This window comes from Miscanthus floridulus, chromosome 5, assembly GCF_019320115.1.
Source record: "Miscanthus floridulus cultivar M001 chromosome 5, ASM1932011v1, whole genome shotgun sequence".
NCBI classification, from domain to species: Eukaryota; Viridiplantae; Streptophyta; class Magnoliopsida; order Poales; family Poaceae; genus Miscanthus; species Miscanthus floridulus.
Window position 1 is genome coordinate 146,404,607 of NC_089584.1, and position 68,951 is coordinate 146,473,557.

A 68,951-nucleotide genomic window follows, 5' to 3' on the forward strand; every position below is an offset into this window, starting at 1 on the left:
ACCTAATTTCAGCATGGCAGTGCATGATATCTTATAATTGAAGAGAATAATCTTGAATGGCACCGATGTCAACTCCAAAATATCTGAACAAGTTGGATGGTAAAGAAAGAAAGATATATTCACGGAATGGAAGCATCAGATGGCAGTGGAAACAACAAAAGACCATTTTATTAAAATACGAATAAACTTTTAGAAGATGTTTTGTGCTGCATTGACCAACATAGACGCATAAAAGATTAGACTACTAGGGTTGAAGTTCATTTTTATAATATTGATATCTAACATAGTCGGCATGAAAAGGGAGTAACCCAGGTAGTTTCTCAGTTCAAATCAGAGGTAGCATCTATTAATTCATAACAAAACTACAAAGACTGGGTGACTGTTTTGTTGGGTTTGTTGCTGAAATGAAGGGATTAACTTTACGAGCTGTCTGGTTTAGCAAATTTGAGCCCTTAAAAGGGCGTATGAAATTGATGGTTTCAAATCAAAAGATTGGTAAAGGTAACTGATTATGCATTACAAAATATTAGTGGGGATACTCAAGATCTGAATCTTGCTGCAAGCAGAATACAGTTTTTACACCAATCTTCCGAAGCTTATCAACATCAGGTGGGCTCTGCACATGAATGCAGATAATCAGACAGAGGTAGGGACTATGGAGCGATATTTCTGTATAAAGAAGGATGTGACAAGCACCTGTAAGCAAGATCCTACAATCAAGTCTGTGCGTATGAAATTGTAGTTCATTCCAAGTTCATGTCTATATGTCAACGCTATAGTAACAAGGAAAAAAGGAACACATATCAGAGAAGTTAATAGATCAAACTTACTAAAAGAGTAATGCAATCACAGGGGTTAGATGGCAAGCACAATGTTGAAGCATGAAGTGGTAAAACAATTGTTATTGCAACAAAACTACATGTGAAGCACTATCGCAGGATCAGGTTTTGGCAGACTGGACATGGTAAGTTAAACATTCAGGAACAACTGTTCATAATCGCCAAAATGTGTTCGAATCCAGGAAGCAGACGGAAAGGAAACTGTCAGACTGGAATGGAGAGTGAGTGTTTGTTACACATGTGGTCTGATCACACTGACAGCTCAACACTCTGATTGTGACACACGTAGGAGTCTAGGAAATATTTTATTTCCTAGCTATAAATTCATCAAGTAAGCAATCAATTTGCCCAAAATGTGATAAGACAGTTAGCGTCTAACAAGGCCTAACACTACAAGCAGCACACGCAGAAGCAGACATTCTCTTAGCAGCACACGCAGAAGCAGACATTCTCTTTACCTAGCCCCATAGCCTGCGTCATGTTAGTGCTGTACACTTCAGACTTCTCGGTGCCCATCTCCACGGCGCTGCTCTCGGCACCGGAAGTGGACGCCCCTGGTGCCTGCAACTGGCAACCCACAACACGATGATTCAACAGCTGAGGGTCGTCAACAAGGTAACGAAACGACACTAGCACTGACAGGAAGAGTAACCGGCGATTCAGCCATTGTAGCCTGCTAGCCTCTATCGAGATACCTTATCCTCAGTCTGAGGATAAGATTTCCGTTGTCGGAACGAAATCAGAAATGACGAGGTGGCGTTAAGGCTTACAGTTTTGACAGTGTTTGATCGGCGATTGCCGCTGCGAACCATCGCCTAACCGCCCAGAGACAACGAAATCAGATTGAGAAAAAACATAACAGAATGTCCACAGAAACACACGGATGGATAGGTCCGAAGCCTCACCAGATTAAGTGGAGAGGGCCGCCTCATCGACCTAGATCCCACGATTGGAGGCTCCCTAGAGGAAAATCCATGAGCGGAGCGGGGCAGGCGAGCGCGTAACCGGAGGACGAACAGAAGCGAATCGAGGAGGGAGGGAGGGAGACGGGGTGGGGAGGGGGCACTTACTTGAGCAGGTTCTGGAGGCAGTTCACAAAAATGTCGCACAAAAATTGCCAACAGATCACAGGGGTGTGAATACGAGACGGAGAACACAATAACAAGGTTGGATTCACACAACAGAAGTGATAGAATTGAATAGAAATTCACAAACCCTAGAAATCGCCAACAGATTACCCTCCGCCCTCCATCCGCCGTGCAGGTTCCCCACCCTCCTCCCAGTCTCGAGAGAAATGAATACAAAACGGCATGACTTCCGAGATTTAAAAAAATAAAAAAAAAGATAAAAAGGCCGCCGTATCCCACAGCTCAGCCCGTGTGCGGAGGGGGCGTTAGCATGAATCGCAACGCGTGATGGACGGACACAAAATCTATATGTTTTTTTTAATAAAATATATATGTGTTATATAGCATTTCTGTTTTTATATCGAGGCAGTCAAGCAAAGTTGGAACCAAACACATGCATCTGGACAGATGGAATTTGCTTGGGAGCATATCCCGGGCTTAACTGAGCCATCAACCATCATACGTCACAGCAGTCCTGACCACTTGTTGCAATACTTTATGCTATCGATGCACCGAATTCAACACCCCCCGCTCGACACAAACACAATTCTTACTGTGTAGCATATGCACGCAGATTACTTCTCCGGAGCCAGAGCCGGAGCCGGCGCCATTAACCTCGCCGTGGCCACGCTGGGTCCGTTCGACAGAGTGAAAAATAAGTTAAAATACTATTTTGGTTAATTGGTGTGGATACTGTTTATGTAAACAGTGTTCGTGTGAACGAGCGAGCAGCTCCTCCGGGCAGGAACTGCTTCACGGCATCGTGGGAGGTGTACTCCTTCGCCCACCGGCACAGGTCCGGGTACTCCTCGGCGGTGACCAGGCTGACGCCGGCGACCTCCTCGCAGACCGGGAGCCAGTGCGCGAACGCGCTCGCGGCGACGTCGAGGTAGCCCACGGCGTCGCCGCCGAAGAAGCGCTTCCCCTTCACCTGCCCCTCCAGCAGCTTCAGGTTCTCCTTGATCTCCTTCACGAACCCCCTCTGCACCTCGCCCTCCGTCCACATCGCCAGCCAGGACGCCGTCGAGCACTGCCGGCGTCCAGGAACATGCACACCATTCGATCAATCACGACTTCGAACGAACCTGAAGAAACTTGTGATGTCAACCGGGGTTAACGTACTGTTACCTTGTCGTCGATGAAGCGGGCCCAGAAACGGTCGGCGGGGTCGGCGGGGAGGAGTGGCGGGCCCTGGAACGCCTCGTCGACGTACTCGACGATAACGAGCGACTCGCAGACAGCGCGGAGGTCGCCGTGGAGGAGCACGGGCACCTTCTTGTGGACGGGGTTGTGCTGCAGCAGCAGCTCGCTCTTGTTGCGCAGGTCCTTCTCCAGGATGAGCTCGTAGGGAACTCCCTTGCGGCACAAGGCCGCCTCCGCGCGGTGGCTGAACGGGCTGTCGAAGAAGCCGATCACCTTCACCGCGCCGCCGCTCATTTTTGCTTGCTTGCCCTCGCCAGCCGTAGTCGCCGTCGTGATCTTCTTTGGCTAATGGCACTGACCGCTGGGTGGGCTTGTTGCTATTTGTAGCGCCTCATTACTGAATTGAGTACTGCTGGGTACTGGACTTGGTTTAGGGGGTGTTTAGTTACCCCAAAATCCAAACTTTGGTACTATGTAAAAAGAAGATTTCCCGTCATATTAAATTTACGGTATATGGAGTACTAAATGTTGACGAAATCAAAAACTAATTGTACAATTTGGTTGTACTTTGCGAGACGAACGTTTTAAGCCTAATTAGTCAACGATTGGACAATTATTACCAAATATAAACGAAATACTACAGTGTGCCACACTGCGCTATAGTAAATTTGCCACTGCCGATTCCGGCCAACTAAACGAGGGCTTACACCAGCTAGTTTACTTGATTTTTTTGCTGAATCTTCTCCGGGAAGAATTGAAGGGTTTGTCAAACGAGGCATATATGTATATGGGCCCGAAGCTTCTTGACTGCTTCGTGTCAGTGGTGATCTCTCCAGCTCGGTCCAATGGCCGAGTTGGGCCTTGACCTCACGCCCTGATCGAGGGCGTCTAACCCTACATGGTTGGTGGCCCTCGTCACACTGCGCTATAAAGAGAGGTGAGGGCCGGCGGCTCTCTTCACGAGGTTTATCGTGAACAGCTATAGTCGTCCCACCGACAGAACCCTAATCCGATCTAGAGGGTGCGCAGCCAGTGACGGAAAGCTCCACTGCCTCGCCGCCACCGGACTGCGTCACCGGACTTCACCGTCGGGACACCGCGCCACTGCTGGATCGCACCATCGGACTCCACAGCAACACCGACATCGCCATGGACGGCTCCAGCTCCTCCGCTAAGCCCTCTGACGGTCGGTGACGTCTCACATCCGCACCCCTCTCTCTCTCTCTAGTTCCTCATCATTGTTCATGTTCTATGATCTTTTATCCCGAATAGAAAAGGAAGTACCCGCTAGATCCGCTAGATCTATGGCTAAGGTCCTGTTATACTATCAATGCTATCATCGATACCAATTTAGGCGTAGATCTAGACCGGGTTAGCAATTAGAAGGAGATGACACGAATTTTTTATTCGAAAGAAAAGCAAATCCCGAACGAACTTCAAACCCTAACCCTAACCCTAATGGGGAACGGAAGGACGGGGAGGAAACTACCTGGTTTACTCGCCGCAAAGCACAACCGTCGGCTGGCATCCATGCCGCGCGGGAAGCCAAACCGCCGCTCGCCGTCGAGACTCCGACGTGCGGGTTTTGGGATCTAGGGCGCAGCCACAAGGCCGCTCGACGATGGTACGCTCAACCTAGGGCAAGCGCACGCGTCGGCGAGGGACCCGCAGTTGTGCCGCCACCTTCTTCCTCTCTGGCTACCACGGGCCGCCGTCGTGTCGTCGTTTCTTTGGATGCGGCGCTGTGGAAGAGAAAGAAAAGAGGAGAAAAGGAGAAGAATGGCTAGGGTTTCCAGGGGTGGCCATGGCATCGGCTTTTTGTATCTCCGATCCATGCGTGCAACCGTCGGATGAGATTCGACGGTCACCGATCACTGGACCAAAAATGGCCTAAGCGGGAAGTCGAAATCCCGGCCCAGGCCCAGGTTGCGGCCTGGGCGCGGGGAGCGCGTGCGTGCGTGAGTTGGGCCTAGGCTATGCTGGCGCTGTGCTGGGCCACGCGCGCTGCTGGGCTTCAATGCACAGTACCATTTTTCATTTTTGTTTTATGATTTTCAGAAGCTTTTTTTATGAATTATGTTAAGTTTTGATGATTAAATCTCTGTCAAAATTTAAACCAATGGAATAATTTTTTTCAGAGAGTAGATGAGTACAGTAAAATACTTCTGAAAAGTAGATAAATTTATCTTTCATGTTTCCGCTGCAAATGATGATGTTTATGATCTTCTAATTAAATCCGAACCAACGGGAGGATTTAATTTTGAGTAGTTATAATTTTCAGTAAATTATGATATTATTATTTTCTGACCAACATTGATAATAGCAATATTATAATATTTATTTATGAGTTTATGCATTAATTCTATTTCTACTCAACGGTGATGTAGAATTAATGTAGAAGAAGTTGTATGTTTTAATTTTGATCAACGTTAAATTAAGGCATGCAATCATTATGTTATGCTTTCTCACTTTCTCTGACACTGTTTTTCAGGACACAACCCAATGGCTTTTATCTCGCATATTCCGCCTCTTGAAGGGGGCAACTACAGAGTATGGCGAGAGAAGTATGAGCTCGCACTTGCGCTGTCCGAGAATGACTTAGCACTTACCACTCCGTGTCCTACTGAGACAGAGGACTCGGTGAGGGCAGAAAATGAGACTAATATTGATTTCAATGCTCGAAAGCGAGATCATGCAGAAGTTAGAATGAAATGCGATCTTGATCGGAAGAAATGGGACATCTCGAACCGCAAGTGCTTGATGGTGGCCAAGTCCACTATCTCAGATGCTATAAGGGGATCTATCCTAGATTGTGATACCACCACAGAGTATCTTAAGAAGGTGGAGAGTCAGTTCACTAGCTCTTCAAAGGCTTATGCAAGCACCTTGATAAAGAAATTATTCAATGAGAAATACTCTGGTGGAGGTATAAGAGAACACATATTGAATATGAGCAACACGGCATCTAAGCTCAAGCTAATGGATTTGGGGCTCAAAGATGAGTTCCTGATTCATTTGGTCTTTACTTCCTTGTCGAAAGAGTATGAAACTTTTGTTGTTAACTACAACATGTAGCCCGATAAGTGGGACATTGAGAAGCTCATTCCAATGTGTGTGCAAGAAGAGGAGAGGTTGAAATCCTTACAGGGTGACTCTATAAACCTTGTGAAGGACAAGAAGAAGAAAAACTTCAATAAGAATGCCAAACCTCAAGGGAAAGTCTCTCAGAATGACCACCATCCAAAGAATAATAATGCTCAAGTTGAGAAGGATCAGTGTAAAGGGTGCAAAAAGCATGGACACTACCAGAGGGACTGTCCAGACTTCCTAAAGAGCCTTCTAAAGAGAGGTGAGGATTTCATTACATTCATAGATGAATCTTTACATTTAAGTTATGTAAAATCTAATTGGTGGATTGATTTAGGTGCAGCTGTTCATGTTACAAATTCATTATAGGGATTCCATATGAGGAGGACCCTGCAAAGAGGAGAAAGAAGAATTAAAGTTACAAATGGAGTTGAAGCTGAAGTTAAAGCCATTGGAGATCTATCTCTAGAATTAGATGATGGTTTTAGACTATAACTTTTAGATATTCTTTATGTACCCTCTTTGCGTAGAAACTTGATAAGTGTCTCACAACTAGATGATGATGGATACGATTGTCATTTTGGTAATGGCAAATATCGGATTGTGATTAATAATAAGTGTGTTGGTCTTGCCTTCCGACAAGACAAGCTTTATTTATTATCACTTTCTAAAAATATGAATGATGTGAGCACTGAGAATAAGAATGCTTCCTCATCTATGATTGCAACAAATAAGCGGAAGAGAGTACATGATGTATCTTCAAAATTAGGGCACTGTTGTTTAGGCCATATTTCGAGAGGGAGAATAGAGCGATTGAAAGTGCATCTAGCCCTTTAGTGTGTTTTGGATGATTGAATGACAACATGATTAAAGGGCTAACCCGTTTGCTAAGTGTGAACAGGTAATAGGTTATCTCACAGGTACTTAATGAAAGCCAAAATGATGTGTTGTTGTATAAACAATCTAGTTCAAGCACAAGACAACAATGCAAATGGAATTCATGCTAAGGCTTAATTATTGTGGGATTTCCATGTTCTATGTGAAAGCAAGCTCATGATTATTAGTTAATGAGACATAAGGGATTGCATATGGAATGGTCTCATATTTGAAGCTTGCTAAATTAAAATGAAAAAGATAACAATACATATGAATGGATGATTCAACACAAGATGTGACTTGATGGCTTAAGATGGTGAAGATAGCAAGGAAAGGCTTCGAGGTACTAAGCAAGGGTGAAGAGCAAGCGACGGCTTGGCGACCGAAGAACCTAGCTAGGGTGAAGAAGAAAGTACTTGCATTTAGTTGAGGTACTACTCAAGCTAAGATGGTCATATTGATGTGAAGGATCAAATCTATGATGAAGTATTTGATGGAAGTGACTTGATACATTTGGGATTATGCAAACTTGATGAATGGAATCAAGTCACATGCTCAAGATGGCTATGCTCAAGTGAAAAGATCAACATCAACATGTTAGCACCCTTACTTGATGAAGATTGGAAGGGACGGCATCAATTCAAAAAGAACAACTCAAGTGGTACAAATTCATATTTCCGTTTATCTTGAGTTTAATAGGTATGCCGTACTATTAAGAGGGATGCATCATGTTGATAGATAATGTTTCATAAGTGCTCAAGCCAACCCATGTGAGTTTTGAGTATTTGAGCGACAAAAGTGCTAACTGTTTTTTTGCTGGTCTGGCAATACCGGACGTGTCTGGTATTCATACCGGACGTGTCCGGTATTTGTCCAGCAGCTGTAAAACTGTTGTTCTCGGGTTGGTTAGTCGGGAGTTCCGACGTAGGTCGGGAGTCCCGGCATGGGTCGGGAGTTCCGACGTGTCGCACTTCAACTAATTTGGAGGGTTCTCTGTCCTGGTCATACCGGACGTGTCCGGTATTCATACCGGACGTGTCCGGTATGGATGACCAGAAGCCAACGGCTAGTTTTCAAAAGCCATGAGGGTTGGGAGTTCCGACGTAAGTCGAGAGTTCCGACGGTCGGGAGTTCCGACATGTGTCGGGAGTTCCGACACCTCACTAACTTTAACTCAGTTACATGTTTTTCAAATTTACTGAGGGTCGGGGGTTCCAACTTGTGTCGGGAGTTCCGACGGTCGGAAGTCCCAACATTCTTCAGGAGTTCCGACGCCTCACAACATCGCTGTAACTTAGTTACCGTTGGCGCAGTGTGAGTCATACCGGACGTGTCCGGTATGCATACCGGACGTGTCCGGTATTGCAACGGCTATAAAACGGCTAGTTTTTCAAGGGGGCTATAAATACCCCCAAGCCTCCACCTTTGGAGGCTGCTGATTCTGCTGAGATAGACACACGTTTTTGAGCCTTGCCAACTCTCCTAAACCCTCTCTTAGTGAGTGTGTGATCCAAATTGCAAAATCAATTTGTGGGTTGAGAAAGAATTTGAAAAAGAGAGCAAGCCACCACTTGAGCACTTGTGCATATTGTCAATCTTGTGATTCGCATTTGTTACTCTTGGACTCTTCGGTCCTAGATGGCTAGGCGTCGCCGGAGAGCAACCGAGAGATTGTGGTTGCTTCGGAAAGTTTGTAACGGTCGATTCCGCCGCCTCGGAATTATTTAGTGGAAGGAGGAAAAGGAGTTGGAAAAGACTCCGGCTAGAGTGACCTTTGTGGTACCCTCTAGGGCTGACCTTCGCTGGGTCGCCCGCAGCCCCCTCAACGGAGAGTAGGACTCGAACGAGTCCGAACTTCGGTAAAACAAATATCGTGTCTTAATTCACATTTCATTTGATATTTGTGTTGCTCTAGCTGTGCTGTAGGTTCTCTGTGTATATTGTCATCTCCATTAGGTGCCTGCAGTTTGGTTTGAAGATTGAAATCGAAAGGAGCAAGTTCGGGGCTGATCTGCAGAAATCGTGTATACCGGACACGTCCGGTATTCATACCGGACACGTCCGGTATTTCCTGATAGCGCTGAAAATATTTATTCTCTGTTCTAACTTGGTGTTGCTGGGTTGTAGCTTCTAGATATATTCTTTATACCTTGTTTAATTTGTGGCTAACTTGTGAGGGGTGGTAGTACTCTTGATTTGGAGTTTCTATTTTGGAAACTCCCCTTTCTAATTATTTCCGCATTTAAAGGTGTTAATTATCAGAAACGCCTATTCACCCCTCTCTAGGCGGCATCCTAGGTCCTTTCAATTGGTATCAGAGCGAGGTTCTCACCTAAAGCTTCACCGCCGTGAGAAAAGGATGTCGACGCCTATCGAATTGGAGCCGGTGCTTCTCCAAAATGATGGTTCAAACTTTCTACCTTGGTCAATTAATGTACTCAATGCTTTTAGAGATATTAGTCCTCTTGTTGAGCATATTGTGGATGCAAGCATACCTCTTCCTATAGTTGATTGGAGCAACTACAAAAATTTGTCAAAAGAGGAAGAGATATGCGTGCAACTCAATGCTCAAGCTATTAATGTCATTTTGAGTACATTAAGTGTAGAGGTTCAAGATAAGGCAATCTTCAATGGACAACCACCTCCGGAGAGTGCTCATCTCATTTGGATTAGACTTTTTGATTTGTATGGAAAATCCAAATGTGATGATGCACTTGAGAACGAGTCAATGGAAAGTATGTCCATTGTGTCATCATACAGCGAAGAAGCCTCACAAGACCTCAAGAGCGCCGAGCCAGAGCAAGAAGTGCAAACAGCGCATAACATGATGTCTGCCTGCACATACCGGACATATCCGGTATGCCTACCGGATGTGTCCGGTATGGCCGAGGCAGCAGACCAGCAACCAGCTGTTTGCAGCGATGCTCAAGCCCGATGGTGACCAAGTGATGAGTCAACCTCAGTATCTCATGATACTCATCACTTGTGTCTCATGGCCAAGAAAAGCAAGAAGAAGAATAATAAGAAAGATCAAGAAAAGGAGAAAGCACCAGTAGATGATCAAGATAAGAGTGATGTTGAAGTTGAAGACAACTACAACCTTGATTATCTCAACCATAAAGACAAGTTCATCATCATGAAGATAGTTGAAAAGAATGATGAGCTTGAAGAAGAGATTGAGAAGCAAGAGCAATCGCTTCAAAATCAAGAAAAGTTTCTCATCTCCAAATTGCAAGAGCTAAAGGCAATAAATGAGAGGTATGAAAAATTGTCAATTGAGTATGCTTTAGTTACTAACTCCTCTTCTAGTGTTTCACAACTAGAGAAGGAAAACTTTGAGCTCAAGGCAAGGCTAGATGAACTATCAAGCAAGTATAATGAGCTACAAGCAAATTATGTTCATCTAAAATGCTCTCATGAGGAAGTAGTAGAATCAAGCATCATGCTTGAGGTGGCTCATGAGGTTGTGATTACGTCGGTAAAATTCTCTCAACCTCTCACACATCCGCTCACTAGTACACTACCTCAATTAAATATTTCTTGTACTAATGAATGTGCTCCTCAAGCAAGCCAATCTTCGATTGAGCTAAATCTTATAGAAAACATAGAGCTCAAAGAAGAAGTGCAAAGATTAAAGAAAGATATGATTCAGTTGAAGGGTAAGGAGAAAGCACAACCTTCTCAAGATAACTGTGATAACATGGTGAAGAAGCTTGAGAAGGGTTCAAACCTTGCTTCCTCCAAAGCCCAACAAAAGAATCACATCTCAAGCAAGGCCAACACAACCAAGAGCAAGAAACATGGAAAAATGATGTGCTATGGTTGTGGATTGTATGGACATGAGTGGGCTATGTGTCCACACAAGAGTTGGGCCGACAAGGTTGAAGCCGCAAATCAAAAGGCTTCTACCAAGAAATGCCCAATGTACAAAGTGGCAAGAAAGAAAGCCCAAGTTGCAACAAGAAGATGCTATGGATGCAATGAGATGGGCCACAAGGTTGATAGATGTCCATACAAGCAAAACAAGCATAGAGCAAACAAAGGCCGCATATGCTATGCTTGTAAAAGAAAGGGGCATCTAAGCTATGAATGCCCAAATGGTAACTCACCTAAGCCAAACACATTTGTTTATCATGATATGCTTAGGAAGACCACAAATGGAGTTAGCATTAGTAAGGTGATGTGTTCACCACAAACTAGTGCTAAAGCCATTTGGGTACCTAAGCACTTGTTGACTAACTCAAAAGGACCCAACAAGAGTTGGGTACCAAAGTGTGCTTAGGTTAATGATGTAGGTACTTGGTGATGAGATGAAGCCTTCGGGGTGGTTGAGCAAGCAATTTGACTATATTCACTCAATCTATCAACCAATTCTTATCTTAATCCTTTATATGGTTGACCCGAAGATAATTCATTAAACATCTCATATATTTCATCCTCACCATTGGTAACAAGTACCTAAACCTTTTAGTATAGCCACCTTGTTCATTTCATGTTCTATAGTTCACAAATAGGTACATTTGTGAAATAATGAAAGTGGCTAATTAATTTCACTTGAGATTTATCATGTTTGCCATATGATGCTTTTATTAGCTCTCTAGTAGAGTAATTTATTTGTCGAGATGCAAGTATACAATAAATAAATATTACAGTTAAAACGAAGAATCACAAGCAGCAACTTAATTGGTTCTGTCTTTCACCTATCGGACATGTCCGGTATTTCTATTGGACGTGTCCGGTATGGCCAGGGACAGAAAGTCAGTGTTTCTATTCTGTGTATTCCGGACGTGTCCGGTATACTACCGGACATGTCCGGTATTGCATGGACCAGAACACTAATTGTGTTCCATCTGAGTATTCGATCCATACATTTTTATATATCCCTAACTTACTCAGAAGCTTGTGTTTTATCAAATCTAAGTGGATTGTGAGCATCTCTTAAACTCACTTTTAACTATGGCAATCTTATTTGGTTTATGGTCAAAATGAAAATTGGCTCTCATTTTTTTTATTAGAATAAAAGTGCTTGTTGAAAGTCATTCAAAATACTTGAAGCACTTATTTAGGGGGAGCTAAGTTTCCATTTTGCACCATTGTGGACTAACAAATTTATCTAGCACTCTTTGTAGTCCTTTGGATGAAAAATTGAATTTGTATCAAGCATGATTACTTGGCAATCAAGGTCAACATAAAGATTATCATGCCACATATCTTCTTAGTGGTATTCTTGTGGGCTCAAGGCAAAGGTATGTGTTTACATACATACATTGTAAGTGCATCAAAGGTCCTTTATATGTTAGAATGTGCATTTGTGTGACATAGGAGAGATGTTTTTCAAAACCCCTAACTAGCATGAGTAGGAAGTGTGAATTTGAAAAACTATTTGAATCTTGGTCTTTGTGACCTAGCCTTGCCATGTGATGATTATAGCTCTCCTTGATTGTTTGATCAGCTAATCACACATGACATGGCTCTCTTAAGTCCATGTCGATGTTTTACCACCGGCAACCCGCCACGGGGTACCCGGGGCGGTGATTTGTTCGGAGGGGTATCGGCGTCTGTAGGAACTCGATGGTAAACACAGAGAGACAACGATTTATACTGGTTCCGCACGCCGGAAAATCATGGTGCCCTACGTCCAGTGTGGGGTGGATAGTATATTGTGCCCTGCGCTATTTGTTGTGGTTGTGAGTTCTGTCGGTTATGTGTGTGTTTTTCTTATCTGCCGATCTAGGGACCCCTGCCCTCCTTTATATAGTCCAAGAGAGGCGGGAGTCCTAGTCGGTTACAAAGTAGAGATCCTAGTAGGATTATGTGTAACTAGTTCTAGTAGGATTACATGTAGGGAATCCTAGTTGGACTAGGTCTTCTTCTCTCTTCTCCGTGCGAAACCCCATGGGTCCCGTATCGACAGTCCACAATCTACTTTGTCTCACTTTATCTCTCTCAAGCAAGCAAATTATTGATTATGCCATTTATTTGGAAAAGAGAAAATAAATTGATGGCATTCAATAAGAAAAGTGATAGTACTCGGTTTGGATCAAGATCATACACCTTTTTGGACTGAGCAACAACAGAGAAAGGGTTTGGAAGAGTGAGAACACATTTTGGAATTATTCGGGCCAGCCCGCGTATACCGGACGTGTCCGGTATGCTACCGGACGTGTCCGGTATGAGCGGGACTATAAAAATAGAGCGTACCCCTTCGGCCCAATCAAACTTGCCTCCTCCAAACCAACCAGCCGACGCCCTTCTTCTCCCCTAGGGCGACCAAGGATTTCACCAAGGAAAAGAGAGAGAGGGAGATTGCATTGGAGAAGGCTTGGATCAAGGATTGGAGGCCCGTGGATTTGGATTTCACATCGCTCTCTCTTCTCTCCTCTCAAGGTACCCTAATCATGGACCTCATCCGATCTACATGGTTAATGCATGATTTGGAAATTCCTTCGGTAAATATGCTGCATTGGTGATATAGAAGCAATGCCCAATGTTTGGAATTGATTCGTGGTGGTTTGAATCGAGGAACCCCGGTTAGGGTTGCTGGTCGCCCATACCGGACGTGTCAGGTATGCTACCGGACGTGTCCGGTATGGCCCAGCAGAGCAGACTTCCTGCTGATCTCTGACTCAATCCTATCTAGAATGGTTTGTTAGGCTTAGTTTCTTTTGTATCTACGTTTTGCAAACCTTGTGACAATGGTGTGTCGAGGTGATTGTAAAACCTTGGATGAAAGAATCTATGTCTAATTACAATTCAAGAATAAGCTATGGGCATGTATCTAAAATTCTTTGGAAATCTTTGGATACAGGACAGCTGCCATGAGTGGACGATAGGAGCCGAGGTCCAAGCACAGGCATGATCCAGCACTTGAGAAGTACAAGAAGGCGAGACAGGATATGCATCCTGGATTTCAGCCGACCAGCAGGAGGTCCACCAGGGCTGCCACTAGTGCAGCAGCTCAGTATGTAGAGGGGTCCGGGAGCTCTTCTTCTGACACAGACACTGATGAGTTCAGAGTGGAGTCTAGAGATGAAAGAAAGAGGAAGAGCACTGACAGCGAATCAGATGGTGACAGCTCAGATGAGGAGCAGGAGATTGAGGAGGAGGAGTCAGTTCCTCCAGTTCAGCACCAGCCTGGTCAGGGGATGCATTATGGTCTTCTTGAGACACGTCTACCCAATGTGCCCTCCTATGTTCCCAGAGTTGACTACAGGGGAAAGGGTATGACCAGGAAGGCTAGAGATGAGCGAAGGGTTGATCCTAGGAGCTTACCTAAGGTTCAGTATGATCACCGCTTCCAGACAGCCTTTCACTTGGACTTCTACTCCAGTGTGATTCTTACCAGGAACCCAGTGATTGCCAGGTCTCAGTGGATTGATTGGCAATATATTAGAGAGTTGCAGAAGACCTCAGTTGATCATGCTATTGCCATTTGCCAGAGCACAGGAGTTTCTGAGATCATGGAGTTCCAGCATGACTAGAACACAGAGGTAGTAGCTCAGTTCTATGCTACTCTATTCGTTGAGGAGGATGAGAGGCGGATGCACTGGATGCTTGAGGGCCAGTGGTACAGTGTTGACTATGATGTATTTGCCGCCCACCTTGGCTTCTCTGAGGATGATCTCCAGAGGGACAGGATCCACACCGAGCAGGTGTTACCCCCTGAGCAGCTCGCATATATGTATCCTCCTGGTGGTGAGAGAGGAGTTGTGGGGAAGGTTCTAGGTCTTCACCCTACCTACAGGTACCTGGACAGGATGTTCAGGAAGACTATTGACTGCAAGGGTGGAGACAAGGGCACCATTGCTTATTACTCCAGGAACCTACTCCATAGGATGGCACCTAATGTTTGGCCCTTCAGCGTGTTTGACTTTATTTGGTCCGAGATCAGGAGTGTTGGAGAGAGGCCCCTCAAGGGCTGTGGTTTTGCTCCTTATATCATGCATATGATTGAGCAGGTGACAGGGCACACATTTGAGTATGATAAGATTCACAAGGCCCTGAAGATTATTGCAGATTTGCCTGAGATAGGGTTACCTCCAGCAGGACCAGGAGGAGCAGCAGCAGCACCAGAGGCAGTTGCACCTGAGAGTGGTGCACCAGCAGGAGCTTCACCTTCACCATGTGCTCCTTCACATTCTACTTCACGCCGTGGCAGTCCTCCTTCGCCTATCCGTAGGCTTTTCAGCTCCATATTTGGGATGTGCCGTGACATCCAGACTAGGCAGCAGAAGGAGAGGGAGGCTAGGAGGAAGGACACTCGGACTTTGAAGCAAATTGCTTCTAATCTTGAGCTTGATCCTCCTAGGTCTCCTCTATCAGATGAGGCAGCTAGTGAGCCTGAGACTGAGGAGCAGCAGCAGGCTAGATATGATAGAGAGTATGTTGAGTTCATACAGCGACAGCAGCAGGCACCTGAGCATCCTGACACTCTACCTCTTCTGGCTCGTGTGCCTACTCACTCTCAGCCACGTCCCAGCACTGTAGACGACTATGCTACAGATTGGTGGAGTGACCTGACAGGTGGTGGTGGCCTCTACGGGTCTGGTGGCTATGACCTGTCTGGTGCGGGTGGTTCTCGTCCAGCTAGTGTTGCACGCTCAGTTGATGAGGATGCTGGTCGAGATGATGATGATGAGTGATCTCAGCTTTTCGTGACAGCTTGTAGCCCCTTTGTCCTTAGTATGTCATTGTTGGACCATTGTGGTGATAGATGACAAAGGGGGAGAGAGACTGATTAAAGCTTCAGGATAGTTTCATTTGCTTATCTTTGTACCTAAAGATATGTACTGCAGGCTGTAGTTTGTTTTTGAGCTTCATTGATGTATCTTGGATTTGAGATAGATTGTATCATGTGAGAGATGAGACTTACTTATGCTTTATCTATGTATCTCTTGAGACATAATCTTTATCTATATATATCAGTGGTTTCTGGACTTGAGAAAATTTGTAATGAGTGCTATGTGTGAATTACATATGTCATATTTATTTTCATAAGGACTATGCATGCTAGAATGAAAATATTTGATGTGATGCCTTTATATTTATTCTTGTGATATATCTTGTCATATGCATCACGGTTTCACTTTGTCACACACACATGCACCCCACGGATGCAATGATTTAGGGGGAGTCTCCTATATGTTTTAGTATGTGCAATTGACATTTGAGGTCATTTTGTGAATTCTAATCTTAAGCACATATTAAGGGGGAGCCTCTCATAAATCATTGAACCCAAAAGTTTAAATGTTTATATCATTTTGTAAGCTTTAATCAAGTTGTCATCAATCACCAAAAAGGGGGAGATTGAAAGTGCATATAGCCCTTTAGTGGGTTTTGGATGATTGAATGACAACATGATTAAAGGACTAACCCGTTTGCTAAGTGTGAACAGGTAATAGGTTATCTCACAGGTACTTAATGAAAGCCAAAATGATGTGTTGTTGTATAAACAATCTAGTTCAAGCACAAGACAATAATGCAAATGGAATTCATGCTAAGGCTTAATTATTGTGGGATTTCCATGTTCTATGTGAAAGCAAGCTCATGATTATTAGTTAATGAGACATAAGGGATTGTATATGGAATGGTCTCATATTTGAAGCTTGCTAAATTAAAATGAAAAAGATAACAATACATATGAATGGATGATTCAACACAAGATGTGACTTGATGGCTTGAGATGGTGAAGATAGCAAGGAAAGGCTTCGAGGTACTAAGCAAGGGTGAAGGGCAAGCGACGGCTTGGCGGCCGAAGAACCTAGCTAGGGTGAAGAAGAAAGTACTTGCATTTAGTTGAGGTACTACTCAAGCTAAGATGATCATATTGATGTGAAGGATCAAATCTATGATGAAGTATTTGATGGAAGTGACTTGATACATTTGGGATTATGCAAACTTGATGAATGGAATCAAGTCACATGCTCAAGATGGCTATGCTCAAGTGAAAAGATCAACATCAACATGTTAGCACCCTTACTTGATGAAGATTGTAAGGGACGGCATCAATTCAAAAAGAACAACTCAAGTGGTACATATTCATATTTCCGTTTATCTTGAGTTTAATAGGTATGCTGTACTATTAAGAGGGATGCATCATGTTGATAGATAATGTTTCATAAGTGCTCAAGCCAACCCATGTGAGTTTTGAGTATTTGAGCGACAAAAGTGCTAACTGTTTTTTTGCTGGTCTGGCAATACCGGACGTGTTCGGTATTTGTCCAGCAGCTGTAAAACTGTTGTTCTCGGGTTGGTTAGTCGGGAGTTCCGACATAGGTCAGGAGTTCCGACGGTCGGGAGTCCCGGCATGGGTCGGGAGTTCCGACATGTCGCACTTCAACTGACTTGGAGGGTTCTTTGTCCTGGTCATACCGGACGTGTCCGGTATGGATGACCAGAAGCCAACGGCTAGTTTTCAAAAGCCGTGAGGGTTGGGAGTTCCGACGTAAGTCGGGAGTTCCGACGGTCGGGAGTTCCGACATGTGTCGGGAGTTCCGACACCTCACTAACTTTAACTCAGTTACATGTTTTTCAAATTTACTGAGGGTCGGGGGTTCCGACTTGTGTCGGGAGTTCCGACGGTCGAAAGTCCCGACATTCTTCGGGAGTTCTGACGCCTCACAACATCGCTGTAACTTAGTTACCGTTGGCGCAGTGTGAGTCATACCGGACATACCGGACGTGTCCGGTATTGCAACGGCTATAAAACGGCTAGTTTTTTAAGGGGGCTATAAATACCCCCAAGCCTCCACCTTTGGAGGCTACTGATTCTGCTGAGATAGACACACGTTTTTGAGCCTTGCCAACTCTCCTAAACCCTCTCTTAGTGAGTGTGTGATCTAAATTGCAAAAATCAATTTGTGGGTTGAGAAAGAATTTGAAAAAGAGAGCAAGCCACCACTTGAGCACTTGTGCATATTGTCAATCTCATGATTCGCATTTGTTACTCTTGGACTCTTCGGTCCTAGACGGCTAGGCGTCGCCGGAGAGCAACCGAGAGATTGTGGTTGCTTCGGAAAGTTTGTAACGGTCGATTCCGCCGCCTCAGAATCATTTAGTGGAAGGAGGAAAAGGAGTTGGAAAAGACTCCAGCTAGAGTGACCTTCGTGGTACCCTTTAGGGCTGACCTTCGCTGGGTCGCCCACAGCCCCCTCAACGGAGAGTAGGACTCGAACGAGTCCGAACTTCGGTAAAACAAATATCGTGTCTTAATTTGCATTTCATTTGATATTTGTGTTGCTCTAGCTGTGCTGCAGGTTCTCTGTGTATATTGTCATCTCCATTAGGTGCCTGCAGTTTGGTTTGAAGATTGAAATCGAAAGGAGCAAGCTCGGGGCTGATCTATAGAAATCGTGTATACCGGACACGTCTGGTATTCATACCGGACATGTCCGGTATTCATACCGGACACGTCCGGTATTTCCTGACAGCGCTGAAAATATTTATTCTCTGTTCTAACTTGGTGTTGCAGGGTTGTAGCTTCTAGATATATTCTTTATACCTTGTTTAATTTGTGGCTAACTTGTGAGGGGTGGTAGTACTCTTGATTTGGAGTTTCTATTTTGGAAACTCCCCTTTCTAATTATTTCCGCATTTAAAGGTGTTAATTATCAGAAACGCCTATTCACCCCCGTCTAGGCGTCATCCTAGGTCCTTTCAGCGATTAATTAAGAAATCAATTCTTTCACCTTTAGAATTTTTAGATTTAGAACAATGCATAGATCGTATAAAATGAAAGTATGTTAAGAAAATAAAGAAAGATGTCAAACAAAGTGTAGGAATTTTAGAAATAGTTCACACAGACATCTGTGGTCCTTTTCCTATAAAGAGTGTGGATAGTTAAGATTCATTTATAACATTCATAGATGATTATTCATGTTTTAGCTATATTTATCCAATTAAGGAAAGATCAGAAGCATTGGGTAAATTTAAGATATTTAAGGCTAAAGTAGAAAATCAGCATAACTTAAAGATTAAGGTAGTAAGGTCCGACCGTGGGGGAGAGTACTATGGTCGACACACCCCATATGGCCAAGTTCCTAGACCCTTTGCAAGGTTCTTATAGGAAAATGGTATAGTTGCCTAGTATTCTACCCCCAGGCAAGCCTCAGCAGAATAGAGTAGCTGAAAGACACAACCGTACCTTAATGGATATGGTGAGAAGCATGATAAGTTACTCTACCCTATCGATAAGTTTATTGATGAAGGCATTAAAACCCGCCATTCATATTCTTAATCGAGTGCCAAGCAAGTCGGTGCCCAAAACACCATATAAATTGTGGACAGGAAAGGAACCCTCACTTAACTATTTATGTATGTAGGGTTGTCCAGCTGAGGCAAAAGTTTTTAACCTAAACATAGGAAAGCTAGACTCCAAGACAGTCAGTTGCCATTTCATTGGCTATCCAAAAAAGTTAAAAGGTTATCACTTCTATTGTCCTGACAGACAAATAAAGTTTGTAAAAAACAAGACATGCTGTCTTCTTGGAGGATGATATGATCAGGGAGAGCATGATAGCGTGAGAAATTAGTTTTGAAGAGAAGCGGGTATACGTACCCACTCCTATGGTTCAGGAGCCATTCTTCACGCTACTTGTTGTTGCTATACTAATAGTGCAAGACACTGTAGTAACAACACCTATCGTTAGTTCTCATGTGGCAACAATGAATGAACATGAGAAACCTATCCTTCAGGATCCCCTAGAACCCATTGTCACATATGAGGGAGAGCAACAACAACCTCATATAGAACAAGCGTCATCTAACGAGGCCCCTAGAAGATCTCAAAGAGTCAGGAGATCAGCCATTCCTGATGACTATGAAGTTTATGAATATGAGGAATTTCAAATGGAGGGTGATCCCACCTCATTTGAAGAAGCCATGAGAAGCGCTCACTCATCCAAGTGGTTTGAAGCCATGGAAGATGAAATAAAATCAATGAAAACCAACGGTGTTTGGAACTTAGAAACAATTCCTAAAGGAGCCAAGACACTAGGCTGTAAATGGGTCTACAAAACTAAACATGACTCCAAAGGGAATATAGAAAGGTTTAAAGCACGACTTGTGGTGAAAGGTTTCACGCGAAGAGAAGGCATAGATTACAATGAGATATTTTCTCCAGTCTCATGTAAGGATTCTTTTAGAATCATAATGACGCTTGTAGCATATTATGATTTAGAATTACATCAGATGGATGTAAAGACGGCATTCCTAAATGGGGATCTAGAGGAAAATGTTTACAATGCACAACCGAAAGGTTTTGTTGTGGAAGGAAAAGAACATATGGGATACCACATGAAGAAATCCATTTACGGATTAAAACAAGCTTCAAGACAGTGGTATTTGAAGTTTGATAGTACAATAAGAAAGTTTAGGTTTCAAGAAAATGTAGAGGACAATTGCGTTTATGCAAAGTTCAAGAATGGGAAATATATTTTCCTAGTCTTGTATGTGGATGACATCTTGCTCGCTAGCAGTGATGTTAATCTACTACTAGAAACAAAGAAGTTCTTGTCCTCAAAATTTGGTATGAAGGATCTCGGTGAAGCTTCGTTCATCCTAGGAATTAAGATTCACTGAGATAGAGAAAAAGAGGGTTTTAGGATTATCATAAAAGGCATACTTAGAAAAGGTTCTAAAGAAATACAGTATACAAAATTATAAGTCTTCACCTACTCCCATAGTCAAGGGCGACATATATAGAGAATTTCAATATCCTAGGAACCAATATGAGATCGATCAAATGAAAGCGGTTCCATATAGTTCATCCATCGAAAGTTTACAGTATGCTCAAGTGTGTACTCGCCCTGACTTAGCATATGTTATCGGGTTACTTGGCAGATATCAGAGTAATCCAGGAATAAAACACTGGAAATGAGTAAAGAAAATTTTACGTTACCTGTAAGGTACGAAGGGTCTCATGCTAACGTACAGAAGATCTAATTCCCTGCACATAGAGGGGTCTACAGATTCTGATTATGCGGGAGATGATAGAAAATCCATGTTAGGATACATATTCACTCTCGCAGGAGAAGCTATATCGTGGAAAAGTTTAAAGCAAACCGTCACTACATCGTCCACAATGTATGCTGAGTTTGTAGCATGTTATGAGGCCACAGGGCAGGCGAATTGGCTGAAGAAATTCATGCTCGGGTTGAAAGTGGTAGACGACATACATAAACCACTCAAGTTATACTGCAATAATAATCCAGCAGTATGTTATGCTCACAACAATAAGTCAAGTGGTGCTGCCAAACACATTGACATAAAGTATTATGTTGTGAAAGACAAAATCTGGGATCATATCATTTGTCTTGAGCATACAAGAACAGAAAAGATGCTCGCGGATCCGCTTACAAAAGACCTACCACCCAGCGTGTTCAGAGAGCACTTAGCCGGTACGGGTTTAAGGGAAAGCTATGATTCCAGGAAATTAAGGGCCAAGTTGAGAATATGTTTTAAAAACAGAGAGGTGCATTGTAGCTGTTTAATCTAATGGCAACTGACCGTGATGATGAGGCATGCTCTATGCACTGATTTGTGATGGAATGTGAACAAGATAAAGTAAGTAAGTTTAGTTTAAGTAATAAGATGAGATAAAGGGGGAGATTATTAGTGGTGATCTCTCTAGCTCGGCCCAACGGCCGAGTTGGGCCTTGACCTCGCGCCCTGACCGGGGGTGCCAACCCTACATGGTTGGTGGGCTCCCGTCACACTGCACTATAAAGAGAGGTGGGGGCTGGCGGCTCTCTTCACGAGGTTCACCGTGAGCAGCCATAGTCACCCCACCGACAAAACCCTAATCCGATCTAGAGGGTGCACGGCCAGTGACGGGAAGCTCCACTGCCTTGCTGCCACCGGACTGTGTCATCGAACTTCACCGCCGAGACACCGCGCCACTGTTGGATTGCACCATCGGACTCCACAGCAACACCGACATCGCCATGGACGGTTCCAGCTCCTCCGCGTAAGCCCTCCGACGGTCAGTGATGTCTCACATCGCACCCCTCTCTCTCTCTCTCTAGTTCGTCGTCATTGTTCATGTTCTAGGATCTTTTATCCCGAATAGAAAAGGAAGTACCCGCTAGATCTACGGCTAAGGTCCTGTTATACTATCACTTTGTTCGTTAGTTTGACTGATTTGTTTAGTGAGCCACCTTGTTTACTTGATCGTATCAGCCATGCTTATCAGCCATGATATAATATTTTTCTCTCACAACAAAACATCATCAACCGGCTTATAAGCCACAAAAACGATCAAGCGAACAGGGTGGTAGTTTTACGGCTCGTTTCATAAAGATTGTATTCCAGTTCTAACTAGCCCTAATAGGTCAAACAGTTTTGTTTTGATGACCAACGATTCAAACCCATATACAGTTTATTTGTTTAACATGTGAATTATGTACAAAAAAAACATACAGAGTATGATATTAAACTATACTAATTTCAAGAAATTGATGGTCGCATATAGAAATGTTTGATATGGACAAAACTAGAACAACAATACTTTTCAGGAAACAAACAATGTTTTTCTATCACAACAAATCAACATAAGTGCCAGCATAAGCTAAATTTCAGCCAAACGAACAAGGCTAAAGAGAGAGTAGTTTGGTACAGCAGTAGACTGTAGCTTGGAAATGGGTTAACAGTAAGATCTACTTTGATTCCAGTTTTGCGTGCTTCTAAATCATCAAAGGACATGCATTGATTCTTTTTTTTTCACGATCATAGAAAAGATTTGCGCGTTTTTATATTAAGAGAGAATAGTCCGATTACAGTGGGGAAGGCATAATTCTTTTCAATAAAGCTCATGCCCTCCCCGACATGATGCAACGCTAGCCTATTACTCGCTGTGATTCGGAGTTGTTGTTCATGGATCAAGGACTGAATTGGAAGAAGGTGGAGAATTTAGAGGTCCCTACTTTGCAACCAGAGCATTTGTAAAATAAACATGTAGTCATAACTTGGTGGATTATGATAACGACACTGCAAGCACCCAAACGTCCGGACGTCCATGGTTGCAGTATGTTTCTGTGCCTGATGTCGGTATCTGCTGCTCCTAGGAAGCTGCCCCCCCCCCCCCAATTCGTGCCTCGCCTCCTCTGCTTTTCCGCCTACGTCCCCTCTGCTTGCCGCACCCACATGCCATGCGGGAACCGCCTGCGCCCCTGCCGCCATCGCCCCCCGCTTTCCGCGCCCGCTACCGAGCAACGCTCCATCTCTCCGCTCCCCCACGAGCATGCACGGTGCTCAAGCAACTACAATAGGCGGTTGTGGCAGGGTGGATCATATTGCAACATGTGCAACATCTCGATCTACCTTTAAAACATCCAGATAAAACATTTGCAACATACGTATGAAATAGCTAAAACACTTGCAACACTTCAAAACTCTTGAAAACTATTACAAACATATGCAACATCCAGATAAAACACTTATAACATATGTGTGAAATACATACAATATCTAGACGAAACACTTGCAACGAACGTCTAAAAAAATGAAATATTTGGAGCATACACTTGAAACATACGTGTATAGCTATTGCAACATGTATAACATCATGATCTATTTTTGCAACGTCAAGATGAAACATACGAAACATCAAGACTCGTGTCAAAGTTAGATGGTTTTGTAGTTGGAGCATACGAAATGTTTTCTGAAAAACTAAAATTATACGAAACCTTCTACTGACGTGGTTTTTAAAACAACATCATGACCCTCCATCGTCATCAAAGCAGCACACTACCATTATATCTTATTTAATCTAAACAACATCATGACCCTACTGACGTGGCAGGGCAGGAGTTTACATGTTCTCACACAATGAGTCAATGACACAACAATCCCCAAGACCCCACACGAACGCCATCACCGTATTACTGCTGTTGCAGCCTAGCAGGACGATGAAGCAACAAGCCAACAAGTTCCTTGGTATCCATGAAATGTGCCCAGAAGCGTGCCATGGCGCGGTCGTAGGGGTCGGCCGGCAGCAGCGGCGGCCCGTCGAAGGCCTCGTCGACGTACTCGACGATGACGAGGGACTCGCAGACGGCGCGGTCGCCGTGCAGGAGCACGGGCACCTTCTTGTGGACGGGGTTGTGCCGCAGCAGCAGCTCGCTCTTGTTCTCCAGGTCTTCTTGGATGAACTCGTAGGGCACTCCCTTGAGGCGCAGGGCGGCCGCAGCGCGGTGCACGAACGGGCTGGCGAAATGGCCGGTGAGCTTAACAGGCGGAGACGACGACATCTTTGCTTTCTGGAGTAGCTAGTTATGTTAACTTCTCCATACAATATCTGTATATATGGACGACAAAGAGCTGTCAGCATATATATTGACGAATCTGTTGCTTCTTCTTCTTCTCCAAGAACGACTTGTGTTATCAGTGATTATTTATGCCTTTCTTCAGTCATCAGTTGTGTTATATCTCTGCCTGAGATCAGCAGCTTGGATTGCTTCGGGCCGAAGATCAGAACTTTTTAATACAAAGAGTATTATTGTTGTTATTAAGCAACAAAATTGACTTGCTTATCAATCATCCAGGGAAAATTAAGCAACAAAAAGTATTTTCCCTGGGAAGGCAACAAATTGCCTTCTGATGGAAAACTTATCTTCACTAACTCCTGCCTGTCCAGTCTGCCTATGTGCACAATGGAGTTCTAGTTACTCCTGCCTACTGGGGTGCATGCTAAAATGGACTCCATAAGATCCACATGCAATAATTTAATTTGAGGACTTGAGAACCATCCGGGGCGGGCAAGTCCACAAGTGGAGTTTGATTCTTCACAAAATCCGATGTGATTTGATGTAAAGAAAATAGACTTTTTTTTAGGAAAGAAAATAGAGGACATGAGTTGTACAATTTAGGCCGAGCCTGCCTATTGGGATGGCCCAGAACATGTTGGGCCTTATTGGTGGTGTCTGTTTGTTTTGGTTGGGCCATGTAATTTTCATTGGGCCGGAGCGCCACCTCTTTCATCTATCTACTCAGGAATCAGCAGCCCGCGCTCATTAGCTTCCATTCAGGACATGTCTGGAATAATGGAACTGAAAACAGAGGAATTGAAAAAATTATAGGAATAGGATTGTACGTAGTGATAAAACAGAGGAAAAAAAATACAGGAAGTAGCAAGCAAGAGGTGTTTGGAACGCAGAAATTCATAACAAGGGAATTGCAAAATATATGAATGATAATGGATCATTATTAGAGTCTAATGATAATATGTTAATTGCATAGTTTGTCTGTATTCCTCCTCCACGTGGGGCCATTGGCGCCCATGGACTGATAGCCTGTTCGGTTGGCTGGTTCGTATCGTTGTTGGTTCGTGAAGAAGTATTGCTGCTGGTTTGTGTGAGAGAAAAATACTGTTCCGACTGAAAATTTACGATCATTTACGACAAGCCACAGCCAAACAAACAGAACTGTCAAACCATGATGGTTCGTTGTTCAGCACAGTTGTAGTCCACTCACAGGTTATCTCCTTTTTCTATTGCTAGCAAGGATAACCTCCACTCTTCTCACTCTTCGTTAGCACAAAATCAACGACGGAGAGTGAGTTGCTGCATTGGTCTTCGTGAGGGAAGAAAAACCACAAGAATTGCTGGATGCTTTTTTTTCTCTGTGTTTTGTTCATGCGAGGGAGCCATTCCTTACTTAGGAATGGAAATTACAATTCCTTTATTTCAAACGGCAAACTGCAAAGCCTTTCCACATAAATAAATTTCTCTATATTTTCTTTGAAAATCCTTTAATCCAAACCGGCCTCAATGGGTGGTTATATTATACCTTGTATTTGTACGTACGTTCCACCGACAAGGTGACGAAGCAGCTACAGATTTCGCAAGCGCGTCGCACGGTATGGTACAGGGAGGGAGAGTTGCCGTACTTACGTACGTCTCGGCAATGCCTTCCGCTGGATCGCGCGGTACGTACGGTGTCGGTGTGGCTGCTCCGTGCGACCGTGCCATGCTTATGCTTCCCTCTCCGCTCATTTCCCAAGCATCCATGATCCGACGGTGCATCCAATCCAAGCGTGCAACTGTGCCTGCGGGCGAAGGCCGAATGGTTCGCGTCCCCTGTTCGCTTGCTAAAATTTGACTTATACTGATTCGTTATGAAAGAAAAACATTATTCGTTTGGTGAAAAGTACTGCTGAAGTAGCTCAAACAGGGCGACATGGGATGCACACGTGACACGTGCTACTCCCTAGCTAGAAGAACACAACTGAAGTACAGTGCTAAGCCAAAACATGTTGCGTATAATATAATCATCAAATTTATATAAAATCATAATAGATACTATGCATTATTAGATTCGATGTGAAATTGTGAATAATGTTTATAAATATTAATATTATTTTTATATAAAATTAACTAGGCTTAAAATATTTTGACTTAGGCTAAAATATATTGTTTGTTGGATGGAGGTACTACATCCGTCCTAAAAAAACATTTTGTTTTAGAATAAATTAAGACATGTGTTATGTGTGAAATGGTGAAATTTTAGATAGTTTGACTAAGACATGTGTTATGTGTGCAAAACCTCTCATCCCTAAAACGACTTTAATCTCCAGCACGGAGGGAGTACAATTTTAGTATAAGTACCAAGTCAACCCATGGTGAATCTGATTATTTTATACTTGTAATGTACACAGCAACACTTGCTTTTCGTTCTCGGTCTGTTGCTTTGCCGGCGACCAACTGAATAGAAAAGAGGACGTTGTGATGATGAACGCCACGCACTCTATTATCCCCCGCTTGCATTTGTTCATTCTTCTTGTCGCCAACCTGCCATTTACCCTAACGAATCGAATGGAACATGCTACGTACTCGTCTGAATTTCTTGTTTCGTGCAGGACGGCAAGGTCGGCGCATCGGTGCGTACGTATGATGCAATTGTTACCTAGTCATCTCCCAGGAGAGGAGACTATAAGAGGCCACCTAAATGGAACGCTACTGCCTGCCCCTGTCCTTGAATAGTTTGAGTTATTTTAAATCAATCATTTTTAAATTTAACTAGAATTATAGAAAAAATGACAAAATTGTGATATCATTAGATACGCCATAACATGTACTTTCATAATGTACTCATTTGGTATCATCGATACTTGTATTTTTTTTATAAATAAGTCAAATATAAAGAAATGACTCAAAAAAAACTCTAAAAATTGATTTATTCAAAAACAGAGGTAATATATATTTGGATCTACTAGTGCTAATAGTTAGCTAACTAATAGAATTATCAATAAGACTGTTTAGTATGGAGATGGACAAGTAGTGTATATGAACTATTAGCATTCTCCACCAACTAATGAAGTAATGAGTGTTGTTACAGTTTGTTTGACTACTCCATATGTTAATTTCTTTCCCTTCTTACTTCCACCAGCTTGCATTGTTTGACTCAACCCGAGTTGACCAACCATCTGCTTGTTCCTTCTCCATGACCCTGGGGATAAGCAATAATTCTTGGAGGTATGATGCATTTCTTAATTATCGCTTTTCTTGAGATATCGGCGTTCTCAAGGGCGGATTCAGAACAAAGAAACTTTGATGTCACTAGTATTCAAAAGCATGTCTATTTCTCTACGTCTGTAATACTTTAGCTTCGTATTTTTAGAGATTCATTGTTGTCGATGACATCACCAAAACAGCTTTTGATTCGTCTCTCCTAAACACCATCCAACTATCAACGTTATATCAACCAGGCTCTGTTTGGAGCATAGGATTATATATATATATATATATATATATATATATATATATATATATATATATATATATATATATATATATTTATGTTTTTTCTTTAAAATTAAATTGATTTCCGTAAAATTCGATGAGATTTATCAAATTCTTGGTTTCGAAATTTTCCGCTGCGAATGAGTTCCTACTTTCTACACCAATAGGGAGCAAGAGGATATCTCTCTGTTCCGGCGTGTCGTCCGGTTTTAAAATTTGGAAGCAAACGGCCTCGGAGTCTGGAGCCGGCGGGCGCTCCGTCCTCACGTGTGCTCCGTGAATTCGTTCATTTATGGACGGATGCTCTGACATCATATGCCGTGGCCCGTGGATATCGATCTCTGCTCTGTGGGCAGGGGGTGACCAGTGGGTTCATCTCATCTCATCCTCTTTGGATGACCGGTTTTTATTGAAGGCTTGAAATCCAAATCCAACACAAAAATAAGCATGGGCTTACTGTATAAACAAAGTGACATGGTTCTAGCGTTTGCAAACGCCAAGGGTGTGGTACAACAGACACCGACTGTCCGACGTTAGGTTAATTATTAATAACGAGCTTTGTTTCGGGGTCTTTGAACAAGCTACGCCAATTCATTTTGAGATTCTCGCGATTAAGAGCAACTCCAAGAAACTCTCTATATCCTTCTTAAATGCTAGGAATAGAGATTTTGATGGAAAATTATCCTCCAACAGTTTCTTTAAATGGTTATCCAAATATAATCATCTTCTATTCTAGCTTTTTCGCTAGCTAAAAATAGAAGACGAGTGCACACAAGATATAGAAAAACCGCTAGAGAGTGAAAAGATATAGAAAGCGATTTTTATGCAAATGACTCTCTAAATGATGTTTTAGAGAGTTAGATTTAGAAAGGCTTTTGGAGATGCTCTTATCCTGCTAATCCTCGACTCAGTGAGAATTTGAGGAATATTTTCGCACCAGTATGTCATGATTTTTTTTTAGATAATAGAGCATGTCACGAATGATTTGGCAAAAACACTCACATGAAAGCAGGTTTTCTTCGACGGCCCAAACATGGTGGCGTCAATCCAAAACACATAAAAAAGATAAGGTAACAATTTTGGGACAAAAAGGCATTTGAATGTAGCTTTTCCTGACCAAAGCATGGGGGTGTCAATTCAAACGGTACCCAAAGAATACATTAACATTTAGCAAGAACAAAAAAAAACATGGGAAGTGAGCTTAACCCAACCAAACCATGGGCGTTAATCCAAATTGTAGCCAAGGGATATGGTAACGCTAAAGATTCGGTAGGTGCATAATGGCATTGATTACAACGGCTAACCTTACCTGGTAGTGGTTAAACCCAGTGTAGGACAACATCGACAGACGACGGACGTGGCAACGATGGCGCGTAGCCCTACAAGGCGGTAACTAGCTCAGTGCGGGACATCGTCAATAACAATGGCGCAAGCAGTGACTAGCTCGGTGTGGGACAGTGACAAATGGCATGATGACTTGTTTGGGCTCGTCTTTTAGTGATGGTGGTGCAATGTGGCGCTTGGCGAGCAATGGTGTGGAGCTTCTGGAGAGGTGGTGGTTGTGGTTGTGCATTGTGTTCTTCCTGTTTGTTTGCTAAGAGTGTTACAGAGGTGTTCTTCAGTGGTGTAGTGGCATTGGGCGGCATGTGTGTCTTGGTCCAAGCGGCCATGGTTGTCGTTTTCGTTGTTGTTGTTTTCAATGTTGTTGTTTTCTGTTGTTGATCCTTTGTAGTCTGGGTTAAGAAATAAACAGCCATAAGACAAGTGACAATCCTTGTACTGATGTAATTCAATATTACCGCTAATGTGTTAAACAGTGTAATGCCTTTGTTTCAAAACATGGAACACCATGTAATCCAGGCTTGAAAATCCTTTAATTTATTGACTCATGCAACTCCTACTACATGGCTTAAGGATAGTAAATTCATACATCATTAATAAACTATAAAGTAACTATCTACATAATTAAACTCAACGATAAATTTTACCTTCCCAGAAAACGCAGTCTTGATTGAAAACAACTATACTACTCCTATATGAGATGAGCAGTGCTCTGGTTTTTTATTAGTGGCGTGAGGAGTAGAACGAAGGGAGGCCACAAGAGCGGGTGCACAGGGTCCTCGGCCACAGAAGATTCGGCGAACGCATTCAAAATCCAGCGCCCTCCGAGTCCGATCGCCCATCCTCTTCGACGATTCCAAAAACGTCGAGCCGATCCACTCGCCGCCGCCGCCGCCCTCCGAATCCCAAAGGAAGCAGCAGCAACTCCACCCGAATCTCGCAACGATCACCACCTGACCGGCTGACCTTCCTTGTTCGCCTTCGCCCCCACCCTTGCCCGCCCGCCGTCCAGCAGCCAAACCTTCCCCTTCTCGCCCCGCCACCTCCCCTTCTTTGTCCTTCCCTTCCCTCGCCCCTCGGATAAGCAACCGGACCGCGCCAGAATCCTCCTCCGTACGCCCCCACGCCATGGTGCAGAGGAAGCCGGAGCGCAAGAAGCCCAAGGACCCCGACGCCGTGCCGGCTGGGGGCGGTGGCCCTGGCCCGGGAAGCAGGGGTGGCGCTGGCGGCATGTCCCCGGCGCCGCTCCCCAACTACATGAGGGCGACGAAGGTCGGCGACTCCGGGCCCCCCGCCGCGCCGCAGCCGCAGCCACAGCAGGGGAGGGCGAAGGTGGCGCTGACGGCTGCGGCGGCGACGGCGGTGCCGCGCGCGGGCAGGGCCACGTGCTCCTCCGCCATGAAGGGGCCCGGGGCCGACGGGCCGGCGCACGCGTGCCCGTACGCGTACTGCTCCTTCAAGGGCCACGCCCACGCGCCGCCCCTGGGCACTTTCGTGTCGGAGCGGAGGCGGCTCATCAAGACGCAGCAGAGCATGAAGCTCAAGGGCGCCTCGCCTTTCCGCAAGCCCAGCACCGCCGGAGGCCGCGGCTATTTCGTCGAGATACGCGCCGGGTCCACCACGCCGACGGTGACCTCGGACGTGAGCTGCAGCGACATCTCTGCGGAGGACGCGCCGGAGGGTTTGGGTGCTGCTTCCGTGGATGACGGTTCATGCGCGTCCAGCGACGTGATCTCGGTTGGTTCGGTAGAGCTGTTGGGGACGACCGAGCATCGCGGCCGTGAAGAGAAGGAGACCTTGGTGGTCATGGTGGATCATGAAGGCGGGGACTTCTGTGGCTGCAGGTCTGACATCTCCGAGGAGCTGCTGGATGCTAATCATGGAGGAAACATTCCTGAAGGTGAAGTTCCTTGCAATGCTTCCTCTATTCCTACCGCTCGTGCACATGTTGGAATCGAGAAGCAATTGTTCATGCCTGATGAACGACAACGACATGGCGATTTTGAAGGTGGCGTCGGCGATGCTCCAAAGGAATCATCAGTCGATAGCATTTCCAGCTCGCTCAGTGGGATAAGCTTTGAAGATGTTAGCTCTGCTTGCGTCTATGAAGCATCCTCTCAGAAGAAGAACAGGTCCAGCATTGCCAGGAGGAGGAGAACATCCGAACAGGGTGTCAAGCAAGTTCGTCCTTTCAAACCCAAGCCTCCAAACTTCCTTCCTGCAGAAACCGGTCCAGAGGCAGCGAAAGTTGATCTCAAACATCAGGCGGTGGATGATCGGAGGACCACTGAGGAGTGGATGGTTGACTACGCTCTTCGGAAGGAAATAAAGAAACTGGCTCGTGCTCAGAAGAGAAAAGTTGAGATGCTTGTCCAGGCCTTTGAATCTGTTCTGCCCACGGTTGCAAATGAGAAGAAGCCCGAGCAACACGATAATGGTGACAAGAGAACATTCACTCTTACATGGCCTTCGCAAGCATGTAGCTGATAGATAGCCTTTTAGAGGTAAGGAACAGCGGTGAGGATTCCCCTGTTAATAGACTCTCCTTTGGTACAAGATTGTTGATTGAAATTTGTTGCCGTTATTATCTGTCTTGCAGCTTGTGGTTCGGCTGGAACTAATCATGATCTGAACTTCTGAAGGTTCTAATTCAGCAGTTGCTTCAATTTAGTGCCAGAGGATTGCTTACCACCATTATTTTCTTATCTGATTGATCGTTGAGCTACTAGGAGCTCGCTGAGTTGGGTTAGTGGAGGGCCTAGGCATGTACATATGTCTCGTTTGCTCAGTTTAGTGATGAGAAACGAGTGTAGGAGACTAGCACACTGGCAAGAACGTTGAGATGTTCCTTTAGACAGATTAATAAAGCTCTTATTAACCGCATTTCTTTCCCGGTTTGGATGCTGGTCATATACATGGATACAATAACTTCAATTTCTTTGTCCTGATTCATATGAATATTCCATGGATTTTCTTATCGGCATCTCGTATAACTCATTTTGCCATGCCCGATTTCCAACATTTCAGTGATACTGAACAGCTGTAGTCCAATTTGACCCAATTGTTGATTTCTGAATATCTGAATATTTCTGGTGCTTTATGATCATTATGAAGGTACTATATAAGACACAAAGATAACTGATGAAGCTAATTATAACAGCCCTACTCTGGTCCTGGACTGAAACTGTAGACCATCACAGATTGGGGTGTAAGCAGTCTGCTTGTGCTGATAAAACAGATGGGCTAGACCTGGCACGGCCAGCAAACCAAAAGATTGGTACTCCTCTTCATTGGTGAACACTCCGAACAGGCTTCCTAGGAAAGTTTAAACACATCTTGGAAACCCTGATGAATTCAAATGCAAGTCAGCAAATTTGTACGGCTGGTGTGTGTTTTTAGATCAGGAGGAACCAATCGGTAGAGCAGATAAGATGTTCATCACCAAGAATGAATGGCATTGATGGATCCAAAAGTGCATCCAACGGATGAAAGTAGATCAAGCATTGAGGAAGTACTCCTAAACGGCACCAGTATTGAAAACACAACTACTCCTACACAAGTAGGCCGTGACAACTTCAGGTAGATGAAACGTTTCAATTTCAATTCAGACAAACATTAGACACAACGGATACAAGGTTTGATGCTCCCAACAACCATAACGAACTGAAAGAGCGACACTCGTCTTGCTGACCATCGCTCACATGTTGTGCTGTCAAACTCCCGTGGACCATTCAGAATGTCAGCATAAAACGATACAATAGGCCATGGCAACTTCTGGTGTAGTTGACAAATTTTTTTTTTGAAACAATCACGCAGGAGAGTTACCGACTATATCTATGGCCCTAAAAGGGTCAAGCACCAGTGATTATGAAATCCTCTTTGCCTTAGGCAGGATATAAGAAAATCCCAATTTATCTTATAAAAGGTTTTTCGAAAAATGAACGGCATTGATGAATAAACATAACCAGCGCAACGGATACAAGGTTTGATGCTCCACCAACCATGATCTGAACTTCTGAAGGTTCTTGATTGAAATTTGACGCTGTTTTTATCTGTCTTGCAGCTTGTGGTCGGCTGGAACTAATCATGATCTGGACTTCTGAAGGTTCTAATTCAGCAGTTGCTTCAATTTAGTGCCAGAGGATTGCTTACCACCATTATTTTCTTATCTGATTGATAGTTGAGCTACTAGGAGCTCGCTGAGTTGGGTTAGTGGAGGGCCTAGGCATGTACATATGTCTCGTGTGCTCAGTTTAGTGATGAGAAACAGGTGTAGGAGACTAGCACTGGCAAGAACGTTGAGATGTTCCTTTAGACAGAGATTAATAAAGCTCTTATTAACCGCATTTCTTTCCCAGTTCGGATGCTGGTCATATACATGGATATAATAACTTCAATTTCTTTGTCCTGATTTATGTGAATATTCCATTGATTTTCTTATAGGCATCTTGTATTGAAGAGCTGCAGTCCAATTCGACCCAAGTGTTGCTTTCTGAATATCTGAATACTTCGGATGCTGTATGATCGTTATTAAGGTACTATAGATAATCGATGAAGCTAATTGTTTACTGTTACACCCAATAACAGCCCTACTCTGATCTTGGACTGAAACTGTAGACCATCACAGATTGGGGTGTAAGCAGTCTTGTGCTGATGCAAACAGATGGGCCAAACCTGGCACGGCCTGCAAACCAAAAGATTTGTACTCCTGTTCATTGGTGAACACTCTGAACAGGCTTCCTGATGAGTTTAAACACATCTTGGAAACCCTGATGAATCCAAGTGCAAGTCAGCAAATTCGTACGGCTAGTGTGTGTTTTTAGATCAGGAGGAACCAATCGGTATAGCAGGTCAGATGTTCATCACCAAGAATGAATGGCATTGATGAATAAACATAACCAAAAGTGCTTCCAATGGATAAAAGTAGATCAAGCATTGAGGAATACTCCTAAACGGCACCAGTATTGAAAACACAACTACTACGCAACTAGACCGTGAAAACTTCAGGCAGATGAAACGGTTCAATTCAGGCAAACACTAGTCACAACGGATACAAGGTTTGATGCTCCCACCAACCATAACGAACTGAAAGAGTGACACTCGTCTTCCTGACCATCTCTCACATGTTATGTTGTCAAACTCCCGTGGACCATTCAGAATGTCAGCAAAAACGATACAATAGCCATGACAACTTCTGGTGTAGTTGAGAGGTTTCTCTCTTTAAAAAAAAAACAATCAAGCAGGAGAGTTGCCGACTATATCAATGGCCCTAAAAGGGTCAAGCACTAGAGTGATTATGAAATCCTCTTTGCCTTAGGCAGGATATAAGAAAATCCCAATTTATCTTGTCATAGGCTTTTTCGAAAAATGAACGGCATTGATGAATAAACATAACCAACACAGCGGATACAAGGTTTGATGCTCCACCAACCATAACGAACTCCAAGAGCTGACACTCATCTTGCAGATCCAACCACCGATCCGTTGTGAACTTGTAGTAGAAGCAGGCCACCGCTGACATGCCATGCTATCAAACCACCGTAGACCATTCTGAATGTCAGCTTCAAACGTTACAATAGGCCATGGCAACTTCTGGTGTAGTAGATGAGGAGGGTTTCAACTCATCAAAATTGAGTATATTTCGGTGGAGTAAAATTCAGTTCAGCATAAACACCGTTACAGTAGGCCACAGCAATTTCGGTAGGAGGGACTCTATGCAGAAACCACTTTTCTGCACGTCAGTGCAGTGTGTACTTGGTGATAATTTTTGCGCATAAAGATGAGAAAAACAGTATATATATCTCATAGAAAGACCGGCAGGTAACGAGACCTTCAAACCTTCAACCATATACTCGTAGAGTGATGGGCATCTGCTTCCATGACATTGCAGCCATACCACATTGTTATAACTTAGATAGAATTAAACCATGAGAGATACTAAGAAACTACCAGAATGCTTTGAGCCTGAGGCTTGTATCAAGATTTTCTTTATACGAGTAATAGTTACAATTCACAAAAGGGCAATATGACCAAAATATGGAACAACAGGTTTTACAGTTACATTCTAGGTCTCTGAAGTTCGAGCCTTTTGAGTATCAGATCCTTTGAAAACAAAATCCCCGAATTACATTCATCTATAGCCCAGGTAGATGTTCAATAATCTGAAAACTCAATGTGATTCTGCCAGACTTGGAAAGTTCGTAGACCGTAGTGGTTGAAATTCCAGGCCAACTTGTTCATGAATCTCATGCAACCTCTTCACTTACTTTAATATCTGAGCATTCATGCAACAACAACACAAGATCCTTTGATAGGCTTTTCATCCTATTTGATTCTGTAGCTCCATCTGAGGTTGATGTTACATGTGATCCTGATCCCTCTGAAGGACAATTGCTCTGGCAAATACTCTCATGGAACATCTGAAGAGCGTCATCTGCTGATATTTCTTGCACGGAGCTGTGCAGACCCTGTAATTTCCCTCTACACTGAACATCCGGCACCAGTTTTTCTTTCAAGCTGTCAGGAAGACTGGCTAATGCACTGCTTGGAAGGACCACAGATAGAAAAAATTAAAATCAGAGGGAAGACTAGAAGAGAATGGTAATACAAGAAACCTATTCTTGGAAGGATATACACCTGGCAACCCCGCGAACAAGGCCCCACTTGTAGCCAACGTTTACAGATTGCCTGAACCCAACATTGAAGCCTTCCTGCGCAGAGTCCTTCTGCCCTTCTGTTATACCATCCCGATAACCCATCTAGAGTAAAATCAATTTAAACATTTCTGCTATCAGCAAAAAAACTGCAGAAGAGTAGTTAGCATTAACAACTGTGTTCCGGATAAACTCTAGGGTAATTAGTACCTTTTGAAACTGGTTCTGCCTGTGGACCCATTCTCTGTCTAAGGTAGACGCATGCCCATGAGAATCTGAAACATCTTCCCATACATCATCTTGGTCGACAGCGGCAACATCACCGCCATTAGCTGGGACAAAGTTTTGCATAAATAAATCAACTAAGTTCAGACACGAGATAAAACTACAGCAAGCAGTACTACTGATTAAGCAAACAACATGATAAAAAAAAAAAAGATTAAGCAAACAACGCATGGTTATGAAAGCACACGGCTTCCCCCTTGTTCGGGATACTCACCATATTGGGCAATTTCGTTCCCTCCTGATGAAGGCGCTGCTTCTACGCTCAGCTCCCCCATGGAGGTGGTGACGCCCTCCGCATCCCCGGGGCTGGCCATTCAGAAACTCCAACCTGCAGCCGGGGCGGCGCCTGAGCCCTGAGACGAGACCGCGGGAGGTCTGAAACGGAAGGAAGGGTGTGATCTGTTGGGAGCTATGCTCACCGAGGAAAACGGACGACCCGTCGGCCTCAGCGCGCGGCGCCTCTCGCCGGCGTCTCTGGCAAGCGGAGAAGCAGGCGGCGGCGAGGGGATTGGGGGGTCGGGGAGGCGGTGGTAGAGTGCTGGAGTGGAATTGGGAAGCCCAGGAACCGAACAGATCTAACGGGCCAGCCAATTGAAAGTTCCCCATACGGAATCGGCCCACTCAGCCCTATCCACGTATGTTAGCAGTCTTGCGCCCCCTCATCGTAGAAAAAACGGCTGGCCTAGCGGCCGGACGCGTAACTGTTTCGCATCGGACGCCACCGCGCTTGCATCCGATCCAGCACCAGCAAATCGCGTGCGGCCACCCACGACCGATCCCATTCGCGACTCGATTCCCATCCCGGTTGTGCTCCCAGCGTCAAGCCCGCCGCGTTGCTTCCCTGCCACGCCGCGCTCCTCCTCCCACCGCGGCCACATCCCTACCGCGCCCCTGTCCTCCGCCGCGCTTTGTTTCGGCCACGCCCGGTCCCCGTCCAAACGTCTCATTTCCTCTACAACATCTGTCCGACCGTTGCAACATATGCAGTATACTATTAAAACATTCTTGTATAGACATTGCAATATCTAGATGAAAACACATGAAACATGCAACTGAAATAGTTGAAACATTTGAAACATACATTTGCAACATACGTCCAAAATAGATGAAACATGTGGAACATACACTTGAAACATATGTGTATAACCATTGCAACATATGCAATATCAAACGCATGAAACATTCAGATGAAACGCGTAAAACATACGTTCGAAACAACTGAAATATTTGAAACATATACTTGCACTATACGTATATAACCACTACAACATACGCAACATACAGATAAAACACTTGAAAACAACTTCTGAAACACACTTGAAACAAAGCATGGTGCTGCCGGCAGCCATGGCCTACCTAGTGAGGAACTGTGGTAGCCAGCAAATGACGCTTAGGTGCAGTAGAGAGGGAGGATGGCGGCAGGCAAGCGGCTGGGCGTGGTGAAGAACGTTGTGCGTGGAGCAGTCGTCGTAGACCACGCCGCGTTGGCTCGAAGAACTCGGCGGCGAGTGGTGAGTGGCGGTGGGGAGACAAGAAAGCAGGCAGCAACGCTCGGGCGCGGCAGTATGGGCACGGCAGCGCGGGCGTGGTGGAGCAAGTTGCGGCGATGCAGGCGCGGAGAGTTGGTTTGAGAATGGATGGGAAACAGCGGCGATTCGAGAAAAAAATACGAGCGGTGATTTTTTTAAAAAATTTCCATGCCTGTTGGCCCGTTCGTCAAGGCCTACCAACAAGCGTCCGGATGGAACGGACGCCCTATCCACGACATTATCATAGGAAGAATTCTTGCGCCCCTACTTCTGATTACTTTTTTAAACGAGAACACAAAATATAACCTTGGTGTCCGTGTTTTACTTATTGTTGATAGTAGCTTGTATCCGTGTGCTTCAATTCGTATTCATAGAGTTAACTAACCTTATTTCATGCGTGCACAAATCAAGTATGCTTGGTAAATCAAGTATGCTTGGTAGTTGGTACTTGGCGCTGGTCTGAGCCATGTTTGTAACTCAATTGACAAGGTACAAGGCGTTTGTTGCAAGTTACCATGCTCTTATCCTTGCATCTTCATTCTTTACAAAGTACAAAAGAACAGCTTAATTTCCTAACTAATATTTTCCTGATGTCTAAATCACAAATGGTTATTCTCCGGAACGGAACATGATGTTGTGAGAAGTACAAATCAGCAACAAAGGAAAACATAACCAAATGCGTAATACTAGGGAAGATTCGACAAATTAGGTGAGGGAGCCAGGGAGGCCTATAGAATTACATGTCCTTGGACTGCATAGAAGTAAAATCCTAATTAAAATCTGCAGGTGAGCAGCAATCATCATGCAGAGAAAAGGAAGAACTTTATGAAGGAAAGTATTAGAGATACTATTCAAGATCATGTCACAAATTTTCTTCTACAGTGTTGTACTGTTGTATGGAGGGGTTTTTTCTCCCGCAAACAGTGTTGTTTGGAGTTGTACATGTTACCTATTCACATGTGCATTTATACATTGCATCTTGCTTACAAAGGCAAAAGGTTAATCAAGAGGATTGGGTATTGAGATGACACTTATGCGTTGAATCTCACAAGTTCTGCTTTTTGTTTGGATACTCCCTTGGTCCAAAAATGGTTGATCCAATCCTCACATTCGTGCTGCCCATCTCAATCTGCATAAAGTTAACATTAGTTAATGGAACTCCAGGAGTCCTAGTGTGTAACAAAACCCAATTTCGTGGTCTTGTTTCAATGTTCCTCTGCAAAGAATGAATGATTATATTACAAACCGCTTGCTCAAAGTCACCAGACATTCCCATGGAGAGTTCAAACTGTTCTGCTGGTATGTCAAGGGCCTTGCAAACTTCATGCTTACAATTCACCAATGCCTGTATTCAAAGCACTTAAAACAACAGGTTATGAAAGCCAACACAGATTGGCAGATTGCTCGTTGTCGTTTGTGATGAAGTAAGACTGCATAAGCACCTTAAAATTTTCTGGTGTTGACGAGTAGTCTTTCATTCCTATTGTCATCAGACCTGAAAATATTAGGTGTGGGCATGCTAGTTTCACATGCTTAGCAAGGTCGACACACCTGGAGGGGTCGATACCAGATTTAGCTGAACAAAAGAAAATGTTTAGTCCATGAACCTGCTATTGCAGAATGATAAGCTAATTATACGAAAGATAAATGTGAACATTGCAGAATGGTAATGATTTGCTTGGCCACAAGCTCACTTGTAATTTAGGGTATGCTTCTGAAGTAATAAACTGACTTCTCGTTTAGCAAAATTAATTGCAAAACCAATTAATAGCAATAATAATAATCTATCAGATCAAGGCAAACAAGGAAACAAATAGCACAAGTGCTTTATCTGGGTAAATTAATCAAGAGATAAGAGTTCTGATTTATCAATATTGATTCTGCACTCACATTCTTCTCCACTAGTGTTCACTTGAACCAAAACTTTCAAAGGCTCCCTTCCCAAACTGTTGACAGCTCGATCTAGGTGGTTAGCAATCTGAAAAATGTGGACTCTATGTGTTAATAAAGAAATCCACATACAATCGTAGGTAACAGGTACAAGAATTTGAGTCTGCATAACAACTTAACAAGCGTTAAGCTATATATTAGTCTTCATCTTTTGTACAGACATGAGATACATAATAAAGGAACAGTACTTGTTGCTGATTGCTTACCTTTTCATTATCTACACCCTCAACCACATCAAGATTTGGAACAGCAGCTGAAAAAAAAGAAAGAGACAAGGCTTAGCTGGCATTCTGGCAATACAAAAGATAGATGATGTCGAGAAAAACACTATGAAAGAATTGTATTGATATTAATCTTATCATTTTCATATACTGTACACTGCTTAGTAAGTATTACTACCAATTGTCATGATGGTGCTAAGCAAGAACGGCTTTCCAGTACTAACTATTCATTACAAGGTGACGCAAGTGGCAAGCACTAACGTAGTGTTTGGTTCACGTCAATGTAACGTGATTCGATTACTGCCGGTAACTGATTCCATTAATTAATGTTTGTTTCCGGCCTCGTGGAATTGAGTACCGCTGTTATCAGATACCATACTGTACAAAGCTGATACAGCTCCAGCCCCCGTGTAATCAGATTACGGACTCGTCGTCTTCCCGCGTAATCATATTCCCTTTGCGTTTCCAATACCATTTCAGCAACCAAACATGTCGTAAATAATCATAACATTTAGAACTTCAGTTTCTAACTACTTCTGAACAGACCAGCTTTTCTTCTTGAAGGGCGTCTATAACTTTGTTGATGCAGGCTAACTTATTCTTTAATTGTGCATAGAATTGAAACATACATGCATACCTAACAGCGGTTTCACTTTGTTGCTCTGCAGGTGCCCAATAAAATGCCACCGGACATCTTCTGGAAGCTGCAAACACACGGTAAGATCGAGCAGATCATTTCGCCCCATCTCCGCGCGAGGGATGAGCTGCAGAGTTGCAGAGCCAACGACGCAATCGAACTGGAGACAAGATCAGGACCTGGGGAGCCTTGGTGACGAACTCCTGCACGTAGTTCTCGCCGAAGCAGCGGTGGCCCGCATCGTAGAGCTGCCGCAGCATCGAAACGGGCTTGGTCTTCCCCACCGCCACAACACGGACCGCCTCCGCGGCGCGCCCCGACCGCTCCGCCGCCATCCCCGCCCGCGCCAGCACGGCTCGCAGCGCCGCCGAAGGCGCTGCCATCGCCCCACAAGCCACCACCAACCTCTCCTTTCTCCTCCTGTCTTTTGATTTTTTTTTTTTTTTTTTTTTTTGTTGTTGTTGTTGTTGTTGAGCAACACCTGTCTTTTGATGTTGTCGCCTCGAGCTCGGAGTGTCGCCGAACTCGCCTTCCCCGCCTCATCACAAGATGAAACGGGCCGATCCGGGCCGCGTAGCCTAGCTCACGAGGGGAGGGCCCATTAAAGCAAACCTGTGGGCCTTGACAGGTGGGCTAAGCTGTGGCAATGCCCATGCGGTTGAAGGAATGGGCTGCGGCGGCGCCAGCCAAACGCGTCGTGCTCCGGGCAGGCCACGTGTCCCTCGAGGCTCCTCCGGCCACCACGTCGCCGCCCGCCATCGACCACCGCACCAATCAGTTGATTCCACTGGAGAACGAAGACTAGAGCAGTGCCCACGCTGGTGCAGCGCGCGTCGGATCAGCTGTGTGTGTGAGGACGAAGAAAAATGGACGCGGAGGGGTTGCTGGCGTCGGCGGCGATCAACCTGGGGCTGGCGCTGGTGGCGCTGTGGCTCTTCTCCCTGCTCAAGAAGCAGCCGGGGAACGCGCCCGTTTACCATCCCCGCCGGATGACCACCGGCGATCTTGGTGCTGGTGGTGGCTTGTTGCCGCTCGGCCACGGGCGACTAACGCCGTCGTTCCGGTGGATCGGCGCGGCCTTCCGGCTCTCTGAAGAAGACGTGCTGCGGCGCCACGGCCTCGACGCGCTCGTCGTCGTCCGCCTCTTCAAGTTTGGGTACGTGAAGAGCGGTCGTAGGATTCATGAAACTCTAGAAGAGTTGAAAATGACACGCATTTTCACCAACTGATCTTCTCTTTGTTATGACTGTTAATAATCTGGTTGACGATATCTCGTCGTTCGATGATGTGTAGGATCAAGTGTTTCAGTGTTTGCTCGATTGTTGGACTAGGGATCCTTGCTCCAACAAATTATACTAGTGAAGGTCGAGCTGACATCAGAAGATCGAATTCCATGGAACTGTTCACGGTTACCAATGTGACACGGGGATCTAATAGGTTAGCTCTAGTCTGCATATTTTCACTTTCTCATGAACTATTCAGTTCATAGATTGAGCAATGTTAACCAAGAAAAGCAAATGGTGTTTTAGTTTATGATGATGTAGTTGTATACCGTTTCTAGTGTAGCTAGAATCATGTTTTTTTTAGCATATGTAGCTAGAATCATGTTAATAAGTTGGGAAAATCAAAGTTTGAAAGGTATTGCCTACCAAGTGGAAATGGTGTTAATTTTGTAACTGAAATAGTTTATGTTGTGCATGACAGGCTTTGGGTGCATTTTTTATGCCTTTGCTTTATATCCTTTTATGTGGTATATTTGCTTCATAAGGTAAGTGATTTTGGAAACCTTTCAATCAATCCACTTGTTCTTTTTTTCTTTTTCTTGGAAGGTACAGTTAGTATCATGCTTAAGGCCCAACAAATGTTTAACCAATCTCCTTGTTATTAGCATGTATAGGTATTCTAGCCTTCATACAGAAAACTGGAAAACCCTGTAGTTTCCGTTTTTATATTAAGAAAACAGTAATTTGGTGGCATGGGATTAGGGTTGTTATCTATTTAATTATTATATGCCAGCAATTGGAATCTTAAAGCAGATTATTGCTCTGTAATCCCCAAACCAAGGATTTGTGTTATTTTGTGTCAGTTACTTATATCCATCGCTGAAAAGTGTAGCCTTGTGCACATTAACTAGAAAGGTCACTAGGCGATTTGGTTAGAGAAGTGTTGGTTCATCAATAGTTGAAGCTACATTGTCGAAGCGATAATCTGGATGATGTCATTGAAATCTTCAATTTTATTTGAAGCAGGAATACAGCGAAATTACTTTGAGAAGAATTGAGCACTTGAAGTATCACTACAAAAGACATGATCAATACACCATTTTGGTTCGAGGAATTCCAACATGTCCAGATCATGGAACTTACGGGTGCTATGTTGATCACTTCTTCTCAAAGCATTATCAGACATACCAATCATACCAAATTGTACATGACATAGGAAACATTGAGGCATTGCAGGTGAGTAGATTAGGACCATGATTCTGATTTGTGACCGACTAGCAGGTTATCAAATTAAAAAAATGTGATCATATTTCCTGAACAGACCACCAGTGAAATTATGAACATCAAAGTTTAGATGCTACTGTTTGTCACACATTCTTTCTTAGCATTATGGAAAAACAACTGCAGACGTTACTTGTGCATCATCCTTTTCGAATGCAAAATTTATATGGAACTTAACCTTTTTTTTGTTCAGTCAAAACAAACTTAGCATGATAGTGTTTTTTATTGGCTAGTCATGTAATCATCATTACAGAAGTTGGCATCCTCCATTGAGAAACGGATACAAAGGAAAAGAGAGACAAGAAAATGTAATATTTTGGGACGGATTTGGAGCAAGTTTACATCAGAAGCAACACATATTCACAACCATGAAGAAAAACTGAAAAATGTGCAAGAGACTATCCGCTTCCTACAGTGTGAAAATATGCTTAAACAAAAGGTAATTGTGTATCATTTACTCCATTTGCTTGTGCCAAGGGTATCCCTTAGTAGTTTATGTAGTAGAACAGACATATTGGTTTTTTCATAAAAGGTTTAATATTAGTTATAACTCTAGGAGGTACCTGTAGCTTTTGTCTCGTTCAAATCCCGGTTGGAGGCTGCCCAAGCTGCGGAGATGCAACAGCTTGTCAGTCCACTGTCATTGGTTACAACTTATGCCCCTGAACCAACTGATATAATATGGAAAAATTTGTCCATTCCATTTTGGCGCATGGCTATGTTCAAACTTGGAGTCTTCGTTGCTGCGTTCTTGTTAACGGTGTTCTTCACCGTCCCTGTAACAGCCGTGCAGGGGATAGTGCAATTTGAGAAGATAAAAAGATGGTTCCCACCAGCGAGAGCTGTGCAGCTTATGTGAGTGCCAGAAACTTGAATTGAATTGTGGTTCAGTTGGCACTTGTGGGTTTTACAATGTTGATATATGTGACGTTTATTATCTTGCAGACCGGGTTTGAATTCTGTTGTGACTGGGTATCTTCCGAGCATGATCTTAAATGGTTTTATTTACTTGGTTCCTTTTGCGATGCTTGGTATGGCTTCATTTGAAGGCTGCGTTGCCAACAGCCAAAAAGAAATTAAGGCCTGCAATATGGTCTTCTACTTCTTGCTTGGAAATGTTTTCTTCCTCAGTATTCTTTCAGGTTCTCTACTCGATCAGATAGGAGAATCCTTCGAGCACCCAATGAACATCCCTAACCGTCTTGCAAGTGCTGTTTCTGCACAGGTAACTACAAAGAAGATTTATGTATCACATTTTGTTTCTTAAAATAGCGGATTCTATGGTGTAAACTTCAGGGAACATGGAGCATTTATTATTTCTACTTATGATGCAGTCAGATTTCTTCATCACATACATTTTGACCAACGGCATGTCAGGGTTTTCTTTGGAGGTTCTTCAGTTTGGTTTGTTAATATGGCAATTTTTAAAGGCGCATTCACTTGGACACAGTGAGGAACCATATCTTTATGGCTTCCCTTACTTCCGAGTTGTGCCCATTGTTTCCCTTGCAATATTGATTGGAGTGGTCTACGCTGTAGTTGCACCCCTTCTACTCCCGATCCTTTTGATATACTTTCTGCTCGGTTATGCAGTGTACATCAACCAGGTAATTTGTTCAGCTTACATGATCCATTGTTGTACAACTATCAGTTTCTTTGGAGTTTAGTGCGAGTCATTCTAGAGTTCAATCTTCCATTTAAGAAATAACAATACACAATTCTTTTCTATTCTACTTTGTGAATTCAGATATATTCAACCTGTGGTCGATATCAGTTTGATGTTGTCAATAGCCGCTTAACCTAGGTTCTCACTGATGGTGATTTGTGTTATGCAGATGGAAGATGTTTATGAGATCACATACGACACATGCGGACAATATTGGCCCAACATTCACCGCTACATATTCCTATCAGTAGCACTCATGCAAATCACGATGATAGGACTGTTTGGGCTCAAGTCAAAACCAGGAGCTTCCTTCGCCACAATTCCTTTGCTTGTGTTGAACATTCTTTTCAACGAGTACTGCAAGGTCCGATTTCTTCCAACTTTCAGCCATCGACCAGTCCAGGTACATTGATTCCCTCCTTAAAGCATATAGTATTAGCTTTGTTGTTCTTGCTTTGTTCTTCCTTTATTAGGTCCGGTGCTTCTACTAAACATGATTCACAAATTGTCATAACCTTGTGATCTCTCTTGGATATCTTAATAAGGTTGCCAAACAGAGTGATGAGCTTGATGAGGCTGAGGGTATGACTGAATGCAATGTGGACAATGCAATTTGCGCTTATAGGACACCATGGATGCGTCCGACAAACCTGGAATCTAGTTCTGTGCAGCCTTTGAATGTTTGATCTGTTTTGCACGATAGCACCATGCACCAGCAATACTGGTGCTGATGTCAGTTTTGTTGTTTAATGTAAACTATGAATTTTTTTGAACGTCCTGTGTCAAAAGAAAGCACATGCAATAGATTTCATATTGACTGCTGCAGGTGTCGCCTTCGTCTGTCAACTCGTGAAGTACGCACAAGCATAGGCATTACGATAACTGGCACAAGTTTAGTTCATGTTTCTCAAAACTGCGGGAAAGAATTCTCTATGTTCACATTTAAGCAGCCGACAAGTAATGACACAATTCGAATTACAGTATAAATGAGGCACTGACCTCCCAGTTGTAAATCACAGCACGAGATATATCGGTGCAGAAAGTGACCGACTAGTGAATATTTATAGTTTTATTGTACGTTGTGATCGGAGATGGCCTAGCACTCAATGACACAGAATTTATACTGGTTCGGGCAACGTGCCCTACGTCCAGTCGGGGTCGGTCGGTGACTTTATTCCTGAGCCTAGGTGCTCGAAGTCTGTAGTGGGGTTACAAACGAGAAGGAGAAAGGATGGGTGTTCAAGAGGCCCGGTCGGGTCCGACCGGAAGGGCCGAGGGCGACCGGAACTCCGCTATGAGCTGGAAGTCCAAGCGTGTGCTTGAGGGGTTGTGAGCCATCGATAGTGAGTCTGAACTTGAAGAAGTCGATCCCTCCGTTGGAGGGAATGCATCCCCTTTTATAGATGAAGAGGATGGCTTTACAGGTGAGAGGGAGAGAGTACGGATGTTTTTAAGCCTTGTTACCCACGCTGATGAAGACTGGATGATGGTAGGCGCCCCTAACACTGTTGATGTCACGGTAGAATGTCGGATGCGTACAGGAGGTCGTGCTATCTTCTTCAGGAAAGATGGACGCCGGTACCTGCAAATATTATTTGATGCCTAGTGGCATGTGAGGAGCCACGCTATGTTCACCCGGTACAGCAAATCCTGGTGCCCATACCGCGATCGATGTCCAGAGACACGCGGGGGCTTAACGTATGGGAGTTTTAGCGGCCTCTACAATACTGTAGGGGGAGATGGTGGCTGTAGAGTATTGTTTTGCACAGGGTATGGTCCCTGGTACAGTGGTTTTGACTTGTAAGCCTTAACTTGCCTTTCCCCACACGTCTTCTGGTTCCTACCGAACGGGGCGCCCCCGGTCGGATGGCTCCAGTCGGCTCTGAGTGCGGCGGTCGAAGAAGAGCGGTGAGCAGGGTTCCCACAAGCCCCGGTCGCAGGGTCGGAGTCGCGGGGTCGAAGTAGGAAGCAGTGTTTTTTGTCAGGCCTTCCGATTGTAGAGACCGCTTAGAGGCGACTAGTGCCTGAAGCGGGTGCTCCGGTCGGAGAGGTGGGCCGAAGAAGTTGACGAGCAGGCGCTTGTTCTTTTGGATAGACCTTTCGTTCGACGACCGAATTGCCCTTTCGGCCCGTTGTGTTTTAGACTCTTGGACCAGCCCATGAACTACATGTTGTTTTCCTGGACCGAGCCCGAGCGTGGAAGTCGATCCCCAAGGAACCCCGTGTTTATGGACCCGACGAGATAGCAAAAATCCTAGCTGGCTGAGCAAAAATCGGGCAGAAATCCCTTGAATTTGCAGGAGAGTCTAGACATGCTGATATTGCTCAAGATGGATTACATGTTACAAATTCATTGTCACGGAGAACTCTAGGTTCAGTACAATCCTTGTTTTGCTCCAGGTCACTGTGGTGCCGAGCCTCCTCGAGGCGGAGGGTGCTGTGGTGGCAGCGGGGGCGGTGTAAGGCCAACATTGCCCATTCCCTGCAGCAATCAGCAATCAGCAACACCAATGCTTCAGTTAATATAATCAATTTATAGTAATGTGGCTAGATAATGCAGAAAGTTTAATAATACAGACGATTAAACCAAGTAGCCTCTAGGTATGACAAAATCAAGATGCAACATGCAGGCTTACCTGGTAAGAGCATAGACCGGGAATGGATGTCATTTGTCCTTGTGGAGCCATTTGTCCCTGAGGACGATTATACATGCCACCCATAGGAAAATTTTGTATGCCAGACGAACCAGATGCTCCTTGGATGTTTCCCATCCCACTCGAGAACCCACCCATTGGGGGTACAGTACCAGGAGGCACAGAACCAGGATGCATCTGATTTAGACCCATCATGTGCTGTGGCATTTGAGGCATCATCTGACTCTGTGAACCTTGCATTGCCTACAAATATTATAGTTGTCAAATACAATGTCACAGTAGCTGTAATTTACCAAGGAGCACAAAGAATCCAAATATATTCTAATCTGGTTCCTTTCATGTAACATCAAATTAAACAGTGAATTCACAGTAACATAGAATCGTGCAACAGGCAGTGTTGTGGAAGAAAAGTGTACGGTGATTCAGGTTTTGGGGACTAGAAAACTTAGCATAGCAGTTACTGCATGTTTTCGAACCAACCAGTCAATACCCTTATTTTTTCTTAAAAAAAAGGATCCAAGGTAATGCAGTACTATTCATAAAAAAACAAGTTCACTGAAAACATTCTTTTGATGCAAACTTGCAATGGTTTGCAGACGAGGCATTTGGTTTTCGATTATCACTTATCAGCTAAGATAAATAGAGAGACAGAACACGTTAAGTAAACAGTTGTCTCCCTCAGTTTGATAAAGGTATGAACAGTACCGTTGGGTGAGGCATAGGCGGAAGCGGTGGGTTCACTTGTGATGGCACTGATGGTCCACCCATTGGTGGAAGCTGGGGAAGAGTAGGCCGAGATCCTTGTGAATGTGAAAGCATGTGAGCTGGTGGTTGCAGTTGGGGCATATTTGGAGGTGGTGGCCGAGTAAACTGGGGATGTTGCTGCTGAGGCATCTGTTGATACTGTTGCTGCTGCCCAAGAAGCGATGGATGAGGACCTGGTGGCAGCGGAGGTTGCCCAGGTGGAAGACCCGGAATAGATGGCCTCTGCTCTCCATCAGATCCATCAAGAGACTGGCCTGCCAAGGTCATTGCAACCCCAATGCCAGGGATTGTACCTTCACTGCGTGACAATCCAGGAGCAAATGGTCCAGGCGTTATTGGAGGTTCAGGCATCTGGAATCCACCCATACCACGAGCACCAAAAGCAGCATGTTGGTCACCATAACCTGAAAAGGTGATCATCTATGCATTAAGAATTCCTTCTTTGGAAGGAAAAGGTCACAAAGCAGCACAACACACCATTAAGCACCTGTGTCTGTGTGAAGCAAGTAATAGACAAGAATAATTATTTAATCTAACTAACAGGCGTACCCAGTGCAGAGAGCTCCCGCTCTGTGCGGGGTCTGGGGAAGGGTGTTAGTGGCAAGCCTTACCCTCGCCTGTGCAATGCGAGGAGACCGCGACTCGAACCCGGGACCTTCCGGTCATAGGCGGTAAGACTCTACCGCTTGCACCAGGCCCACCCTTCAATTATTTAATCTAACTAAATAGTGATATTCGAAGGCATGTGTGTATACATGTATATGCAAGTGCAAGTGTATCTGTCTACTAATATGTTAATGTTTTAGGACCAAAACGGGATAAATAAGATGAAATAACAAGCTAAATTCAACTTAAAGGCAACCTTGCATCTGGCCATTGTTGTATCTATCACGGGTAAGATCACCAGGCCTGTTTCTACACCAGAACTTTGTAGCATGATCATTTCCCCCACTACAAAAGAATCAAAGTGTAAACGACTTTTAGTGAGTTCACATACAACTAAAGCATTAAACAAATAAAGTCACACAATGCACAGGAAATTGTATTCGAGAAGAAATTCAGATTATGTATGCATAACAGTACAAACTAAAAAACTATGCAGAACAGAAAAATAAGCAAGCAGCATATCGGAAAGTGTTAAATTACAAAATTCAAAAGCAAGCCAAGTACCTGCAAAGTAGATAGCCTACAGGATGCCACGAAAGATCCCAGACACTACTGTCATGTGCATTACTTATTTCAACCTGTGGAGCTTCATGGCTGCCAAATAAATGAAACAGCTTGTTCATCAAGTTGAGACTTGAGACATTATTTTCACGCCACAAAAGATGTAAAAAGTTGTGCATCGATTTTGGAGGGTGAAAAGAATTGAATAACTTAGCACAAAGTAGCAAACTCCTAGGCTGACCAAGATCAGTAATTTCAATAATGCTATGGATATCTTACCCGACCAACCAATGAAATATAGCTCCATCAAAGCTCCCACTAACAAAATATTCTTCATGAAATGGATGCCACGCCAATGCTGTAAAAATGAAGGAAACGAGTAACCAAATACATATTCAGTACAACCTTGGCAAACAAGAGTGAGCACCATATTTTCCTAGAAAATTTTTAGCCACTGTTCTAACAATCATAGAATGTATGGTTACAGTGAACAAATGAAATGCTACATCTAAAACTTGTGTCAATTTTTGAAGCTTAAAATATGTGAAGGAACATATAAAAATCTTGACATTGTAACAGTTATCTAACCAGTGACGTCCTTAGTATGCCCACGGAAGGATTGCAGCTCTTTCATGGATCTAATATCATACAGCTGAAAAATGAATTAGCAATAGAATTAGCAAGTGCACCAAAAGTTAATAATTTACTGGCATCAGAAAACAAAGTTATTGATCATTTTATCACAAGGATGGATTGACCCATCTCCATAGACAGCACTAGAATTTTGGTTATAGAGTGTACACTGCCATCCGACAATTCTTTGAAGACAATAAGAAAAACAGACCAAGATACAAAAGCACAAGCCACAGACCTTAATAATCTGATCCTTTGAGGCAGTCAGTACCCAGTTCCCATTCTGATTCCACTTCACACAATGCACAATATTTTTATGACCATGGCTGCAGATATAAATCATAATGTAACACAGATCTTTAAGAATTAACAAAATATGGAAGTGGCAGGAATACCAACAATGAGCTCAGCTCTCTGCCACTTTTTGCATCCCAGAGTTTCACAAGATAGTCTTTGCCACCTATGGAGCACAGAATTGAATAAGTTCCGCATGATTGAACACACTGAACAAGTACAAACATATACTAACCTGAAACCAGTAAAGACTTTGTAGGATGCCAATCGACAGTTTTAACATCCCAACCGTGGCCTGGCTGAGTTGAAGGGAAATTCAGGTCATTTGACAAAAGAACAAAGTAATATCACATAATAACTTCAGATGATGAGATGTATGCCAGATTAATATTTGCAAGAAAAAATTAGCAACATTACCAGTCAATGACTTTTCCTCTTGGCATCTTGCGAAGTCCCAAACCTTCACGGTTCTGTCATCGGAACAGGAGCAGAACTTCAAGTCTGTTCTGGAAAAACTGTTTGAAGGACATGTTTCAGCACACACCACACATTGTACATGAACTTTGTAGCAAACAAGAAAAGGTGCATCAGACAGTCATCACCTTAAACCACGAACCGATTCTCTATGAGCTGTTTTATTCACTTTGACGTTGTTCATGTTACTTTGCCAATACCTGGAGAAGAATTCAAAAGGTTCAGCTGAAGGGTTAAACAATGTACAGTTCAAAATGATAATTTTCTGGAAGGTACAAAAACGAAGGGACGCGTACTTGATTGCGCCACCATCATCGCCCGTCACCATCCAGTTTTCATTGTGACTCCAAACCATTGATCTCACAGGTAGATCATGAGCCTGATTGTCAGGTTTCTCCAAAAAGTAAGTTAAAACTACCAGCATTTTAAGTCCACAAGTAATTAATGTGGAATACCTGAAGGATCATTTCAAAGTTAAAAGATTGGCCATTCCATAGCGTAAATTCACCGCTTTGTGATCCAGTGATAAGTCGACGGCCTGTAGGGGTCCACTTTATCCACAAATAAAATTGTATTATACCCCAAGTGGATGAAAATAATAAAAGTAGATGTTGATTGAACTGATGATTATGCTACATAATTGACAATAGTCAACGCATTAAAATAGCCAAAATTAATAAGGCAATACAGTTTCTTGACAATATTTACTTGGCTGGTACTAATGCATAAAAGAATAAAAGATCATCTGGAGCAATTTTTACCAAGATCACAAGACAAGGCTTGGATGAATTTACCAAAATGCAATAGTAATTTGCATGTAGCATTGCAATTTTGAAATTCTGAGTAGTCATCAGTCCAGGATATAAGTGGTAGATTCTAATATTGTGTTACTGTTAATCATGAATGGCATATCGATGAGCATATTTATCCAACAGCTCTAATAAATAACAACTTCACAATACTAATTCGTAATCCATATGGTTGAAATATACACCTAGAGATGGATTAGATTTCATAGAAATCCTGATAGAGCTAGCTTCGTAGTCAAAAAACGATAATAGTTTTGAAGGAAAGCAATAAGATTTCAGTAAGTGGAAGAAAGGCTTCAAGATGATATTTTGCTGCAATCATGTAGGATAAAAGTGTCTCTCAGATGGCTCAAGTTTCTTCTATAGTGTATACTATAAGAATTTTTTTTTCCTTTCCTTTTGCCACCATGCCTTCGTAGAGCATTTATTTATTTTTCATATGTATACATCATGGCATACATAAAAATATCACTTGGTATTGCATTTATGTATAATGAACAGCAAAGCCATTGCTTCTGAGAAATACAAGTATTTATAACAGCGAAATGTTCAATGTGGATTATTGGGAAAGCAGAAAATTAGGTTTTCCAATACTCAGTTACTCACCAAAACACAGTTAATAGAGCACCGGTTCTTATTGATTGATGAATGTACAAATTTGGCAGCAAAACTTGTGGAGGGATTGTCTGGATATGCGACAGACGGTAACATCTGCAATTGTCACAGCTATCAAAATATGTTTGTAACAAGAAGTAGTCATCAAGATCTTTGATTAGTTATTAGGATTAACAGGATTTTCTGCATAACATAGAGTACACTATCCATGCTAAGATTAATAGACGAATTACTAGCATGATAATCATTCGTATGCACTGTTTTATCGAATTTTGGTATTATGGTGCACAATAGTATTGTGTCCATTGTATGTAGCTAGATGCACATTTAACACTTTAATCCATAAGAATTTCGTATAACATCTGATTGTTCATGGTTTCATACAGATAAAGGTATTTATCATAGCATAGGTACTATCTTCTAAAGCTTAAAGTCTTAAACCAATCAATATTCATAGCATAAGCAACTTCTGCTCCATCTTTTTAATATATTGCGAGTCAAGGAACATACATCCAGGACAGCAGCTGGAGTTGGCTGCAATGTGAATCTGTCCCTAGCGTCCCGCTGCCACATGCGAGCCTGCAATTGTACATAGTGGAAGTAAGCACTACTGATGGGAAGGAAACTGCAGGTACCAGATGATAAGCATGCATTACAAATTCAAGCCAAAAAAAACATAAAGGACCAACATTTCGGAGCGCTCCTAATCCTAAATAAACCCTGTATCATTATGGATATCCAAACATAAAAAAAGGGATAATTGTCTGTTGGACATCCAAAGTGATGGTCATTTGTTGTCGGACACCACGTTTTGAGCAGTTTGCCAGAAGACACTCTGGTTCGGTGAAATTAGGCCATAGGACACCGCGGACCGGTCGCAGCCGGTTGAGGAGAGAGAAAATTCCGTTTTGGACATCCGGTGCCCCTGAGCCACAGTTGGGTCCACCCCTCTTCCTTTCGTTGCGCGCGGGCCCCACCTGCCATCTTCTTCCTCCTCTTCTCTTCTCTTCTTCCATTGCTGAGCAGCAGCCACCGCCGTCGACCAGCCCCGGCCACGCAGGCGCACGGAAGAACTGGCGAGCTGCCACGCCCATGCGGGCTTGCGGGCGAGCTGGCGAGCCTCTGCCGCGACCACGAGCGCCACGTGCGAGCAGCCGCCCTTGCTGCTGCTGCCGGCGATAGGAGCGCCGCGGTGTCCGCGCCCACACCCACGCCCCCGCGCGCCGACCCTACCCTGCCGCCACCCGGCGCAGCCGGCTCTGCCCCGCCTCCCACGGCCCCTTCCTCGCCGCCGCCCTCCCGCCCCACCACTGCAAGCCATTTGCGTTGCGCCGGGGGACCTGCTCGGCACCGCTGCCATGCCATGGCCTGTGGCCCAGCCAGCCGCGCGTCATCCCTCGCCCGCGCGCCGCCGTCACGGCCCACTGAGAGAGAGAGAGCAGGGGAGGGACCGCGCGCCGCCGTCGCGGCCCACTGAGAGAGAGAGAGAGAGCAGGGGAGGGAGCACGCGCACGCCAGCCTACAGGGCACGATCGTCGGAGCGTGGCTCGTCGGCGCAGGGTGGGGGCGTGGCCGCTGAGCACGCAGGGCCCAGAGGCGCGAGGCCGGAACGCCAGGGCGCGGACGTCAGAGGCGCGGTCCCGGGCGCGGAGCCGCGGATGTCGGAGGCGCGGGCCCGAGCGCCGGGGGGCGGCGCCAGAGCAAGGGAGAGAGAAGGGTGCGGGAGGCGGAGAGGGTGGCGGGGACATGAAACAAAAAAAAAAGAGAGAAAGGGAGATAGGAAGAAGAAAGCGGCAGGGGCAAGAATGTCATTTCACCGCCGTTCTCTCTCCTCAACCGGCTGCAACCGGTCCGCGGTGTGCTGTGGCCTAATTTCACCGAACCAAAGTGTCTTCTGGCAAAATGCTAAAAAGTGGGTATCCAACAGCAAATGACCATCACTTTGGATGTCCAACAGACAATTCTCCCTAAAAAAAATAGCAATCCACAATACCTGAACATGACGGACAACACTGCTTGTGTAGTCCACTGTTCGTCGCTGGACAGGCTTCCGCATCCTTTTAGCACCAAAATTGTCACCATAAGCTGCAGAGAAACAAAATTACAATGTGATTTGTGTAGTTATGATAAGATAAGGAGGACCAAAAAGTCTACAGTTAAATCACAAGGAACTACCCGTATGTTTAACTTGTAACTTGTAAGTGGCAGTTGAGCTCACACTCTTGAGTTAAGACGGACTGATAGTAATAAGGCAATACCTGCAACCTAATATAGGCACCTAGCTACTCTTCTCCTGACCCTGAATGGAACAGAGACTACCACTGAATGAGATGTTTAGCTGTTACCGTCATAAGGAGGCTGGTGCTGCTGCTGTGGCGGGGGGCCCGGGTGTGCGGCGTAGTCAGGCGGAAGATTGGTGGAGGACGCCGCGGACAGCTGCCGCATCGGCGGGCCGCGGTAGAACTCCCCGCCGCCACCGCCGCCGGCCTGGGGCGGCGGGTGCTGCGGCGGAGGTGGCAGCTGCTGTTGCTGCTGCTGCATCATCTCCGCCGCCTCGCCGTCGGCGGGAGGGGAAAAACGCCGAGGCGGGGCTCTAGGGTTTTGGATCCGTGCGGCGGGAAAGGGGTCGGCGGCTTCTGGGTTCGGCGTGAGTGAGCGGGGTGAGACGATGGGTTCGGCTGTCGACGAGCCGAGGTCGAGGGAGCCTAGTTCCCCAGCTCGAGCTCAGCCGCTAACTCGAGCCGACCAGCGGCGCGTGAGGCTTCCAGATTTCGGATCGGATGGCTAAAAGCTCGATACAAACTCGGGCTCGAGTTATAGACGAGCCAATCGTGAGTCGGGGACTCGGGGTCTAGTATACTTTTCCTAATGACACTAACACGGTGGGCCGGCACGGGCACAGCACTAAAAAGCACGGCCCAGGCCTGGCCCAGCCCGGCCTGCTTTGTGCCCGTGCCTGGCACGGCCCGGCAGCAGTGCCGTGCCTGGGCTGCCACCTCGGCCCGCTAGCACGGCCCAGGCACGGCACGGCCTTGGCACGGATCCAGCAAAGGAGGGTCGTTGATCCCCTCCCTCAGATCCGTCATGACCGTTGGATCCGACCGTTGGATGGGTCGACTATATAAGCCAGCGCCCTCACGCCGCCCCGTATCGACGAAACCCTAGCTCATTTATTTCCAGCTCCCTCTCTCTCATGTCTCTCGCTCTAACCTTTGCGAGCGGCTCTCTCCTCTCTTCGTCTCCCTCTCCGGTGGTGTCTCCTCTCTTCTTCTCGGCCTCCGGTGGCATCTAGAGCCACTGCTGGTCGGCACAGGCACACGGCATGGCCTCGTCTTGATCTCGCCCCGTTGATGTAGCCTTGTCGTCCACCTCGTCGTCTCATTCGTCACCATCGTCGACCTCGCCGGGCCCCCGGCAACTCTGGTGCTCCGGATGTCGGTAAGTTGAGCTTTGCTCCCCTCCAGATCTGGCTCTTCCTCTCTTATCCCCTCCTGAATCTCGATCTGATGTGCTCCCCTCCTATAGGTCCCCTCTTGATTCGCATCCGTCGAGGAACCAGAGGGCCGGATCCCGTGTCGTCGACGTCGCCGGTGTTCCCGATGCTTCGACCACCAAGGTACTGTAAACCCTAACCCTAACTAGATCTGCTACTGATTCTTTGTTTATGTGTGAAGCCGTTGAGGAACCAGGCGCCGGCGAGTGATGATGGCCCGCTCCTCCGACGAGACCATTGAGGTCAGCGCCAACGATGAGAGGCGGATGTGCGGGCTAGCCAGAGATGACGACGAGGATGACCTGCACGAGGACGCTGCGGAGCTGTTCGGCCGTCGCGTTGAGGATCCCATTGAAGCTGATGGCGGCAGCAATGATGCAGCAGGGGGCGAAGAAGAAGGAGAGGATGACAACAACGACAAGCGCTCACGTCCTTCTACCTCGGCTGTGTGGCTCGATTTCAAGAAGTTGTTCAAAAAAGGTCCCAAAGGTAAGAAGATCAGGTATGCCGCTCGCTGCATCCACTGCAATAAGCAGTACTCTGCTCTCTCTAGTGGTGGCACTGGTCACCTCACTCGTCATAGGGACAAATGTGTTAAGAGGCGTGAGAAAACTCGCATGACTCAGTCTCAGATATCTTTTAATCCTGATGGTAGTATGCGTACTTGGAAGTACTGTCCTATTGTTGCTCGCACTGAACTGGTTCGATTGCTTTCTAGACTTGATGTGCCTATCTGTATGGGTGAAACTGATGCTTTTTATGATTACATTAGAAATGCTCATAATCCAAAGTTTGTTCCCGTCTATAGACAAACCACCAATAGAGACATAGTTAAATACTTCACTGATAAAAAGATTAAGCTTGTTGAGACTCTTAGTTCATCTGCTATAAATTGTGTTTGTCTTACCTCTGACATTTGGTCTGGTAATGCCAAAAAGGACTATCTTAGTGTGGTTGCTCATTACATAAATCTTGATTAGCAACTAGAGAAGAGGGTGCTTGGTCTTGTGCTTATTGATGTGTCCCACAGTGGACAAAACATTGCTGAAAGGGTTATATCTGTGCTGGCTGATTATGGTTTGACTGAAAAGGTCTTTGCTATTACTTTGGACAATGCCTCATCTAATGTTTCTGTCATGCTGAAAGCTCTAGTTTGGTTTTGGTTAATTGATGAAACCCTAAGTGCTAACCTAGTTTATCAAAGTGATTATGAGATAGGTAGCACTACTCCAAGTGATGAAGCAATGACGAAGATCATGACAATGGTGATAGCATGGTGATGATCAAATGCTTGAACTTGGAAAAGAAGAAAGAGAAAAACGAAAGGCTCAAGGCAAAGGTATAAAATGTAGGAGCCATTTTGTTTTAGAGATCAAGACACTTAGTGAGTGTGATCATATTTAGGATAGATAGCCGTACTATTAAGAGGAGTGAAACTCGTATCGGAATGCGGTTATCAAAGTGCCACTAGATGCTCTAACTCATTGCATATGCATTTAGGATCTAGTGGAGTGCTAACACCCTTGATAATATTTGTGAAAATATGCTAACACATGTGCACAAGGTGTTTGTAGGGTTGAGATGGGTTTGGGTCCCTCTCTCCCTCCCGCCGAGCTTGCGAGGCGGGATTCGGCGCTTTCGGGAAAATGAAATGTCTATTTTCTATTGCGCCGGATGCAAAATTTTTGGTGGTTGGCACACTTGAGAAAGGGTGAAGAAGTTAGAGTTGAAATGGAGTTGGTCGAAATAATGCTGGCATCGGTCTACTGACCGGACGCTGGGTCACTCAGCGACCGGACGCTGAAAGGCTGCGTCCGGTCGAGCTGGCAGAGAGGTCGCCAGTTTCGGTGTTACACCGGACGCTGGACCTGAGATGCACCGGACGCTGGTTTCTACGTCCGGTCAAACTAACGGGTCTGCACAGTGGCTAAGGGTTGAGCACCGGACGCTGGCTGCGTCCGGTCCGGTCAAGGTGGACCGGACGTATCCGGTCGAAAAAACATGCCTCGGGGAGCTTACTGGAAACGACCGGACGCTGGGACTTCAGCGTCCGGTCAGTTTTGACCGGAGCGTCCAGTCAGCTTCGTAGCCGTTGAAATCTGACGAACAGCGTTTGAAGCCGGTGACGCGTGGCGTCCATCGGGCGACCGGACGCTGAGGGCCAGCGTCCGGTCAGTATGACCGGAGCGTCCGGTCAGAGCGTGTTTTGCCCAGTGAAGGGGTATAACGGCTCTATTTGATGGGGGCTCTATTTATAGCCCCATGGCCGGCTCAAAGGATAACTCTTGCACATTTTCATTGACATAGCATCCTTGTGAGCTTAGCCAAAGCCCTCCCACTCATCTCCATCATTGATCCATCATCATTGTGAGATTGGGAGAGAATCCAAGTGCATTGCTTGAGTGATTGCATCTAGAGGCACTTGGTATTCGTGTTGCACGAGGATTTCGCTTGTTTCTCTTGGTGGTTGCCACCACCTAGACGGTTGGAGCAGCGGTGGAGGATCGGCACGAGTTGGTGATTGTTCGTGGCCGTCTCCGGTGATTGTAAGGGGAGTTGTACCTTCCTCGGCGGAGTGCCGAAAGGTAACTCTAGTAAATTGCTCATGTCATTGAGTTACCTCACTTATGGGTCGGTTCTTGCGGTGTCCAATTGTGTGGACGAGGTTTGTGAAACACCTCTTAGCCGCCGAACCACCAAGTGTTGGTCGACACAACGGGGACATAGCGTGTTGGCAAGCACGTGAACCTCGGGAGAAAATCGATTGTCTCTCTTCTTTGGTATTCTCCCGGTGATTGGCTATATATTCATCTTGTGATTGGTTCATCCCCTACACGTCGGTATAATCACTCTACTCACTCATTTACATTCTTGCAAACTAGTTGATACAAGCTCTTTAGTGTAATTAGAATTGAGAGCTTGCTTTATTATTTACATTCATCTAGTTGAGCTCTTTAGAGTAGCAAGGTTGAGAGCTCTTAGTGAGTAATTACATAGCAAGTTTGTGTGCCTAAGTATTCATTGCAACTAGAATTGTTGGATAGGTGGCTTGCAACCCTTGTAGAGCTAGAGCAAGTTTGTATTACGCTATTTGTCATACTAATCAAATTGCTCTAGTTGATTTGTAGATTTTTAAATAGGCTATTCACCCTCCCCCCCTCTAGCCATATTAGGACCTTTCACATGCGTACACTTAGGCATGTACTGTCTAAATATCTTGGTATTGAAGTACCCCCTGATAATGATAGAAATGATAGAAATGAAACTGATAATGTAGTTAGTACTTTGTTTATGCATCAGCGCTGTGCATGTCATATCATAAATCTGATTGTTAAGGAGGCCCTTAATGCTCTTCAGCCTTTGATTGAAACATTTAGAACCGCAATATCATTTCTGAACTCATCTAACCAGAGAATTACTGCATATAAAAGTTACTGTATTGCCACTGGTGTTAGACCTAGGAAATTTCAGCTGGACATGGAGGTAAGGTGGAATTCTACATATCTGATGCTCAAGCATTTGTTTTCTCACCAGACTCCTTTCACTACTTTCATGCATGCTCACTATCAGGCACGGCACGGCTAACATGCCATGCCGTATAGTGCCGTGCCTGGTCGTGCCCGTGCTAGTGCCGTGCCGGGCGGCCCGTTTGGCCATATATAGGGTCTAGCAGACATCTGTGGTGAACGTGGGCCGACTCACGCTGTGGTTTTTTTTTCCGCACGTGCCTGCCCTGACCGCAAGATTGGCAATCAGATTCGTGGCCAGCAGAAGAGACAACAGGGGCAAAATTTACTTTACCGCCGACTCACTCACTTCCCATACGTCGTGGAGCCCGAAACATATTTGGCTAGGACTTTGGCATTTCACCCATCATGAGAGACGGGTTTCGTAGTTTTATCATCCCTCAAAGTGGTTTCGCTATTTTACCATTATAAAACAGATTCAACCTGCTGAAATACATTTGTGGTAGTTTTAGTTCGTGGAAAAAAAAGAAGACGCCTCCTTCCATTCCTACCCCTGGTTGTTGTAACTTTCATCAGAACGGATCGAACACAAAATGGATCGGCCCTCTCCTCCATCCCAAGCGCTGGCCTTCCCCACGCCGCTCCCTTCCCGTTTCGGCGCCGACGCTGGCCTTCCCCATGCCACCCCCTCCTCTGCTGGCACCGCCATGCCACCATGCCGCTCCCCTCCCCTGCCGGCACCGCCCTACCACCACGCCGCTCTAGGTGCCTCGTCCCGCCGCCGCTCGGCCATCCAAGTGCCGCCTCCCGCCTCCTCTCGGCCATCTAAGCGCTACCGCCTCCCCATGCCATCCAAGCGCCGCCTCCGCCCCAGGCAAGCCTCAGCTCGGGCCTAGGCCGTGGGCCAGGCCTGCGCCTAGGTTGTCGCGCCAGGCCGACGCGTCCCCAGCCGACGTGCCCCCTAAGCTGGCGCCACCCCCATGGATTGTAGTTAGAGTGATCTAATTCCTCGGTATGCACTCTCTCTCTCTTGTATTTGTAGTCCACGAACATAGTTCAAAACGCTGATAGAGTTGTTTGAATAGAAATTTAACTACATTTCTTGCATTCGCTTTATCCAGGCTTGATGTGGAGCCTGAGCTTAGATTAGATTCTATAGCAGACACTTGTGATGTTGGTCACAATGCAAAGGTTGTAGACCATGGATGTGGTGATGTTAGTGGCAATGCATTGGCTATAGAATATTATGGAGGTATTGATTGGGACAACCTGCATATTGCTGACACAAATGATGAAGAGGGTGAGGGCAGGCAAGAAATAATTGATGAGGATCAATTATTTCGTCTGTTGGGTTTGAGAACTGAGGATGATGAACATCGATCTCAAGAGCAGCAGGCTTCTACAGAGATGGAAAACGGGCCTGAAAATAGGAATGCCACTATTGAGGAGGAGATTGACACAACTGGGGCTGCCATTCCTGTTGACGATCATGTGCCCAAACAACCCTTGTATGGACATTGGCACTGTGTACCCTAACATGAAAGAATTTAGATTGGCTATGAGGCAGTTTGCAATAAATAAAGAGTTCGAGCTGCACATAGTGAAATCTGAGCCACAACGCTACATTAGGGTCTGCAATGCAGAAGGTTGCCCGTGGCATATTGTTGGAAGGAGGCAACCTGATGGGACAACCATTAAGGTGTTTAACTAGTGGCTAACATTTTTCTACATTTTTTTGTTGCTGCTCAATATCTAATTCATTGGTATTTTGTAGGTCACATGTTTGATTTCTCGGCATACATGCTCTTCTAGTGCAAGGAGGAAGACCACCACTCCAACAAGTGGCTGGGTAGCATCAAAGGCTATTCACCTCCTTAAGAAGACTCCCAACATGGGTCCTAAAGAATTGTAGAAGAAGCTACAAGAGAAACACAAGTGTGAAATTCATTATGACACAGTGGCGAGGGGAAGGAATATTGCCTTGAGGAAAATATTTGGCAGCTGGGAGGAGAGCTTCCAAATGTTGTTCAGCTGGAGGGTAGAGGTATTAAAGTGGTCACCAGGTAGTGTGATTGAAATTGACTTAAAGGAGGTAGATGGCAAGGTTTACTTTCATAGATTTTTTATGCATTAAGTCCTTGCATTGAGGGTTTTTAGAGGGTTGTAGGCCTTATCTGAACGTAGACTCAACTGCACTTAATGGTAGGTGGAATGGACATTTGGCTGCAGTTGTTGCAATAGATGGTCATGATTAGATGTACCCTCTTGTTTTTGGTTTCATAGATGGAGAAACAATAGATAACTGGACATGGTTCATGTCTCAGCTACACAAAGCAATAGGAAACCTACCACTACTTGCTATTTGCACTTATGCATGCAAAGGTTTAGAGAAAGCTGTTAGAGATGTCTTTCCTAATGCTGAGCATAGAGAATGCTTTAGGCATCTAATGCAGAATTTCATAAAAAGATTTGGTGGAGATATTTTTCAAAAATGTATCTTGCAGCAAGGACATATAGGCCTGAAGTTTTCCAATATTTCTACCATGAAATTATGATAGCTTGCCCTGAAGTATTGGAATGGCTTCATAACCACCACAAATTGTTGTGGATGAGAAGTGCTTTCAATCAAGAAATTAAGTGCGACTATGTTACCAACAATCTTGTAGAGTCTTTTAATAACTGGATTAGAGATTGGAAGGATCTTCTTATAGTTGAGCTTGCTGATAAAATTAGAGAGATGTTAATGGTATTATGGAACAAGTGAAGGTTGATTTCAGAGAAACTCGAGGGTAACATCCTACCTGCTATCCTAACTATACTAAAAGCAAGGACTAGGAGATTAGGAAACCTGACCATTGTGAAGGCAGGTTATTTTGTTGTAGAAGTCCATGACACTGCTAGCACACATAATAGACATGTTGTCAAATCATCCTTGCAGGAATGTACCTGTCTTGAATGGCAGCACACTAGAAAGCCTTGTCGGCATGCTTTGGTCTTGCTAACAACCCAACAAAGTGCTGATGTAAAGTTGGAGGACTTCATTCATGACTATTACTCTGTGCAACGGTTCAAAAATGCATATAAGAGGCTGATAGAACCACTTCCAGATAAGACACAGTGGGCAAAAGTTGATATTCCTTTTCCGGTTGAGGCACCACTTGATAAAAAAGGTGTTGGAAGGTACAAGAAACTGAGAATTAAAGGTTGTTTGGAAGGAGGCAGTGGTGGCAAAACCAAGAAGGCTGCCAAAGAGGCTGCAAATGAAGCTGACAAAAAGGCTGAATTGGAGGCCAGTGAGGCTGCTAAAGGTTAGAGGCAACTGATTAGAGGGAAAAGGAAATGCAAGAGATGTGAAGAATTGGGACATGGAGAAACTAGTTATAAGTGCAGACCTAATGGGACTAAGAAACCACCAAAAAGAAAGGCTAGGCCGAATACAACTAAGTATGGCCAAAATGCTAAGATCCCTACAAAGAGGGCAAAAAGCATGTTTCTAGAGAGCCTGACAATGAATGTGGCCAAGTCCCACTAGAACAAGAAAAACACTGCTGCAGGACCCACCAGTCATAAGTCCAACCAGAATAAGGGAAACACTGCTGCAGGACCCACCAGACATAAGTCCCACCAGAACAAGGGAAACACTGCTGCATGATAGTCCTAATAGGTTGACACGAAGGTACAAGTGTCCAATATTTTGTTATTCATTCATATGTCCAATATTCTGTTTCATTAATTACAAACTTTTTTTTTCAAATGTCAGACAACTTTCGCTTCTGATGGAGGAAGAAATAAGTCCTCAGCCAATGCATAGTCTGATGGGAGAAGACACAAGTACTCCTAGCAAGATCCAAGGAAAAACAAAGAAGAAGACAATTGCAAAATAGCTGATGCCAAGGAAGAAACAAGTCCTCAGGAGCTGAATCTGTTAGGGTCTGTTGTATGTGGTATTGTAATTGACAATGTATATTTCTTGTGGAACTGAAGTATGTGGTATTGTACTTGACAATGTATATTTCTTGTGAAACTGAAGTATGTGGTATTGTACTTGACAATGCAAAATAAAGTTGACTGCTCCTTCTGTTTGCCAAAAAATGCAAAAGTGTGGCTGCTGTTGTGCTGGGAATGTACCCAGAATTTGCATCTATGTACTCTTGTTGGAACCTCACTTATTGATGCTCATGCTGGTGGAGTTGGAGTCATGGAAAGCATTCCAAATGCAGGATCTAAAGTGTGGCTGCAATTTTGTGTTTTTGCTATAGAAATTGCTTTCAAAACATTGTGTATGTTACAAATTCAACTAGCATTTATATTGTTTTTTTCTATCTCTTGTGCTTTAGTTTGGCTAATATTAACTGGTGTTGAACAGCTGATACCCTCTTGCAGCATGGGCTGCTACACCCAGCACGTTGTCGTCAATGTGATCAAGCAGATGAGACCAGACAGCTGATACCCTTTAGCAGGATAGACATTAAGGATTAGCACCACTGACTGCCTAGGCTGAATTCTCCTCTTGGTGCTGCCAGGCACTAAAGCAGGTCGACAAGCAGCTCAGAAAAGGGCTCAACTCTTGATCATCTTAGTTTCTTGGTAAAATTTGGGCACATCATAGTAAATTTGGGCACATGACACAGTATATGATACAAGTCACTAATACTTTCATTCATTTATTTCGGCACACAAGTTCTACAAGTATAGAAAGCACACTCATCACCCACTCTTAACAATTCTATACAAATTGGTCACTAGTACAAGTGCACAAACTAATATCAAGCATTTCAGCAAGAACACAATCTCTCTAGCTATTCCTGTCAGATCCTTCAACTGCTCTAGTTGTCCACCATCTCCCTTGGTCTATTCTTCTGGTTGTGGCATCTTAGAGCTCTGAAAAACAGGCTGATAAGAGGGTGGCACATTGCTCATAGTCCTCCTGCCACTTCCAAAAGTCACATCCACCACTATCCATCTGTCACCAATGCAAAGAAATTTCAATTGTCTGAACAATACAACACATGAATTACAAACAAAATGGAACAAATCATAGAACCGTTCGAGTTGAACAGATGTAGAACATGCGCCCATAGTTCTTCTCTGTCTTTGCCATCAATGCCTTGACAATGCGGCATTTGCATTTGTCGCAGTGGACAAGAGGGAGAATGACTCTACTCCCAGCCCTCTGGATGGCCCCCGTCGAACTGCTGCTCCATCCATTTGGGCGGCTCTGAAGTGGAGCGGTGCTGGTTGGCGCCTGTAGTGGAGGGGGAGGCGCGGGAGCGAGCCTACACTAGCAGGGGAGGAGAAGGCGTGGGGGCAGGCCTATGCCGGCAAGGGAGAGGCGGCGCTTGGATGGCCTGGGGAGGCAGCAGCGCTTGGATGCCGGGAGGAGGCGGGAGGCGGCACTTGGATGGCCCGGCGGAGGCGGGACGAGGCACCTAGAGCGGCGTGGTGGCAGGGCGGTGCCGACAGGGGAGGGGAGCGGCGTGGTGGCAGGGCGGTGCCGGTAGGGGACGGGCGGCGTGGGGAAGGCCAGCGCTGGCGCCGGCACGGGGAGGGAGCGGCGTGGGGAAGGCCAGCACTGGGGATGGAGGAGAGGGCCGATCCGTTTTGTGTTCGATCTGTTCTGATGAAAGTTACAGCAGCCAGGGGTAGGAATGGAAGGAGGTGTCTTCTTTTTTTTCCCATGAACTAAAACTACCACAAATGTATTTCAGCGGGTTGAATTCATTTCATAATGGCAAAACAACGAAACCACTTTGAGGGATGGTAAAACTGCGAAACCCGTTTCTCGGTAAAATGCCAAAGTTCCTATTTGGCTAGTTTGCAACCAAATCTTTTTTATAATTTCCTACAATACTACCCAGGTATTTAATTTTCACACAGATATGCATTTTTGAGAATGATATGACGACTCATTTTTTAGACATAAAAAGACTGAGACTGAAAATGACAAATCTAGATATTGATGAAGTCATCATAGACGTCTCACTATCGAAAACAACGTTGTTAAATCCCAGAATAAATATATAAAATACTAAAAAATGTCATTAGATCGTTGTAGAATATATTTTTATAGTATATACCTATGTGGAGTCGTGAATCGTAATATTTTTAAAAACTATATAAATTTAAGATAACTTAACTTTAACCAAACCTGTAGTTATATTTTTCGAGATGGAGGTAATGGTTTTGTATTACTAAAGTTTATTGAATACGCAGATGGAACCGATATTTTTGGTATATACAACTCTAGGCAGTTTCGACGAAAAAGAGAACTTATTTAAAGAGGGAAGACTGATTTAAAACAATATATTGGCCAGAGGTGACATAGTTCTCTCTATAAGTAACCATGATGTCTATTACTTGGCCAGTTAAAAAAATATCATTAAGGATAATATGTAGTCAATACATAAAAAATACAATCATTGTTTTGTAGGAAAACCTTAAAACATTTTAGTTTCAAAATTGTGAGCTATATGTGTGCTGAATTCTATTGGAAAATCATGGCAAAACCTCATAAGCGTGAAGGATTTCCTAAGAATAGTATAATATGAAAGAAGAAATTAGTTATCTACCCCTTCTGTCCAAAACAAATAACTTCCTAAAAATTTTAAGATAGATTAAGAACGCTGGCGAAATAGTACAATATTCAAACGCCAGAAAATAATTTTGGAAAAAAAGAATGGCACCAAGAATGGCAGCACATTGTCATTTTTTACAAGTGTATCCAGTTGTATTCCATTGACTGATGATCCCCACGTTGTGGTCGCATTCGGCATTGCCTGATGATGGACACCCACATTCTGTGTCTCGTTCAGACAGTCAGACGACGGCCATGGATAATTCAGGCACGAGCACCGAGAAAAAAATGACAATGTGCTGCCATTCTTTACAAGTGTATCCAGTTGTATTCCATTGACTGATGATCCCCACGTTGTGGTCGCATTCGGCATTGCCTGATGATGGACACCCACATTCTGTGTCTCGTTCAGACAGTCAGACGACGGCCATGGATAATTCAGGCACGAGCACCGAGAAAAAAATGACAATGTGCTGCCATTCTTGGTGCCATTCTTTACAAGTGTGCCCTTGTTTAGTTCACGAAATTTGGATTTTAGGGCTACTGTAGCACCTTCGTTTTTATTTGGCAAATAGTGTCCAAACATTGACTAATTAGGCTTAAAACGTTCGTCTCGCAATTTCTCACCAAACTGTGTAATTAGTTTTTCTTTTCGTCTACATTTAATGCTCCATGCACGGGCCGCAAACATTCAATGTGACATGTAACAACTTTTTGGATTTTGAGGTCCAACTAAACAAGGGCGGTATCCAGTTGTATTCCATTGACTGATGATCCCCACGTTGTGGTCGCATTCGGCATTGCCTGATGATGGACACCCACATTCGGTGTATGGATAATTCAGGCACGAGCACCGAGCACCGAGCACCGAGCACGACCCAGGCTCCATCCCCACCCGCCCCACGCGCAGTGCATTCCTCGGATTCGTTCGGCCCTCTCCAGCCCATCTCCGATTCCAACGACCACCGCTCCTTCCCCGCCCCAGCCTAGCATCGCAGCGCAGGCCCTGCGCCGCCCTCCGCGCACGTCCAAGTATCCTTCGACCGCAACCGCGCGCACCTCTCTACCTCGACGTCGTCGCCTCTGCCAAGGAGTCGTACGTGTGATCTATCCGGACCTCCCGTCGGTTCCTTCTGTCCTGCAGAATCTCGGCGGCGCTGCCGTGACCCGTGGGCACTGAAATCCAGACGCTCCTTCCTGGGATGGACGCCCTTGTTCATCCGGTCTGTGTCTCGGATTTTTTCGCTGACCGCCCGCGCTGAGGCCGCCCGCCGACAGGACGATGTAGAGGAGCGCAAGAACGGGAGGCGGCGTTGGGGACGAGAACCGAGAAGATGGAGGGGCGCAATCCCATGCAGAGATTTGTTGATAGCCCAAAGCCATATAACAGAAGGTACGCTGATGTTCTTTGCATCCCCGATTTCGCAACTGGATTGGTCGTTTCATGGTTGCGGTTGTCGTTTTGTGCATCCATTCTGGTTTTTCAGAAACTGATGCAGCCATTTTTTTTCCTCTTCCAGGAAAGCGTGCGGAATGCAAACAAGGATAGATTCTAGTGAACATGGCGATCGCCAAGGTCCGAGAGCCAGTGAATTGCCAGGCAAGATGAACAATGACCGTGCCGATCGTCAAGGCTTCAGAGCCTGTGAATTCCCAGCCAAGATGGACAACGACCATGCCGATCGTCAAGGTTCAAAAGCCTGCGAATCGCCAGGCAAAGCCTGTGAATTGCCAGGCAAAATGGATAATGACCACCCCGTCCGTCAAGGTTTGAAAGCCTCTGGATTGCAACTGCAATCCAAGATGGATGCTACTGACGATGGCATTTGCCAAGGTTTGAAAGCCTGTGGATTGGCAACCAAGATGGATACTAATGACCAAGTCGACCGCAAAGGCTCCAAAGTATCTGGGGTGGCAACCAAGATGGATGCTAATGCTAGTGACCAAGGCGATTGCCAAGGCTTCAAAGTACGTGGCATAGAGGCCAAGATGGATGGTAACGACCATGCCGATCACCTAGGCTCCAAAGTCTGTGGAATGCCAACCAAGACAGATGCTGATGACCAATGCAGTAACCAAGGTTTTGTTACATGTACTGCTCCTATTTCTCTCCCTCTGTAAATTGTAAGCCTGCATTCTTTGCTTTGGATAAACCTAGATTCTACCCTGTATTTGATTGCAATTATAACCTTTTTTCCCAATGCATATAGTTTGCAATTCCATTAATGAATAAAACACTTCAGAATTTCAAGTTCTAGCATTATCTGGATGCTTCTCAGTTATAATGAAACTGTACCCCTTCCTTCTTTTTAATCTTATTTTTATTAGCATAACTAGCACCCTTTGAGTACAAAGAAAAAATATTGTTATTAATCATAAACAAAAACTAGATCAACTAAGGATGAACTAGATGGCTCTATAAGAAATAAGCACAAAAATTCGTCTTGATCGAGAGTCAAACTTGAGTGTCTAGGCACGACTCCACACACCGACTATGCTAGGCTTAGTTTTTTTTAGGAAACTAGGATTAGTTTCTATCATAGACAATCTGCAAGTTTATTTTATTTTGGCTATATGTGTTTACTAAATCAAGAAAAATAATCATCTTGACTAAGCTGGCCGCCTGGCCTCCTGCCGCTACATGAAAACTAGTAAAAGTTGTTGCATATACATCTTCCGTTTGTCATATACTCATATCGACTGAATCCGTGTGTTCTCGAAAATGCTATTGACCCTATGTGCTTCCATGATTGCTAACAGGTCCCTTTAAGGCAGCTGAGAGGTTAGGTCATCTTCTGAACCAACCAGCAAACAGATCTTGTGCTGATTGTGGTGCTCCAGATCCAAAATGGGTGTAAGTATCCATCAATTGTACTAATTCTTTTTTTTTTTGTTGCTGCATTTCTTTTTATCCATGCGTTATTTCGAAAAATAAAAAATACCATATGTTGGTTGATATGAAAGAAGCAGTGAATTACATGTCCCTCTGCTTTACTGAACCTGAGCTGAAAACACTAAAATGCAAACTTGGGTACCCATCTCCGCCTGGCCATTTTTTATTCACATAGACTCATGTGACAATTTTCTTGTGTTACAGGTCTTTTTGTGGTAGAAATATCTTCTCTTTATCAACGCAGTGAACAACCTGTTTCCTAAAAAAAAAACGCAGTGAACAACCTGCATACTGCATGTTACCATTTCATCCTTTTTTTTTTTGGTTTGCAGGTCATTGACTTTTGGTGTTTTCATTTGCATCAAGTGTTCAGGAGCTCATAGAAGTCTTGGAGTACATATATCCAAGGTAAGACATGTCTTAAAGTGTTCTATTATGACCTTTGGAGCACATACTGGTTCACACTAGCCATTTGTTTTTGGTCTCCCATCTTTCATGGTCATTATTTATTAGATTTGTT

At 44.5% G+C, this 68,951-nt stretch overlaps 7 protein-coding genes and 2 pseudogenes across 11 annotated transcripts in view; 4 read left to right on the forward strand and 5 right to left on the reverse strand.

The window, feature by feature from the left end:
- LOC136451102 (phosphoglucan phosphatase DSP4, amyloplastic-like) overlaps positions 1-2,649 on the reverse strand; it is an 8,801-nt pseudogene extending 6,152 nt beyond the window's left edge.
- A 14-nt stretch (positions 2,650-2,663) lies between these two features.
- LOC136455568 (glutathione transferase GST 23-like) lies at positions 2,664-3,403 on the reverse strand. The gene is made up of 2 exons (XM_066455537.1): positions 3,095-3,403; positions 2,664-2,996 (listed from the first exon to the last, which is right to left on the reverse strand). Exons 1-2 carry the CDS (start codon positions 3,401-3,403, stop codon positions 2,664-2,666), a joined length of 642 nt encoding a protein of 213 aa, XP_066311634.1.
- A 20,546-nt stretch (positions 3,404-23,949) lies between these two features.
- LOC136455569 (probable glutathione S-transferase) lies at positions 23,950-24,318 on the reverse strand. The gene has a single exon (XM_066455538.1). The coding sequence runs from the start codon at positions 24,316-24,318 to the stop codon at positions 23,950-23,952; it is 369 nt and encodes a 122-aa protein (XP_066311635.1).
- A 5,588-nt stretch (positions 24,319-29,906) lies between these two features.
- On the forward strand, positions 29,907-33,476 carry LOC136454014 (calmodulin binding protein PICBP-like). Of its 3 annotated transcripts, none has more exons than XR_010759098.1 (3): positions 29,907-31,652; positions 31,748-33,131; positions 33,212-33,476. XR_010759098.1 is itself a non-coding variant. In XM_066454567.1 (3 exons), the coding sequence occupies exons 1-2, from the start codon at positions 30,277-30,279 to the stop codon at positions 31,633-31,635; spliced, it is 1,251 nt and encodes a 416-aa protein (XP_066310664.1). In that variant the 5' UTR covers positions 29,908-30,276; the 3' UTR covers positions 31,636-31,652; positions 31,748-33,476. The 3 variants fall into 3 exon arrangements, 2 of the variants coding, with proteins under 2 accessions (XP_066310663.1, XP_066310664.1); XM_066454567.1 differs by having other exon boundaries at positions 29,908-31,048; positions 31,157-31,652; positions 31,748-33,476; XM_066454566.1 differs by having other exon boundaries at positions 31,748-33,476.
- Positions 33,477-35,102: 1,626 nt separating this feature from the next.
- LOC136454015 (uncharacterized) lies at positions 35,103-40,895 on the reverse strand (annotated as a pseudogene).
- A 264-nt stretch (positions 40,896-41,159) lies between these two features.
- Positions 41,160-45,615, forward strand: LOC136454017 (CSC1-like protein At3g54510). The gene is made up of 10 exons (XM_066454568.1): positions 41,160-41,579; positions 41,717-41,860; positions 42,128-42,191; positions 42,673-42,882; positions 43,181-43,366; positions 43,484-43,782; positions 43,873-44,152; positions 44,262-44,534; positions 44,763-44,996; positions 45,139-45,615. The coding sequence occupies exons 1-10, from the start codon at positions 41,290-41,292 to the stop codon at positions 45,277-45,279; spliced, it is 2,121 nt and encodes a 706-aa protein (XP_066310665.1). The 5' UTR covers positions 41,160-41,289; the 3' UTR covers positions 45,280-45,615.
- A 1,221-nt stretch (positions 45,616-46,836) lies between these two features.
- Positions 46,837-54,664, reverse strand: LOC136454018 (flowering time control protein FY-like). 2 transcript variants are annotated; one of them, XM_066454569.1, is made up of 18 exons: positions 54,350-54,664; positions 53,998-54,089; positions 52,515-52,583; positions 51,996-52,100; positions 51,036-51,131; positions 50,877-50,959; positions 50,709-50,780; positions 50,524-50,621; positions 50,342-50,401; positions 50,212-50,272; positions 50,051-50,138; positions 49,768-49,831; positions 49,459-49,537; positions 49,183-49,272; positions 48,875-48,963; positions 47,953-48,416; positions 47,230-47,490; positions 46,837-47,075 (listed from the first exon to the last, which is right to left on the reverse strand). In XM_066454569.1, exons 1-18 carry the CDS (start codon positions 54,546-54,548, stop codon positions 46,995-46,997), a joined length of 2,151 nt encoding a protein of 716 aa, XP_066310666.1. In that variant the 5' UTR covers positions 54,549-54,664; the 3' UTR covers positions 46,837-46,994. The 2 variants fall into 2 exon arrangements, with proteins under 2 accessions (XP_066310666.1, XP_066310667.1); XM_066454570.1 differs by lacking the exon at positions 54,350-54,664 and adding an exon at positions 54,180-54,315.
- A 1,045-nt stretch (positions 54,665-55,709) lies between these two features.
- LOC136455570 (uncharacterized) lies at positions 55,710-56,477 on the forward strand. The gene has a single exon (XM_066455539.1). The coding sequence runs from the start codon at positions 55,710-55,712 to the stop codon at positions 56,475-56,477; it is 768 nt and encodes a 255-aa protein (XP_066311636.1).
- A 9,933-nt stretch (positions 56,478-66,410) lies between these two features.
- The window catches only part of LOC136454019 (probable ADP-ribosylation factor GTPase-activating protein AGD11), a 4,327-nt gene continuing 1,786 nt past the window's right edge, over positions 66,411-68,951 (forward strand). The window contains exons 1-4 of one of the 2 annotated variants that reach the window (XM_066454572.1): positions 66,411-66,931; positions 67,059-67,630; positions 68,299-68,392; positions 68,764-68,839. In XM_066454572.1, coding sequence (XP_066310669.1) covers positions 66,873-66,931; positions 67,059-67,630; positions 68,299-68,392; positions 68,764-68,839 — 801 coding nt within the window. In that variant the 5' untranslated portion in view covers positions 66,411-66,872. The remainder of the gene's footprint in view (positions 66,932-67,058; positions 67,631-68,298; positions 68,393-68,763; positions 68,840-68,951) is intronic. The other variant, XM_066454573.1, reaches the window with a different exon arrangement.

Excerpts from the sequence above, each read along its gene's own strand:
- LOC136455568 (XM_066455537.1), bottom strand. The coding sequence starts at position 3,403 with ATGAGCGGCGGCGCGGTGAAGGTGATCGGCTTCTTCGACAGCCCGTTC. Across the intron at positions 2,997-3,094 it reads CCCGCTTCATCGACGACAAG|TGCTCGACGGCGTCCTGGCT; the intron begins GTAACAGTACGT and ends GGACGCCGGCAG.
- LOC136455569 (XM_066455538.1), bottom strand. The coding sequence starts at position 24,318 with ATGTCGTCGTCTCCGCCTGTTAAGCTCACCGGCCATTTCGCCAGCCCG.
- LOC136454014 (XM_066454566.1), top strand. The coding sequence starts at position 30,277 with ATGGTGCAGAGGAAGCCGGAGCGCAAGAAGCCCAAGGACCCCGACGCC.
- LOC136454017 (XM_066454568.1), top strand. The coding sequence starts at position 41,290 with ATGGACGCGGAGGGGTTGCTGGCGTCGGCGGCGATCAACCTGGGGCTG. Across the intron at positions 42,883-43,180 it reads GAAACATTGAGGCATTGCAG|AAGTTGGCATCCTCCATTGA; the intron begins GTGAGTAGATTA and ends TCATCATTACAG. Across the intron at positions 44,153-44,261 it reads CAAGTGCTGTTTCTGCACAG|TCAGATTTCTTCATCACATA; the intron begins GTAACTACAAAG and ends CTTATGATGCAG.
- LOC136454018 (XM_066454569.1), bottom strand. The coding sequence starts at position 54,548 with ATGATGCAGCAGCAGCAACAGCAGCTGCCACCTCCGCCGCAGCACCCG. Across the intron at positions 52,101-52,514 it reads CTCCAGCTGCTGTCCTGGAT|ATGTTACCGTCTGTCGCATA; the intron begins GTATGTTCCTTG and ends TGACAATTGCAG. Across the intron at positions 48,964-49,182 it reads GTAGGCTATCTACTTTGCAG|TGGGGGAAATGATCATGCTA; the intron begins GTACTTGGCTTG and ends ATTCTTTTGTAG.
- LOC136455570 (XM_066455539.1), top strand. The coding sequence starts at position 55,710 with ATGGCCCGCTCCTCCGACGAGACCATTGAGGTCAGCGCCAACGATGAG.